This window comes from Cupressus sempervirens, chromosome 4, assembly GCF_028749045.1.
Source record: "Cupressus sempervirens isolate cs-2001-9-10 chromosome 4, ASM2874904v1, whole genome shotgun sequence".
Classification (NCBI taxonomy): Eukaryota; Viridiplantae; Streptophyta; class Pinopsida; order Cupressales; family Cupressaceae; genus Cupressus; species Cupressus sempervirens.
In genome coordinates, this window is record NC_143121.1 from 763,892,516 (window position 1) to 763,964,604 (window position 72,089).

The 72,089-nt window shown below is 34.4% G+C and overlaps 1 protein-coding gene across 1 annotated transcript; it reads left to right on the plus strand.

The window, feature by feature from the left end:
• The first annotated feature begins 34,307 nt into the window (after positions 1–34,307).
• Positions 34,308–34,820, plus strand: LOC149563617 (uncharacterized). The gene has a single exon (XM_089828225.1). It carries the CDS (start codon positions 34,308–34,310, stop codon positions 34,818–34,820), a length of 513 nt encoding a protein of 170 aa, XP_089684351.1.
• Positions 34,821–72,089: the final 37,269 nt, after the last annotated feature.

Consider the following 72,089-nt stretch of genomic DNA (forward strand, 5'->3'; position numbering starts at 1 on the left):
TTATTGTATATACTTGATGTATCTCATAATGGGGGGGGTCTTGATTACTCCATCCATCCATGCATCTTGCCTTTTCATCTCTCTTTTTGGGGGAGGGTTTTTCTAATGAGGTTTTTCCACTTTCTCTACTTTATGAGAGATTGTATTTCATTTTTTACATGGGTACCTAAAATGTCCTAGTAGTTGGGACCCATTATGCATTTCACCCTAGCTTTTGTAAGCTTAAGTCCATTCCCCTAAGTTGCACTTAAGGAGGGGTGTTGGTGTAAATAAGTATTCACTATTTACACTTTACTTAAGTTCACTTAGGTTAATGCATTATTTAATTATTTATTAGTTAGTCACTTAGGAGTATGCATATTCTTGTGAGTTGTCTTGTTGATAGCATATGAGTTAGCACTCTAATTATGCACATGGTGTCTACAACATAGGACTTAGCACTTTGTTTGAGCTCAAGGTGTCTACAACATCTCTACATGTGAGACACCTTGTCATACTTATCCTCTCATTGATGCATATATATTCATGCACAATGGAGGATGTGTGCTTAGTTGTCATGCTTATCTCCTAATTCTTTCTAGAACCATTCTAGATGCATCATAGAGGCCTTTATATACATGCACTCCTAGTGTGTATGTTCATGGTTTGAGATATTTATTCTCATATTGATCATACTCTTATGGTCTACTTTTGTGCTTGTGTTTGAGTTCCTTGATCTTGGGTGATTTTTCCCTAAGGAAAATTCTTACACTAATATCTGACTTTAGTTTAATTTTGCTTATTTGCATAAATATTTTTGCATTGCAACTAACTTGCTAGGAAAGGAAGAAGTTGGAGAGCGGTCAACAACATTCATGAAGGAGCATCAAGGCCCAACTATGGTGGATAAATTATTATGACACCAAAAGACATGGCTACTATGAAGGAGTAGTCATTATTCTAGGAATGGAGGGATGAAGTGTTGTTATATTCCCTCTGCGTTTACTATTGTGCTGAATTGGTCACCCAAACTTTATTGCTTATTCTACGAACTATTATATTTCCTTCTTGTTCTCTGGAGGATTTTTAGTTAGTTTTTTTTATTTTATGTTTTAAATAAGTGTTGATCCTCTATTTATATGTATTGGATTGATAGTTTAAAGAGGTTGAAATTTTTTTTGAAAAAACATTGTTGTATCTTGTAGCGAGTTATTTGTAGTTTTATATATTGTTCTTATGTAAGGAGTTTTTGAAATATAATGGAGTAATTCTTGGTTTACATTCTGTGTTAGTAGATTAGCATAATCCAACCAAGGGGGCCAACTTGGGAGGTGGATTATATTAGAGTAGTGTATATTTACTTCCAGGATTTCCAGTATTTCAAATAGAAGTTATAGTTACTTCATTCAACATTGTGCTTTGTAAATGTTCCTACAACATCTGAAAGAGAAGTTATAGTGGATGGTCTGGGTTGAAATATAGGTTAGCATAGAGTTTCATTTCTAGCATTCATTTTAGTAAGGAGTTAAGTGTGTTACTTTCCTACAACACTAGTGTAAGTTCTTTATATGCATTTTACTTTCTTGCAGCATAAGCATAATAACTCTTCAAGGAAACTAGTGCACGTACTGTGAAAATCATTTGAAGCATACATCCATGGCTTGATGAATTAAATGAACCTCATGAAGTAATCCTTAGATTGAATAAATTATTCTTGAGTAAGGCTTTCAGAATGATTATCACATACCTATTGTGAGCAAAACTAAGTATTATGAATAGGGTTATGATGCGTATCAATATACTAAGAACTCAAAAAAATAAGAAACAATTCAAGAAGATAGATAACCACAAAGGTGTCAAGGAAATAAACCCATAGAAGGGTAAACTAAATACTTGATTTACTAACACTGAATGAGCTAGAAAATGGTTGGAGTCTTATTGAGGCTCTTTATATGTCTAGTAAATTGTCTTAGTCTATTCTTTTTGGATCTAGTTCTCTACTCTTAGGTGGAGCTTCTAACTTTTCATTATAAAAGTGGCATTGTGTTAATTACACTGAAAGCACACCTATACTAAGAAAAACAATTTAACATTACTGATCTAAGGGTTGACATTGTATTAAACACCATGCAAGACCATTGAAATGATTTTTCCCATTGATTCCTTATGTATGTTTTTCATTGCACAATACAAATGGTGGGTATGTTTTTAATGGTCAAACTTAATAAATGTGGACTTCAAACAATATGACATTTTAATGATAATGACATCTAGATTTAGAGGTTACTGAAATTATTAAATATTTACCACACAATGTCATTAACCTCTATATTTTGACCACTCAAATCAATACATTTTCCATTTTCCTAGTTACATCTCAACCAAGTTCATTTGGATCTCATATTTTGGTATTAGTTTCCTTTGTGCATTCAATGATGGGTTTTTTTCTTTTTCCCCATCACTTTCTATGCCATCATATACTTGATCATTTATGTGCTGCCCTACATCTTTGCTAAAACCATTGCTCATGGTGTCACAATCACGAGTGGTGGCATAGAAATTTTCCACAAAGTAGGCAAGTTTCATTCCACTTTTTCCTTCATAAGAGATGTGTGCCTTAGCTTCTCTAGTTTTTCTTGTAATTGGCAATGTTTTCATAATTTCATGATATTCTTTACTACAATCTATTTATTGCATTTTTGTGACAATGATTTCTTTAGTGTGGAGTTTGTAATCTCATCATTTACATTTGGTATGAACTCAATGAATGTTTTTTCTTTGCTAACTTTTGAATGTCTAACTCATACTCTAAGCATGGCTTTTCACAACATAAATCCTCTACCATTTTCCATCAACCAGGATCTATCATTTATTTTTAAAGTCCCACTTCAAATCTAGCATCTTTTTGTTTCCCCCATTTCCTCCTCATGCATCTTGTCACTTTGGTGATAGTTGGATTCACTTTGTTGACCTCATAATAACTAACATCTTACAATAATTCCACTCTCATTCTGCTTAGTTCTACTTGTTAGACTAGATCTCTATTTTTTGTGTTTCCTTCACGAATTTCCATGTGTCTTGCTCTCCTTACACGTTAATCTATCTAGGGGGCTAATCCAACCAATACTTATTTCATTAGGGCTTTATAAAGTATGTCATTCCATTGAACAACTCATGACAGGACACAATTATGAACCATTTTCTACATACCCCTATCCAAGTGGATCCTGATATAGCATAAAATTCTCCAAATTATTAAGCTTTCTATTGCCTCCACTAATTCTTCCCCCAATTTTGGCTACAGTCAATTGATTTATTTTATTTTCTTGTTATGTACTTCATTTCAACTATTTTTTAAATTTATATATGTAATATAGTCATGTTCAAATATGAAAATCAATGTTTCAAAATCATGCATGTTGTAGAGTTGATTCTTTTCTCCATGCACTTTTTCAACTGATAAATTTTTGTTGTGATGTGGAGCCTAATCAAAATTAGAGGTGTATTTGGCATGATTTCCCTCTAGATTATTTCTATGAGGGTTTCAAGGTAGCGCCCCCAAGTTGGGGTCAAGGGGTAGTGCTTCTATGGGATCAAGTGCACTCACTTTTGCAATATAGGGTGGGTTTGAGGGTGTAGGAGTTGAGAATCCAACTCCGATAATGCGCCAAGATCACTTGCAGTGCAAATAGCTTGCTAAAGAGAAACCTAGGGAGCAAAGAGCTTGAAGCAAATTCCACAGAAGAATATTTCACAATAGGAAATTAGAATTGCTATGTGAAAATAGAAATGGAATGAATTTACAATGAGTGAGAGACTGTTTATAAAGGCCTCATGGAAGCTTGTAGAACAAGTTGGAATGAGGTAGGAGATAAGGTTGAGAACTCAGCACACAACCACAAAAGGTGGAAAAGATAAGTATGCTAAAGGGAACAAACTTCTGTGTTGTTAAAAACTAACCTCAACTACATGCATTAACCTAAGTAAGCTTAAGGAATAGAATAAATAATCAACAATTAATTAATTATTTACTCTAACACCCCCCCTTAAGTGCAACTTAGGGGAATGCCTTAAGCTCACAAAACAAAGGAAAAATGCAAAATGGGTCCTGACAATGAGGCCATTTTAGGTGCCCAAGTACAATGCAACTAAATGCAACCTTTGTAAAATGAGGAAAGAGAGAAAACCCCATGGGAAAAAATCTCCCCCAAAAAGAGGTAAAAACAACATGCTAAAGAAAACATGAAGTGAAGGAAGGAAGGCCTCAACCAATCCCCCCAAGGACAACTTCCATAACCCCAAGCATTGACCGTAGCTAAAGAAAGCATGGCGATGAAAAAGGTTTAGTGAAGATATCTACAATCTAACTAGTGGTAGGAATGTACTCCAATGCAATAACACCATCCTAGTTCAACTAACGGATGAAATGCATATGCAACTCAATGTTCTTGGTACACTGATGTTCCATTGGGTTGCGAGAAATGTGGATGGCACTCTAATTATTGAACCACAAAATAGTAGGACAATTAGGAGGAAAGCCAAACTTAATCATCAACTAAAAAAGCCATAAAGCCTCCTGACTAGCAAGAACTATGGCCTTGTACTCAACTTCTGTAGATGAAAGTGCTTGAGCATGCTACTTCTTGCACGACCATGTGATGGGACCTAAGCCAAGGAAAAACAAAAAGCTAGAAGTAGACTTCCGATCATCAACATCACCAGCCCAATCAGAGTCAGTGTAGCCAACAATATGTGGAGTCCTTGTAGTGTAGTGAATTCCATACATAAGTGTACCCTAAATATAGTGCAGAATACACCTAGTAGCTTGCCAATGACTCTCATGAGGGTCCTGAGAAAATTGAGAGACTAGGCCAACTGCAAAAGATAGATCAGGGCAAGTCTGTGTCAAGTACAATAGGCTGCCAACCAACTATCGATACAAAGTAGCATCCACTGAAGGTGAAGAACAGGAGGTAGAAAAAGTAACACCTGACTGAAATGGTTTAGGAGCATCTTTACAATCAAACATGTGAAAGAGATGAAGCATGTCAAGAGCATACTTCTGCTGATACACAAAAATGCCAATGGGAGACTGATGAATCTAAAGACCAAGAAAGTAGTGTAGCAAACCAAGATCAGTCATCTCAAACTGGTCATCCTGGAGCATGGATGACAAGCTACCTATAAGGATAAGATCATCAACATACAAAAGAAGAATCAGAATCTCATCACCAAGATGTTGAATGTACACTATGGGATCGGAATGGCAGCGAGTGAAGCCTGTAGATAGTAGAAATGAGTCCATCTTCTCATACCAATCCCTAGGGGCTTGTTTGAGACCATATAATGAATGTTGAAGCTTGCAAACCAAGGTGGGATCTTGCACAAAACCTAGAGACTGCTCCATATAAATCTCCTCAGTGATATCACCATGCAGGAAGGCACTTTTCACATCCATCTGATAAACTGACCATCCTTGTGAAGTTGTGAGGGATAAGACAAGGCAAGTAGAATTCATCATGGTGATAGGGGCAAATGTCTCAGAATATTTAACACCCTCAACTTGTGAAAAACCCTTCACAACAAGACAAGCCTTATACTTATCAATAGAGCCATCAACAACATACTTAGTGCTATAAATCCACTTACAACACACTAGTTTTCTCCCCTTAGGAAGAGAATAAAGATCCCATGTGTGGTTCTTCATCAAAGAAGAATATTCCTCCTCCATTACATGGTCCCATTCTAAGTGTCCTATTGCTTCCGCAAAATTTTGAGGATCAGTACTAATAGCATGATTGAGTAGACTGGAACTTGCAGTGTGAGAATGGGTGCAACGAGATGTAGATGGGTCACTAGCTTGAGATTCTACAGCCTCAATAGTAGCTCAAGCCCATTTAGGCATCTAGGGAGGATCCTGTGGTGGAGGTATATTGGGATCACCATGATCATCATCCTCATCATCTGTGAAACAAAATGGAGATGAAGAGGGAGTAGCAGGAGCTAGAGGAGGTGTTGGAGGTGAGGAATGAACTATAGGAGGGATCTCATCAAACTGGACATCCCATCAAAATAGGACCTCTCTGGAATCAGGATCAAATAACATGTAAGTATTTACATCCTCATAGTAGCAAAAAAAAATCATTGGTTGGCTCTTCGGTTCCATTGCTTTCCTTTGAGCATCAGCTACAAATGCATATGTTGTACTCCCAAAAACTCTAAATGATGACACATTAGGCTTGACATGGGACCAAGCTTCCTCAGGAGTCATATGTTGAAGTGCCTTATGAGGCATCCAATTCTGAATTTAATTGACACAATTGACTGCCTCTACCCAAAAACATGAATCCATGGACCTAGACTAAATCATGAAATTTTCCATCCCCCAAAGGGTTTTGTTCTTTCTCTCGGCCACACCATTCTGCTAAGGAGTGTAGGGCACTAAAAGTTGATGCTAAAGACCATGCTCAAAATAGAAATCTCTAAAAGCCTGGTTCACATACTCCCCCCCATTATCCATGTGTATCCCTTGAATAGAAAGTCCAGACTGCTTCTCTAAAAATGCCTTAAAAACTCAAAATGAGTCGAAGGCATTAGACTTGTACTTAAGAAAGTACACCCATGTGTGTCTAAAGAAGTCATCAATGAATGTAAGCACATATCTAGCACCAAAAAAAGAAGGAGTAGGAAATGACATAAGGTCACTATGAATCAACTCCAAAGGTGCTAAAGCATGAGTGGCTCATCCATGTGGAAAGGAATCCCTATGTTGCTTGCCAAGTGCACATCCCTCACAAACACCATCTGGACAAGAAATTTGGGGAAGCCCAAGAATAAGTGCCTGTGTGCTCCTCTGCTATAGATATCTATAATTGACATGCCCAAAATGTTCATGCCAAAGTTTTCTTACTGAATCTGCATGTACAACTAAACATGAACCTGTGTCATCAGAAGACTCAAATCCATCAAATCTGTAGAGGCGTGATGCAGAGTCAACATTCCTAGTGGCCACAATCATCTCTGAATCATGCAAGTCCTGAATAACCATATCATGTGGTGAGAACTCGACTATCTTCCTAGAGCCTAAGTGGAAAATCTGATAGACAAACAGAAGGTTCATCAAAATATTAGGAACACAAAGTACATCCTAAAGAGAGCCCCTAGCCAAAGCAACAGTGCCAGAACCCAAAACTAAAAGTTTTAAAGAGTTCCCAACTACAATCTGTGTGGTGGCACAAGGAGCAAGTGAAGTAAGCAACTTAGGAGTGTTTGTTAAGTGGTGAGAAGCCCCAAAATAAAGAATCCATAAAGGTGTTGAAGTTGTAGCTCATGAAAAAAGAGCATGACCTTTCCCTATAGGTGGAGATGAAGACTGAGGAGCTGAAATGTGATGCTCCTTCATGGCTTCCTCTAAAGCCTCTAATCATTTCCAACACCTAGAAACTGAATGTCCATCTTTCCCACAAAAGCTGCAATTCTCACTTGATTTCTTCTTGGTCTTGTAGGTAGACTCACCTGACTTTGAAGAATCTTTACCCTTGGGAGGGTTTGCTGAAGGATTAGCTGGAGGCTTAGGATCAGATTGTGATGTGTCTTTCTTTGATTTTCCTTTCTTCTTTGATTTCCCCTTAGAATTTTGAGCAACCAATGCTTGGCTGGAAGAGCTAAAGCCATCCACCTACTAGATCTTTGCCTGTTCCCTAGTCAACCTGTGACAAAATGTCTCAAATGTGGGCATCCTATGTCTATCTCCAAGGGCATCCATGGTGGAGTAGAAATTAGAAGAAAAGACCTAATACTACCCCTTCAGCTTTGAGAGTATAAAAAATATACACTCATTATCTATTTTGTTCTTGCCACATCCTTGTAAAACTACATGTAGGGATTTGAACTTCATTAGAAAGTCCTCGATGGTGGGAAAATTTCTTGGTGACAAAGAAGTCAATTCTACATCCAACTAAAGTTCTTAGAACTCATTCACCTATCCAAACAGAGTCTAAAATTTCTACCAATAAGCCCATGGAGTAGTCAAGCCATCCAGGTGAAACAATAGAATGTCTAAAATGTTGAGTACAATCAGTCCCATGGCTTCATCCATCTTGTTCCTGTGTTGTATAACATCAAAAGGGTGTGTAAGAACTGGTTGATTCTGATCCAGACAAGATCGTAGACCTCTTGACATGATAAGCCTAGTCATTTTTGCCTTCCAGGTGTGGTAGTTGTGTGGTGTGAGACAGGTCACAGATAAATCTGCTATTGAGAGAAAGAAGAAGATGGAAGTAGAAGGGTCTTAATTGAAGTAAATTATAGAAAAGAAAGACACCCCCGCTACAAACATATAAGAATATCTCTCAAATACCACAAAAACAACTATAGAAAGCAAAAAATTGGAAAAGAACCTGGAGTTGTTGATGCAGAATAGAAGGAAACATAAGCCTCTACTTTGATGCCAAAAATGGGACTTGAAATATTAAAAAACTAGCATCAATGTCTCCATCTCTGAGTCAGCTTTTTGATGCTTCTTTTGGATTGGAAAAAGACCTCCGTATGCTCAAGTTATAGCCAAAAAACTGACTGCTACTCCAAAAATGCACCTTGCTGAAAAATTATAGTCACTGGATTAAATTTGATGCTTGTACAGCCGTCAGAAAACTATTGCTGGATTGATGACATCAGTAATTATTATGATCATGTCAGCTAATAGAAAGATGATGTCATCATGCCAAAAAATGATGTCAGTGGGGTGGTAGGTATGGATGATGTCAGTAGACAAAATATGACGTTAGCGCCAGAATATGACGTCACGTAGCTGGAAGATGGTGTCACTTGTTGGAAAAGTGACATCACAAGTGTAGAGCGATAGAAAGGAAAAGTTCACCAGTGGTGGTGGCACCCAACAAGAGAACCCAATGGCATCGCTAGAGCGAGCGGAGTGGCAGCGACTCATTGGTTGAGCTCCAGTGGAGCGTTGCTTCGGTGGGGCCGGGCGGGGGAGCCAAGATTTGGAGGTGGGTGAGAGGCCACTAGGTGGCCGATGAGTAGTGCTCAAGCTGCCCCGTGGTGGCGCTTGAGTGCTACTATGGTGGCGACAAAAATTATTATTATTATTTTTTTTTGCAAATCTATCCGTACAGTAGCCCTAGGAGGCTAAAAAAATTCCAAAAAATATTCTTGAAGCCAAAAATGAAAAGTTTTATAAGAATCTTAGCTATAAATGGCATTTTGAATCCAATGGCAGTGTTCGTTTCAGCTGAAAATGCTCTAAAAATTTTCTCTACCCTTGATTTGAAGAAAAATTGCACAAACAAACTAGAGTTTGTGACTCCAAATTACGGCTTCAAAAATATTTCAAACAAGAAGTAGCAAGGAGGCTTTGACACCATGTAGGAGTTGAGAATCTTACTCCAATAATGCACCAAGATCACCTGTTGTGCAAATAGCTTGCTGAAGAGAAACCTAGGGAGCAAAGAGCTTGAAGCAAATTTCACACAAGAATATTTCACAATAGGAAATTAGAATTGCTATGTGAAAATGGAAATGGAATGAATTTACAATAAGTGAGATACCACTTATAAAGGCCTCATCAAAGCTTGTAGAACAAGCTGGAATGAGGTAGGAGATAAGGTTGACAACTCAGCACACAACCACAAAAGGTTGAAAAGATAAGTATGCTAAAGAAAACAAACTCCTGTGTTGTCAACAACTAACCTCAACTACATGCATTAACCTAAGTAAGCTTAAGCAATAGAATAAATAATTAACAATTAATTAATTATTTACTCTAACAGAGGGGCAATGCCCTCGTGGGAGTTTTTTGGGGTAGTGCCCCCAAAGCCAAAAATGATCTTATATTATAAAAGGCATCGACTACTATTTTTATATTATTCTAGCCCTAATTTTGTAAGTGACAAAAAGCTTGTATAAAAATGCTTAGGGTTAGGGATTTTCATAATGTGTGATGCAAAAATTGGTTCTTGTAGTGGCATTGAGCTATAAGGGATTACAGATTGTAATCACTAGATAATAATAATATTGGACTTGCTATTGGTGGACATAGCCTAGGGATTGGGTGAACCACATTAAATCTTGGTGTCTTGTGTTCTCTTTTATTCGATTTACTATTTTCAAATATTGGTTATATTTGCATGTAACTATTATTTCTGTCAGAGGTTAATCCTAATAAGTGGTATTAGAGCTAGACTATCATCATTTTTTTTTAGCCAGACCGTTGCCATTTTTTTTACTTTTTTTTTTAACAATCCTCTGTTGGAAGGTCTCATGGTTGAGTGGGAGCGATGATGGATGAGGGTAAGCTAAGGGTTGACAAATTTGATGGGTAGAACTTTCAGTTATGGAAAATGAAAATGGAGGACTATCTTTATTAGAAGGATTTATGGAAGCCATTGGAAGGGAAAACCAAGAATCAAGGATCTATGACAAATGATGACTAGGATCTTTTAGATAGAAAGGCACTTGCAAGTATTCAATTATGCCTGGCACCATTGGGGGCATTTAATATTACAAAAGCGAAGATGATAGAAGATTTGATGCAAACCCTAGAGAAACTATATGAAAAGCCCTTCACTTCAAATGAGGTATTTTCTCATGAAGCATTTATTTAATTAAAAAATGGAAAAAGGTGGATCTATTCTAGATCATTTAAATGATTTTAATACTATTACTAGTTAATTATCTTCTATGGGTATCAATTTCGATGAAGAAATCAAGGCTTTCTTGATTTTGTGTTCTTTGCCTAAAAGCTAGAATGGCTTGGTAATGGCTATGAGTAATATTTTTTGGATCTAATACCCTAAAATATGATGATGTGATCAATGTTATTTTGAGTGAGGAAACTTGTAAGAAAACTTCAGGTGGATATACATTAGAAAGTCCTTTGAATGCACAAAGTAGAGGTAGAATTTTTGAGAGAGAAAATAATTGTAGAAATTATGGGAAATCATGAGAAAAGTCAAAGAGGAAGAGATATCAATCCAGAGGACTAAGAGATTGTTGGTACTATGGTAAAAAAGGGTATAAGAAGAAAGATTTTTGGACTCAAAAGAATAATGAAGGAGATAAACTAGAAGGGGACAAGGGGGTAAATATGGTAAGTAAAAAATGCAAAGAGGATGTTTTACTTCTATCTTTAGAAAGTGTTGATGATTCACTAGTTTTAGATTTTGGTGCTTCATTTCATGCTACACCTCATAGAGGTTATTTTACTGATTATATCCAAGGGAATTTTGGGCTTATTTATTTTTGGGATAATTAACCCTGTCAAATTGTTGGAAAGGAAAAAGTTATGATGATTAAGTTGCAAAATGTGAATCATTGGCTACTACATGAGGTAAGACATGTTCCAAGACTGAGTAGGATTTTAATTTCAATAGGGCAACTTGGTAATGAGGGTTGTGTAATTACTTTTAATGATAATAATTGGAATGTTTCAAAAGGTTTCCTTGTAGTAGAAAAAGGTGTGAAAATAGGCACCCTATATCTTTGTACAAGTCATATTGTTCCTTTGACTTTGATTGTTTCAGAGAAAAAATGAATGTTCAGGAATAGTTGTTGCAGCTGAGGAGGAAGAATAAATAGTTGATGTAGATTATGATAAAATGTTGTGGCACAATAGACTTGGGAACATGAGTGAGAAAGGTATGAAAGTACTTCATTCAAATAAAGTGTTACTAGGTTTGAAATGTGTCAATATAGATTTCTATAAAATTTGTGTGTATGAAAAACAAAAGAGAGTGAGTTTTTTGAAGATTGGGAAGGAAAATAAATGTGAAAAATTAGAGCTTTTGTATATAGATGTATAGGGACCAGCTCAGATATGTACGCTTGGTGGCTTTCATAATTATGTTAAATTTATTGATGATGCAACTAGAAAATTATAGGTTTATTTTCTTATAAAAAAATTTGATATATTTCAAAATTTTAAGAAAAGGAAATGCTTGGTTGAAACTAAGACAGAAAAGAAATTAAAATATCTCAGATCTAATAATGGTGGTGAGTATTGCAATCATAAATTTGAAGATTATTGTTCCACTAATGGTATTCATAGACAAAAAACTATTCCAAGGATTCCATAAGAAAATGGAGTGGTTGAACACATGAATAGGACTATAATGGAGAGTGCAAGAAGCATGAGGTTGCATGCAGGGTTGCCCTTAAAAATATGGATGGAGGCTATTAATACTACTATATATTAGATTAATAGAGGTCCCTCTACTAGTTTGGGTTGTGGTATACTGGAGAAAGCATGGATTGGTAAGAAGGTGAGTTAGTCTTTTCTCAAAACCTTTGGTTATGAAGCACTTGCTCATATAGATTCTAAAAATAGAACCAAGATGGAAGCTAATTCATTTAAATGTGTATTTTCTAGATATGGCATTAATGAATTTGGTTATAGGCTTTGGGATTTTGAAAATCATAAAATTATAAGTAGGGATGTCATATTTAATGAGAAAGTGTTGTACAAAGATTTGTTGTAGAAACATGAGAAGAAAGAAAATGATTATGTAGTGTTGGATGATATTCCAAAAGCTAATGTTCTAGCAACTCTTCATGATATGCAACAATTGCAACAACAAATACCACACACCCTAGTGAATGTTAAACGATCAAGAAAGATGACTAGACCTCCAGAAAGATTTTCTCCTTCCTTGCATTACATTTTACTTACTGATGCTGGTGAACTTGAATGTTATGATGAAGCTATGCAGGTGAATACAAAGATTTAGTGGGAATCTGTAATGAAAGAAGAAATGGACTCTTTTCTGAAAAATAAGACAAGATTTATGCAAGTTGCCTATAGGTAAAATGGATTTGCAGAATAAGTGGGTTTACATGTTGAAATAAGAGGATAGAGGTAAGAAAAGATTTAAAGTTAGGTTAGTTGTAAAAGGATTTGTACAAAAAAAAGGCATCAATTTTGATGAGATATTCTCTCTTGTTTTTAAAATGACTTCTATTTGCATTATTTTAAGTATTGTGGCTACTAAAGATTTGCATTTGGAGAAACTTGATGTTAAAACAACCTTCCTTCACAGTGGTCTGGATGAAGAGTTATATATGGCACAACCATAGGGATTTGAGGTCAAAGGTAAAGAGAACTTAGTGTGCAGATCAAAGAAAAGTTATTATGGCTTGAAGAAAGCACCTCGGCAATGGTATCTAAAATTTGGTAGTTTTATGTATGATCATGGATATAGCAAGTGTCATTCTGATCATTGTGTTTATTTTAAGAGGTTGAATGATGACAGCTACATTATTTTATGTTTATATGTTGATGATATGCTTGTAGTTGTGTCTAACTTGAATCATATTAAGGGGCTAAAATGCCAGTTAGCACATGCATTTTCTATGAAGAATTTAGGGGTAGCAAAATAAATCCTTGGTATGAAGATCTATAGAAATTGGAAGGACAAGAAATTGACATTATCTCAGGTTGATTATATTGTGAAGGTGTTGCAATGTTTCTCTATGGAGAATGGTAAAGTTGTCAGCACACCTTTACCTGGTCATTTAAAGTTGACTAAGGAGATGTGTCCCAAGACACAAGAAGAGGAGGAAAAGATACATCTAAGGTACCTTATGCTTCAACTATAGGAAGTTTGATGTATTCTATAGTATGTACTAGGTCAGATATTGCACACACAATGGGAGTTGTTAATAGGTACATGAGTCATTAAGGAATTGAGCATTGGAATGCAGCCAAATGGATTCTTAGATATTTGAGAGGAACATCCAATAATTTTTTAGACTTGGGGGCTCTACTACTGATTTACAGGGATATGTTGACTTAGATTTAGTAGGGGATATTTATACCAGGTAGAGTACTACAAGTTATGTATAAAAATTACTATTGGTGGGATAGCTGTGAGCTAGGTTTCTAGGTTACAAAAGCTTAATGCTTTATCCACTATAGAGGCTACTAAGGAGATGATATGACTTTAGTTCTTCTTAGAAGAATTGGGACACCCTCAGAAGGATAATTATTTTTTTACAGATAGTCAAAGTGTCATTCATCTTGCAAAGAATTCAGCTTTGCATTCAAAGACAAAACACATATAGTTGTGGTACCATTTCATTCAGTAAATTTGGTTGATGGACAATTAAAGTTGGAGAAGACACATACAAATGAAAATCTAGCAGATATGTTTACAAAGGTAGTGATAAGGGAGAAGTTGAACTCCTCTTCAACTTTGGTTCATCTTCTTGACTAAATAGAATAAAAGAATAGTAGAGTCTAGGGTGGTTTGATATGTTCCAGTGGGAGCTACCATTTTAGCAGTGCTATGATCAGTCTCCAAGTGGGAGGTTATTATTGTGGTGTCTAATCAATCTTCAAGTGGAAGATTGTTGTGATGTGGAGCATAATTAGACTCAGATGTTTATTTGGTGTACTTTCCCTCCAGATTATTTCTACGAGGGTTTGGGGGTAGTTCCCCCAAGTTGGGGTCAAGGGGCAGCACCCCTACAGAGTCCTGGAGCAATGCCCTAGGTGTGCTCCTATCACAATACAAGGTGGGGTTGAGGGGAACACCCCTAGGAGGGTTTTCGAGGGTAACACCCCTGAAGCCAAAAATAACCTTATATTGTAAAAGGCTTCAGCTACTACTTTTTATATTATTCTAGCCCTAATTTTGTAAGTGGTAAAAAGCTTGTATAAAAAGGCTTAGGGTTAGAGATTTTCATAATGTGTAATGCAAAAATTGGTTCTTGTGGCAGCATTGAGTTGTAATGGATTATGGATTGTAATCAGGTTGTAATTACTGGATAATAATAATATTGGACTTGTAGTTGGTGGACGTAGCCTAGAGATTGGGTGAACCACGTTAAATCTTGGTGTTGTGTGTTCTCTTTTATGCAATCTACTATTTTCTAGTATTGGCTATATTTGCATGTAACTGTTATTTATGTCTAAGGTTAATCCTAACAATTTTTTGGTAATAGTTTCCAATGAAATACTTTGGTTAATACTTTATAAAATGCAATATTTTTCCATATACATTACCCTACCCTCTGTACTACTATATCTTTGTTTTCTAGCTAGATTTTCAACTTGGGTTAGAGAAAGTAGATGCATCAATTTTACATAGGATTAATGTTGACCCCTTCATTTCAAATACAAAATATGTAAAAGGTCTTGGACTCTCTTGTAATAAATAGGAATTGAAAATTGTAGCAAATCAGTGACATAATTAATAGACAAATCCATTGTTATTGGTGAATATTTATGTTAAATTTGAATGTTAGTGTGGCTTCTTTTTGGTCAAAGTTATTTAAAATTTATAAGTTTAATATCATAAGATATGTTGACATTGATGGTTACTGAAGTTCCATGAACTTACTATTAGGTTCTTGCTTATTGTATATATTAGTATCTGAACCATTATTTATGGATTGAATTTCAATACTCAATTGTTTGCTAATTTATGTTATTATATAGCTTTAATGAATGATTAGTGATCTTATAATCAGAAGTAATCCCTCTAAACATCGCATCTATTTTGTCATATCTACAAGGAAATAATGTCAAATAAAATTTGATTATATGGTCAAACAAAATATGATTAGTATTATGGGATACATCAATTAGTATCAACAAGTTTTCATTTAGATTTTATATTTGGCTTTCTGAACCCTACTTTTTTGAGGTTTATTTTTGAATGAATTTACAATAGTGTAGAAGACACCAAAGAAATTCACACAACATGGAACAAAAAAATTGTAATTTCAATTTTACAAAATCAAACTCATATTACACATTACAATCTTATGGCATGTACATCTTTAATACCAAGTATTCTATTTCTATTGCAAAAATACTAAATCTTATGTTCACAAAAATGCATACTTTGTCTACAATGTACAAAAAAAAATCATTTTAAACAAAAGATTCATCACAGTTTAAACAGGTAACACATGTTTCATTCCATAGTTCCAATTATGCAAGCTAACTACAATCAATTAAAACTACCACACATAAAATTAAAAAAATGAAGTGAAACATGTGGTACATGTTCTACAAATTGAAAGAACTTTGATACTTCCAAAACTACAAAACACTTAAGATAGAAAAAAATACACTAGATAAAAATATCCTCCATTGGTTGACATGCACATATAACATTCTCTACATTCATGACCATTTCAAATTAATTCATTTTAATTTTTCATTTTTACATATTTCTATTTTACAAATACTTTGTCAATTTAGAAGCATATGCTACAAGGGAATACAACTGCAAAGGAAACCAAGATACAACTTCAAAGGAAACCTTGAAGTAAGGGAATCCAACTACAACATAAATCAAACAATAGTTCCAAATATATGGACACTATCAACATTCCTGGTAAGACACTTTTTTTAGTAGTAAGATAATGTTTATTTAATGATTGTTCTACTATGTCATTTTGAAATTAATTCTTATTGTTTACAGCCTATTTCGTACATTAGAAAAAAGCATCAACAAAATAAAAGGTACACTAGATGGAGGAATTGTTGGACTATTGCAATTGGTAAATGCATTTCTCACCTATCATATTACTCATCTTTGAACAAAAAAAAATTACAAAGAAATTGTTATAATTCACATAGATCAATGCCACGTATTTAAACAATATTGTCATCAACCTATATTCTTTCTAATTATTGATCAATACAGGATCATGAGGACCTTTCAATGAAGAAAATATGACATAACATCTTTAACTTCCCCAAATGTACAACTACAAAATTCATAATAGCGCATTTATAAGATCCAGTTATTCAAATTAGATTTAAATGTTCCACAATTGAATTTTATAATGATCATTCTTGTTTCTTTTTCTATTGACTAGATTATGAATTTGTAATAAACTTAATGATTGCAGTTTGGTTACTATTTAGTTTGGTCTTCTCAAATCAAGGAAAAAAAATTGTTTGGCATCCATTACTCTACAAATGCATACATATTATTTTTACATGGGTTTTCAAATAAAGTTCTTGAACAATATCTAATTAACATCAAGATCAATTGGTATTATGAATGCTGGAATTTTTCTTATTACCAACCTTTATATTGAATTATTGTAGATTCTCATTGTTACAATAAAATGGTAGACTTAAAAATTTCATATTACTCATATTTCCTTGCAAGACGTGTTTTTTTAGCCCGCCAATTTCAGATAGGCCTTCGACCTTCAAAACATGCTTTCATAGAAAGGACCATTTTTAGGCCTGGAAGTATTTATAGTGAAAGACAATTGTTGACTCCTATAAAGGCTAAATAGAAACTACCCTTTATAAATGAAGTTGTATCTTTAATGGTTAATGGTTAAAAGAATCAACAAGCATGTAATACCAACCATGATATGAACTGCTTGGTGATGAGCTATTTAACATCCACACTTCACACCCAAAATTTTGGGTATTGCTTCTGATTGCATATGAAATGGTTGTGCACTATCTAAATTACTTTTCTCATGAAATAGGATCTCAATCTATGCCAATTTTTGCATGGGAGAAAATAATTCATAAGTTTTGTTTATTAAGATATATGTTCTATTGTCTCTGTAAATTCACCCATTATATGATTGCAATAGTGGGTTAAGATGCTACATTGGGAAAAAAATATGTTGAATTTTTAGAACAAAAATGGGAAAATCAATTAAATTTATCACTATGAGTTCCATCTTCAATGAGATTGTCACTCTTGCAGATGGAAACAATATACAACACAAGATTGGGTTACTCAAATTTTTAATTATTTTACTAGTATTTCATCTCTTAATTTTAATGGTTCTTAATGTTTCATTGATAGTTATTCATGTAGAATTTGATGATGAACAAATTCATAGATCCTTGGATATTCTGCATGCAAATAACATATTACAAAGAAGAAAGAAAGATAGAGAAATAGAAGAGTTTTCTCAATAAACAAAATGATTGAATTTACTTGTGCAAAATAGAATGAATAAAATTACATCTGATCAATCCTTATAAAAGGTGATTGAAACCCGAAAAGGGTAACTTAAAAAGTTACAAAGGGTAACCTAAAGGTAAAAACTATTTAATAATTACTAATTAATTATTAAATAGAGAAAGAAAAAAAATGCATAAAACAAAATCTTAAGAAGGGAGAAAAGGTAATTTAAATTAAATTAACCTTTTTCTCTACAACAATGCAGAAAAAGAAAGGAAACTACAATGCAATGTTGAAAGCAAACTTGGGTCTCGACAACAAAGCCTAATGAGGTACCCAATCATAACAAAATCTCTATGAAAAGGAGAAATAAAGAAAACCTAGTGGGAAAAACTCTACTCCAAAAAGAGATAGAAAAGGATACACAAATGAAACATCTCAAGAGAATCTCTCAAGACCATAAGTACATTGAAATCCCCCATGACGGAAGCTTAAGACTCCATAGCCCCCCCAAAATGGAAAAACTCCTATGTCGATGAACATACCAACATGGCTCCAATCTAAAGGAAACAAAGGTGGTAGACAAGGATGATAAAACCCATGTATGTAAGGTGCAACTAGAAGTCCTAGCTGATGCTCAAAGGAGAAAGCATGAGAATCATGAAATGAAATCTCCAATTGAGGTGTGATAACAGGTGTGCTAAATCTATCACCTGAAAGGAGATGTGTGTCCTCTAATATATCCTCAACAATTGTAGTAGGTGGCTCGATGAATGGAGTTGCAATAGTAGGCAATGCTAAAGAATAATCCTTTGTAAGAGATGGAATATGAATAGGAGGTGGACGCGTAGAAGTCACAACACTACTCTTAGGAACAACACATAAGCTCAAGTGACCTGACTTCACCTCAATAGACTCTCATGAAAAAGGAGAGTGAGTCTCCAATAGTGGAGATGTTGGACCAAAATATGAGAAGGAATATAGGTGGGAAACATGATCAACATTCCCTATAGCAATGATATTTCATGTCTTACTATCTCTGAAGTGCAATGAATCTTGTGTAAACTCAATTGTCTTCCTTGTCCCACTATGTATAATCTGATAAATAAAGAGAAGGTTAGAGGAAAAAGATGGAACAAAAAGTACATCATGAAATGTACCATCATCAATGCCAATAGAACCTTTCCCACATATAGTCGTAACAGTGTTATTCTCCATCAAAATGTGTGGAGTAGGGGAAGCCTCAAAAGAAGAGAACAAATCCTAAGAAGATGCCATATGGTGTGAAGCACCTAAATCTAGTAACCATCTAGAATAGGGTGGAGTAGTAGTTACACATAGTGCATGACCCTTCCTATATCTTTACCATTTGACTAAAATGATGATGATAAAGAAGATCTGTGAGAAGTAGAAGGAATATCAATGTTGCTCTTCTGAAGGAGAGCTCTCAAATCTGAAACTTGTTTGGCATAGCCATCTAACTTCTTCTCATAGCAATGTGACTCATCATGATTAGGCTTATTACAATAAGCACACTTTGATCTTTCTAGCTTGGGTTTTGTAGTGCCTGCCTCTAGGTCACATTTTTGTTATCATTATCGAACTCTTTTAGGGCTAGTTTTATGTTGATGGTTAGCAGCATTGTTTTGAGATTATCAGATATCATTTCAGATTTAGTTTATTAGATGTTGAGATTACTTAGACTCTACATTTCATGTATGCATGATGATTATTACATTATTTTTAGTTATTGATTAGTTAGATGGTTTATTATCACATGTGTTTTCTTATGGATACTTACCCCATACTTGCATGTGTATGGTGTGTGTGTTTGTTCTTGGATGGCGTTTCTGATGTGGTTAAGGAAGGGAGTCATAGTCCCCTGGTAGTCAGGATCTACATGATGCACCACTTCCTACCATTGCCTATTTCAGTTAGCATATATATATATATATATATATATATATATATATATATATATATATATATATATATATATATATAGTATGTACATGCATGGTTTTTATGCAGGTTGTAAGTACTGGGTATCAACTTCTTTGAATTGCCAGGATGAGCGTACCCTATCGCATTATCTCAATGGTAAGAGAGGGGAGATAAATTCTCAAGTCCAAATCCCAACCCTTTAAGCCATTTGTCCTAATTGGAAATAAGGACAAGTATCTGAGTTGAGTACCCTCTGAATGCGTCAAATGACATAATTCATGATATTAACCCTTTTGGTTTGATTTTGTATGTGTTTTGCTATGATGGGTTTTTGTATTTTACTTTATGAGTCTTTAGTGTATTTTCTATTAATTAAGCCTGATTAAAGATTTAATTAATGGTTTAATTTAATGGAAAATTAATATGATATTTTAATATTTGTTTTATTTAATTAATAAAATAAAATAATTGAAGATAAAAGTTATAATTTTAAAGTTGGAACATGATAATATTTATTTAAGTTAATAAATATTTTATCAATTAAGTTTCAAAAATGAATTTAAAAGTGGAAAAGATATTAAAATTATTTAAAGATTCTAAATTGCATGATGTGTGCATATGATTAAAATATAAATATATTAAGATAAAAGAAGTGGAGTTATTAAAGTTAGTACATGAGATTTAAAAATTAATAAATTAAATAGAAAAGAGTAAAGTGAATATTAAATTAATTAATGTGCATTCTTTTAATATTCATTCACATAGGAGTATGCAAACTCTCGTGAGTTGTCATGTTGACAACATAGCAGTTTGCACTCTAATTATGAGCGTGTTGTCAACAACACAAGAGTTAGCGCACAAATTAAGCACATGGTGTCTACAACCTTGTGACTCATCTAGAAGGTTGGAAAAGACTCATGCTTAGTTGTCAACACCTTCTGGTTGTTTCTAGAGACATTCTAGATGCTTCTTGAGAGTTCTTTATATTCAGGCACTCCTAGAAGCTTAGAGGGAGCATTTTTGGAGAAGGAAAGAGCATGTTTGGAGGACTCAGAAATGTTGGAGAAGGAAGGAGCTTGCTCTCCGGATTTTGAGGAGAAGCGAATTAGCATCAGTGTCTAGGTAGACACTTGTGAATTTTTCTTATGAAATCTCGCTTCTTGCACTTCCTGTCTTCTTCGTGTGTTTTGAATGCTTTCTAAGGATTTTCATATATTGGTTGTATGTATTTTGTTATGGGTAGTTAAAATTCTCATATGCATGGATTTGAGGAAACTATGGAGTTAGGGTTTTCAAATGCATATGGACAAACCTATTAGATGGATTAATGAGAAAATTTAGAGAACAATTATTTTAAAAGGGAAATTCTTATTTTAAAGAATTAGAAAACCCTTTTTGTTAAAAATTATATATATGTTCTCTTTTTAAAGTATACATATCTGAATACATATATATATGTACATACATACATACATACATACATACATACATACATACATACATACATACATACATACATACATACATACATACATACATATATATATATATATATGTTATTATAAAATGCTGTAGTGATTGATAATAATTTGCATGTATATATATGTACACACACACACACATAATTAAATGTTGCTTATTTAAATATCGCAGTGAGAAACAATGTATTGTTTTGGGAAAACGTTTTTGAAAAATGTTATAAAAATATATATAAAAATCTGAATTTGCATATGATAAAAATGTTTATTTAAAACATTATTTTTAAGAAAAGATTGCATAGTGAAAGGGGTGGGGAGGGACGTACCTGTACCCCCACCCCCCTCTTTGTTTAACATTACGTCGGCGGCGCTGCTGCTACAAGACTACGACAACAGTGTTGTCACAGGCCTGCATCACCAGGCAGCCACGACACTATTTAATAAAAGAATGGCCCTACCGTATTAAGCACTATGATCGCAGGGATGGATAGTCCTCGGTACCCGTGCCAAGGTCAATAATGTGTAGGGTACGGCAATGAAAGTATATGTTATATTTGCTTTTGCAAAAATAAATTGATTGTATAATTTGATTTTACATTATCATTAATAAATATTTTATATATGTGTGTGTGTGTGTGTGTGTGTGTGTGTGTGTGTGTGTGTAGATATATATATATGTATATGTATATGTATATGTATATGTATACATATATATACATGCATATGTACATATATAATTTTATATATGTATATATGTATATGTATACATATATATATATATATATGTATATGTATACATATATATATGTATATGTATACATATATACATGCATATGTACATATATAATTTTATATATGTATATATGTATGTGTGTGTGTATATATATATATATATTTATTTATTTATTTTTTTTTTTAATAAAATTTTAATATTCAAAGATTTATAAATAAATAATATATAGTTTTAAATTGATCTATTTATTTAATTAGAATTTTGTCTAAGTATGGTTAATAAGAATGTTTTAAATGAAATAATTAAGTTATGTAATGGAGATTTTAATTGAAATGATTATCGATAATATAGATTAAACGGGAAGAGATATTAATGTTTATTTGAAATTTGTTGAATGGTTGATTAAATGAACGATGAATCTAATTCGAATATTGATCATTGAAATTATTAATGATTTTATTATTTATTATTTAAATGATAAGTATAGTTAGTTTTATATAACTATTAATTAATTCAATTTAATTGAGATTAATTAATAATTGAAGTATAGTAATAAGTTATAGATCAATTTTAATAATTGGAATCGAATTAGAGGGGAGAATATAATGGAAATGAATTCATGATGTCATGATGAAGGTTTGTGATAAATCAAATCAATGAAAGATCATTAATTCAAATATTTACCCCTAGTTGATTTCTAGAAAGGTTGATGCGGATTAACTTTTAATTGAATCAACAAGCAGTATTTGATATTATAGTTGGTTACTGAGTAGTTAATATGGATATTATATAGTTATTAATTAATTTAATTAATTGTAAATAAATTTAATTTAATTGATAATTAAGTTATACAATAGAGCTAAAAATGATATGATTATTGGTAACACGAATTTTAGAGAAACTATGAACTATCTACTTGAATGTTGATAAGTCTTATTCTAATGACTTGAATAATGACTTTAGATAGTTTAATGGTTATTAGTGATGATTTAATTATTATAATGATTTAAATTAAGAGACCTAAATTTTAGTAATATTTAGTTGAGTTTTAATTACGTATTGTTAGAATGATAAAGAGTCATACCTATGTTCATTATTAATTGATTTAATTAAGATTAATTAATAAAGTGAATAATATTAATTAAGGGACAATGAAGATTAGTGTAATGAGTAAATATTTATCCTTCAATTATTCTCAGAATGTAATTTTAAATAATGGAAGGATAATGTTATCAAGAGAACAAACAAGTTGACTTGAAGGTCAAATGATTAATCTTATATACTTGAAGTATACTTGCAACAAAAACTGAAACCTCCATACTCAATTTAACTATGTGATTTTAGTAAACCAAAATATGTACTTGCGTTATGTTTTCTCTATGCTATATGTTTTGGGTTTTGGGTTGACTAGTATTGACCAGTTATAGGACATCTACCAGAGGCTCAGGGGTTATGATTGTGATGTCATGATGATGTTTTGATCTCGATTCTTTATAAACCCAACCATGGTAATGTGATGGCATGATCTATGAGATGTTTTTTTTTATTGCTTGTTATTGCTTTTCAGTCTTCATGTGTGAAGCTGAGATGTATGTGTATGAGACACTTGAACTAATCATTTTTGAGTCATCGATCAGTTATCCTTGGATTACTTTCTAGTCACCTTGATGGGACTAAAGAGTTTTCTTTGATCTTGATGATGTCATGTTGTGACATGTTTTGACTCAACCATTTTGGAGTCTTCGATCAGTATGATTTTGAGATATATTTTGGTTATTGAGAACCAATGGATACTTTTTATCAGTGATACCTTTAGTTGCCAATAGAGAACTATTGTGTTCATGATTATCTATGGATGCTTTTCATGTGCTCATGGAGATTTAATGCTCTTATTGTAGATTATTTTTTGATATTTTTCTAGTTACTTATATAGGACTGTGGTGATTTTTTGATTTATGATTCCATGAGCTTAGGGTAGGTTATCTACTTGTAGTGTTGGGAAGTGGCTTGCAATGGGGGCCGAGGCCCTAAGTGGCTGTCAGGGTAACTCATTGTAAGTTGTTTTAATAAGTGAAAATATTTACACTAAATGGAGATTAAATGAACCTAATAAGATAATTCTATATTCTCGCCCATGCCTCGAGTGCTAGTACAGACTAGGATGGGAGTAGAGAGAATGCTTGGTTGTGACCTTGCATTCTATAGTATGCGTCATTTGTATGAGAGGATACTAGTGGCCACATAGGGATCACTAGGGGGTCAGGGTCTATTGAGAGACTGCCAGGGTAACTCTAACGTGATTTGTGCGATGACACATTCCTGCTTGCATAGTAAGTTTCCTACATGTCTTTGTGTGCCTCTAGGATTAGATGTCATTTTGTGATTGGAACCTTTGAGTTAGTATACTTTTAGGATTCCTGGACTTAGAGAGTATTCATGCTATGTGATTTTGATAACTTGTTTTGGATTTGAGATTATCTCCTCAGCGCGGTGGGAGTGGACCATTTAGGTTCCACGCAGTCGAGTGGTAGTGCTTTTTCACTCCTACCATTTGAGATCTGTCTAAGACACCATGGCTGATGTATTCTTTGTGGCATCTATCTTCATTCTGTTCCTGGATTATGATGGTGGACATGTATCCTCACATTGATGATTTGCATATGTTAGATGATGTTATCTTATGCTTTCCTTTGCATGTTAGATTACTTTCTACATATGATGTAGTATGATTTAGGAGTGACATCCCTACTATGTCAATACCGATGATCTCTTCGATGATTTGGAATGTTACGCATAGAGGGATGACTAGGATCCATGATGGTCTAATGATGCTATTTATGGTTGGGAGGAACCATGCACTTAGTTAATTATGTTTGATGATTTATGGTTATGATGATGTATCAGGTATGGTTTGTGGTTTCATTTATGTTATTGCATCATGGATTAGAGTTATTATGATGATGTAGTTTATTTACACACATGTATATTCTTTTAAGCCTTTCATACCCTGTGACATGTACAATGGATGACTAAGCAATCTGAAATGTAATTACAAAAAAGGACACTTGTATATTGTTTAAATATGTTGGGTGTATCATTATTATTTCATAAGGATGTGATGTTAAATGAATAGATGAATTAGACGTGATTCAACTTTAAGGGATCCTTGAAGAATGTAACATGTTATGTTATGTATGTTTATTTTCAATTAAATGATGTTGTTGCTTTCACTACTATGTTATGAATGGTTTTACTTTCATGTTTCAAAACAAAAAAAAAATGCTACCAAACTTAGTGAAACTTTAGGCTAATTCTTTGGATCCTTTGGCGGGGCGTTACAGGTTTATTCCCTTAGGAGGAGGTGGCCTTGATGAATTTTGAGTGTTAGAATCATTCTTAGACTCTATAGAATGATATTTTTGTGTCTTCTCTTTCACCTCTAAAGATGGCCGAGCTACCAATGCATAAGTCTATGAGCCTATGAGAGAATCCAACTGAGAGAGCTTAGCCTACTCTCGAGTCAAAAGATAACAAAAAATATCAAAGGATGGCATCGTAAATCTATTACCCAAAGCATCTTTGATGGAATAGAAGGTAGAAGTAAAAATCTGAAAGTTTTCACGAAGCTTGGAAAGAATGAGATAAATACATTCAATGTCTATCTTGGTCTTCCCACAACCCTACAATAAATATTTATGTTAATTGAACTTCATCAAGAAGTCCTCAATAGAAGGAAAAGAATCTGGTACAAGAGAGGTAAGCCCTGCCTCAATCTAAAGTGCCCTAAACTCATTCACTGTACCAAACAAGCTTTTAAGTTTGGTCCACATAGCTAGAGAGGTATTGCACCCATCAAGATGAAACTGTAGATTGTTAGATACCTATAAAGAAATCAATCCTATTGCCTCATCCATTTTGTTCTTGTGTTGCATGACCTCAAAAAGCCTCTGTAAAACTAGCTACACTGCATTTAAACAAGACCACAACCCTTTTGATTAGAGAAGCCATGTCATCAAGGTCTTTCATGTGTGATAATTATGAGGGGTTAGAAGTTCTAGACAAGAAGAGGTCTTGGCCATTGTTTTAGAAGGTGTTAGATTGTTTTTGAAAAAGTTTTGATTTATTGATGTAAATAATAGAAACAATAATACAAAACACCCCCCACAATACTAAAAACTGAACCCCAGCTACTAAAAGGAATGTGTAAACAAGAAGAGAGCAAAAAAACTTCAGTTTAGAATCACATGTAACTTTGAGAATCAATGATAAAAAAAATCAAAGAATCTGAATAGGGCTCAAAAAGAACTTTCTGGTGCTTTTTTTGGAGCGAAAAATGGACCTATAATGAACAAGTTACTTCCCCCAAAAGATGATAGACATCAACAAAATTTAAGCATAAAAATAGGTACCAAACTGGAAAAAAATCCAAAAATGCCTATACCATTTTCTTTGTCTCTGAATCAGCTTTCCGACACTTCTTTCAGATTGAAAAAAACCCTTGTATGCTCAAGATATCGCAAAAAAACCAACAAGAGGTCTTTAGGAAAAAACAAATCAAATCAAACAATTATGGGTTAATGATCATCAAATTTTGGCATGAAAAAATGATGACATCAGCACCTGTGCATATGTAAGTGATTGTACTACTGATGTTAGCATTGATTTAAGTGCTAATCTAAGCACTTTTAAAGTGATTTTTGATTTGTTTTTAAATTTGTTTTTTGCATTTCTAATTTTTTTTAAACCTTTTGCAATGGTAAATTTTTTTAATTTTTTAATTTAGTTTTCCAACGTTTTATTAGAAAAAAATTTAAAAATTAAAAATCTTGATTTATTTTTTAACAAAAAATAAATCGTTGCCTTGGGTAGTGCGTCCAATCTGAGAGCAAAATTTTTAGCCTCAAATTCCAACTATGTCCAAATTGGACAAATTTTATATGAAAATAGGAGTTTTTGGGTGCTCTGAGCTCAACGGTGATGTTCATTTGGGCTCAAAGTGCACTAAAAAATGGCGAGCCCCCAGATTCAATATAAAAAAACTCTGAAAAAAGTTAGAATTTTTTGTCAAACCCTCATTCTTCTTTTTCTTCGAACAAGAACATCCAGCCGTAGGCAAGGCTCTGATACCATGTAGAATTTGATGATGAAAACAAATTCATAAATCCCTAGATATCTTGCATGCAAATAACATGTTACAAGGAAGAAAGAGAAGAGTTTGCTTGATAAACAAAAAGATTGAATTTACTTGTGCAAAACAAAATGAATAAAATTACAACTAATCAATCTTTTGAAAGGAGATCGAAACCTGAAAAGGGTAACCTAAAAAGTTACAAAGGGTAACCTAAAGGTAAAAGCTATTTAATAATTACTAATTAATTATTAAATAGAGAAAGAAAAATATGCATAAAGGGAAATCTTAAGAAGGGAGAAAAGGTAATTTAATTAATGAAATTAAATTAACCTTTCTCTCTAACAATTCAACTAATGTAAAAGACTTGTTTAATTATGTTTTTAAAAAAGGTTCTCCAATGAGAATATAGACAATTGGCAATTCGTTACCTAATCAAAACTATGCTACTTAATTAAAATTGTTTCAATTTCAATATAATATTATTCTGCGTACATATTGCACCCTTAGATGCAATTGCTAGTTAGATTTATGCTTGTAGATGTCAATACTAAGATTACTAAATTATTCCTGATTCTTAATTATTGTCTGCTAATACTCTTGTTTTGTAGTCTATGTCATTCTAAAATGTTGGTGGTAGGAGGAATTAAAGGAAAAGGATTTCTTAAGAATTCGCTCTGCTAAGGTTTTCTTGCTTCATGCGAACTTTCAGTTTTTTACGTACGGCCCTTCGCTTGCACTCCCCTTCTGTCGGCACTTGTCATACTGCATTTACTGCGAGAGCTTTAGGTTAGGATATAATGGCTCTGGCCAGCGGTGAATCAGTTGTTTCTGGTATTCACGATGCTGCTTCGGACTGCCATGGCGCCGCCACCGAACAAACACCCACGCAAGTTTGTCCCGAAGGTCTTCCACGAGGTAATCCTGATATTGTCCTTCCTTTGCAAGAATTTGATGCTACATGTGATTGGTTAGAACAACATACCTTGATAGGGTATTTTGTTGGTAGGAATCCCCCTGAAGCTATGCTCAGAGAATGGGTCAACAAAAGCTGGACTCCTCATGCAGTCTGCCTTGACGCTGTGCAAAACTTTACCAAAGGTTTTTTTTATTTTGCTTTGCTAACCTGTCGCAAGCAGATGCGGTTTTTAGCAACGGCCCTTGGTCTATGCATTCCTCTCTGCTTATTTTTTAGAAATGGTCCCGAGACTTCTCTGTCTCGGATGATAAAAAGCTTAGGGTTCTTGTTTGGATCGAATTTCTAGATCTACCCTTGCCCTGCTAGCCTTTTATTGAGTCTATTGCCCAAGCCCTTGGCAAAGTTGTTACCAAGGAGCTAGAGAAATTATTTAATGCTCGTCCTCAGCAGCATGTTTGCATTGAAGTTGATCTTTCTAAAGATCTCAAGGATTCTGTGAAAATCCAGATTAGCGCTCAAACCTTCTCACAGAAGGTGCTTTTCTTGAACCTACCTAACACCTATTATAGGTGCCAGTCTGCGGAACACAAGATCAAGGATTGCCCTTTGGCTACGCCTAAGGTCAAACCCTAGCCTAAAGCGACGCCTGTCAAATAGGTCGAAGGAAAAAAAGAAGAATGCCTTACTGTTGGGCGCAAGGGCAAGCCTGCCTTGAATCATTTGGCCCCCAAGCCATCCTATGTAGCAGTTACCGCAATTCCTCCTTTTTCCACCGAAGTGTCAGCGCCTGCTGGCGTGGAGACGCCAGCAGCTTCCATTACACTTGTTCCGATTTCGCAGGTTTCAAACCCTGTTGGTTCGCAGGGGATTAAGGTGGCCGCCAGGGCCTCGTCCTTGGCTGGGGCTCGTTCTCCTCTTGCAGTATCTTCTATAGTACCACCAGCAACAAGGCGTTCTCACAGTCCTCCTAGACATGCAGAGATATCAGGGGTAAAACGGCAGGCTGTAAGTTCAGAGGATTTCCCATCTGACTTCCACCCGATTTCTACCTTTTTGCAGAATAGTTACTCCTCTCTGGAGGATGAGGATGGTATGGAAGAGTTCTCATGAGCTTCCTCTCTTGGAATGTTTGAGGTCTTACATACCTCCCCAGAAAGTACTATGTTCGGGATACCCATCATAGACTTGGGAATTTAGATTTTCTTTGCCTGCAAGAAGTTAGCATTTTCGGTTTCATGCTTTCTGCTGCATGCTGCGTCATTTGGTAGGATAGCGTCATGTTTTCTTCTCAGCATGAAGCTGGCCGAGGTGGTGTAGTTACTCTCCTGTCACCTCGCCTTCATTCTGCTATTATCTCGCACGGTTCTGACCCCACTCACCTTATTATTTGGCTTTTTCTTTCCATTAACATTCATTCTTTTGGAGTCATTAATGTTTATGCTTTCAATGATGCTGTGGAAAGGGCACAAATGTGGGTTTGGCTTGCTGACAACTTGCTACCAGCTACTTGGGTCCTGTGTGGGGAGTTCAATATGGTTGAAGTGGCCTCTGACAAAGATGGCATTCTGCCTTTTCGTTGGACAGCTGGGGAACGAGAAGCCTGGTTTTACATGCGCCATAAATTGGGCCTTTTTGATCCCAATACTAGTCGCCATCATGATAGTGGGGCCTGGCACACTTGGTCCAATTTTCGAACTGGTCCTGACCGCATATTGAAATGTCTTGATCGTGCTATGATCTCGGTGCAATCTTTTTTTCCTTTTCTGAAGATCGTGATCTACCTGTCATTCCCCTGACAGATGTGACGTTGTCAGACCACTATCCCATTTATTTTGGCATTTTTTGGCAAACAGTTGTCCCCAAAGTGGCCAAGTCTCAATTCTTCCTCAACATGTTTGTGTTGTTGCATGCTTCCACCATCTCCCACATACAACGTGTCTAGAATTTAGAACCACGTCCACATTCCCATTGAGGTTGGATTCAATGGTGGAATGATGTCATTACCAGAATGGCTTGACTTTTGCGCATCTACGGGTGTCAGCTGGCAATTTTTAGAAAACGGTCTTATGAAGCCAACACCCTTGCCCTCAAAAAAGCCTTTGAAGCTCTCACCTTCAACCCCTTTGATGTGGATCTTCAAATTCAGCTTGCCAAGCTTCACCATGAAAAACAAAAAGCTGATAACTATGCTACCCGAGGAGCTCAAATCAAAGCCTGTCTCCACTGGTTGGAGGTTGGTGACAAAGCCTCGAAGGAGTTCTTCCAGGCTCTCCGAGCCCGTCATACCAATGTTGGGATTAAAAAGATAAAATAGGGAATTGATGTTCTTTCTAGTCTGTCTGACATCCTACAAGCTTTTGTTCTTCACTATGAGAACGTCTTTGCTTCGCAGGGCCATTCGGTTGCTCAGGAGGAGGCTCTCAGAAAGTGTATTACTGTTACTCCAAACCGCCTCGTGGTTGAGCAACGCACTTTATATGAGCAACTTCTTTCCCTCTGAGACCTTAAAGAGGCAGTTTACTCCATGGCAGATGACAAATCCCCTAGGTGTGATGGATTTCCCTATGAATTTTACAAACATCTTTGGAAGCAAATTGGTCCTGATCTGCACAAAGTCTATCTTGAAGCATACCATTCTAAAAGCTTAAGAGTGATCATAAATAAAGGCAATATTAAATTCATACTTAAAGTTGGTGATCCTAAGGACATCTGCAACTGGAAGCCCATCACCCTCCTGAATGTGTCTTATAAGATCATTGCTAAGGCGCTCTCTCTCAAAATCTGCCATATGCTTCCTCTAATTGTGCGGCCTGAACAAACTGGCTTCATCAAATCCAGGTGTATTCTTGACAACATCATTGCTGTCTAGGAAGGTATGGAATGGGCTCATAAGTCCAAGTAGCAGGCTATCTTTTTAAAGATAGATTTTGCTAAAGCCTACGATCGCATTGAATGACCTTTCATTTTGGCTATGCTTCAGGCTCTAGGTTTTGGTCCCAATTTTCTTCAGTCCGTGGAGATGCTCGTTGGTGATGCTAATGCTTGCATCACCATCAATAATTCACAATCTAAAGCTTTTGGACTTTTTCGTTCCATCAGACAAGGTTGTCCGCTAGCTCCAGCGCTTTATGTCCTTGCTGCTGAAGGTTTTGGTTATTTACTTGCTCACTCTGTGTCTTTAGGACTGGTCCATGGCATTTCCTTGCCTGATTCTTCCTCCCAGTTAGTCAATGGGCATTTTGCTGATGATTCTTTTCTTACTCTTCTTGAAGATGAAGAAAACATCAAAAATGCTTTAATTTGTCTGGACACTTTTTGTCAAGCCTCTGGCTCTGCCATTCAATGGCATAAAACGCTCTGCTACCGATAGTCTTTTTTGCTAGCTCCACCTTGGTTCAAACAATTCCAATGGAAATGGGTTACTCATGGAGAAATCTTCCGCTTTCTTGGCATTCCCTTTGCTTTCCAAGCTTCCCTTGTGGAACTTTGGAATGCTGTGCTTACAAAGATTAACAAAAAGCTTGATTATTGGATCACTAAGCCGCTTTCTCTTGTTGGTAAATTTTAGATTTGTTCTAAGATTTTGGCTGCCACCCATGTGTATTATTCTTCTTGTTGGGCTCCTTCCAAAGCTTCCTATCTCAAATTAGAACGTTTGCTCAGAGATTTTCTTTGGGCCTCTGGTTCTGACCATCATGGTTTTCACAGACTTGCTTGGGATTTCTGTTGTTTCCCAAGGGAATCTGGGGGTCTCGACCTGCTTTCCACTCGGAAGTAGGGCCTTGCCCTTTGTGCTAAATGGATTATCAGAGCTATTTCTGGAAATGAAGCCTGGAAAATTCTTGTTAGCCATTGTATCTCTTCTGGCTTCCCTGCTAACAGACCGGCGTGGAAGGGGATTGGTTTTCATACCCTTCTCACTATGCATGAACTAGTGGTCATACAGGGCTCTTTTGTTATTAAGAGCATCTGGAAAGCCTGGGAAGCTGTTAAACCTTGGCTTCGTTGGGTTGGTGATGAGTTTCACAATGGGTTGTCCTTAAATCAACAGAACATTTGGTGGTCTCCCCTGTTTGCCTTCCAAGGTACTCCTCTTGCCAAGACTCAAGGTGCCAGTGCTTTGCGTTTCTTTAAACGTGGCATCCGCACTACCAAGGACATTTTTTCAAGAGTCACCATGAATTTCAGGTCATGGGAGGATATACAAGTTCAAAACCGCCTTGTTCGTGCTGATCACCAGACTTATGACCTTTTGTTGTCTTCCATCCCTGTGCACTTACTTCATAAAGTGGGGATTCAGTTTGTTTGTCCTTGGTGGTATGATTGGAAGTGGTTTCCTGCCACTCCATTTACCAATTATAAGCCCAATATGGGATACAGATGGCTTTCGCCCCACCTTCCGATGGTGGACACACTTAATCAACAGTGGCATTTGCATTCTTCACTTTCTCAATGGAGAAAACGGTTCGACACCATTTGGAGTGCCATTACAGAACCTAAGATTGCACACTTTGCTTGGTGCCTTGCCTTCCAAGGTCTTCCTCTGGGGCTTCGGCTCAAGCACATTGAGGTTCCTGATCCTAGATGCCCCTTCTGTGGCCAACCTGAGTCCTTTTTGCATATTTTTTGGTTTTGCAAGCGTGCTCAAAATTATTGGCACTAGATTCATGATTTTTTTTAACCTTTTAGGCCCGAACCTTTTTCATGGCACATGATCCTACTGGGTGATTCCCCCAGATTTCCTCAGAAGTTCTCCCAGATTTGGCATACTTTCAGGATGGAAATTTTGTTTTCTCAATGGAAAGATAGGAATGCAGTTTTATTCACTCACAGTTTTTTGGATGTTAACATTGCTATGTACACTAAGGCATGCATTTGTAACAATGTCATTATGTAGATACAGGTGCAAGCTAATAAAGTTGCCCTGGAGGTTGCACACTTACAGGAATTGTTAAATTATTGGGGCAATGCTCCTTGCACCATTTCTAGAGTGCCTCCGGATGCCTCGGCCGATGCCTCCTCGTCTCGTGGTCGCCGTTCCCGATGCCAGTCCTCTGGCCGCCATTCACACACGCCGCACTCCCAAGGTCCCCGCCACCGCTCTCCCAGCGGTGGTCATGGCGGTTGGAGGCATCACTCCGCTTCCCCACCACGTGGTGGTTCTGGCTGGTCCCCGGCTCCCCCCCATGGGTGGGCTTCTAGCCGGTCTCCGGCTCTTCCCCCTGGATGGGCGCACTCTGGCAAGTTTCCTTAGCTGGACTTGGCAATTTCTCCTCCGCGGCTAGACAAGAAGGATGCGGAGATTGTGACTACCCCAGACCCTGCTGATGCTGCTGACGACTGGACTATTCCCAGTCCGCCTCACAATCTCACTGATGCGTGGGGATTTCCTGATAAAGATGATCATCCTCCCTTTGCTGGTACTGTCTTGGCAGCTTAAAAGTGTTTGTTTTTTTTTTTTTTTTTTTTTATGAATAGTTTATAGTTTCTGGCTGAGGCCATGTTGTTTATTCCAGCTTCGGCCGTTTGAACTCATTCACGGGGTGATCCTGTATCCCCCGACCCCTTTTTTGTGAATTGTAATCTTAGTAAATTTTATTAATTGAAAAGAACTATTCATCAAAAAATATATATATGTTGGTGGCCCCTCCACTTTTTTTTTTTTTGGTTATTCTTAAACGTTTATCTTATAATAATATTTTTCTTTTCATTAAAATATAAAACCCTGTTCCTATTTATTTAATAAAACCTACTCTAAAAACAATGTCCCAAATAAACAAATAATATACACCCAGTAATTAATCCTGTTTTCACTATGCGACTCCAACTAGAATAGTTTTGGCTGGACCCCTCCCCAAAATGAACTATCGATGGCTCACAAAAAATGGCACCGAATATTGATTCCCCCGCCTCTTACAATCTGGAAATGGAAATATATATAAATTTGCTGAAACAAGTTGAAAAGCGATCTGATTGTGATAATAAAACAGAGCATGGCGACGCAGCCTATACAATTGCATAAGAATGTTCAATCTTTTTGTCACTTCTTTCCAAATGGGGCCGCTGTCAATGCGTCTGTTGAAATAGAATTATTTCAATATGGTGGCATATACATCTTGTAGTTTTGTGGCTCTTCAGATATTGAAATAGATTCAATTCAATGTAAAACGAAGTCATGGGCATGAAAAAAATGCAATCTTGAATTTGTGCTCAGATGGGTATTTGCACATCTTCTCGGCTATATAATCCCACGGGGAAGTTAATAATGGAGGATGGAGAATTGATGGAATTTGTGGAGCCTGTGGAAGTCTCAGAAATATTGAGAGGAAGTGACGGCTTCTTTATATGCGATTCTGATTCCATGGATATCGATCAATATTTGTCTTCTCTTCCTCCACAATACCAAATGAAACCGGGCCATCTTTATTTTGAACTTCCCGTAGATAGACTTAGATTCTGTTTGACTGCTTCTGACATGGCTGTCATGGCCACGCAAGCCTGTGAAGCAATGAGAGAGGCAAAATATGGGAAGAAGTGTAGCTGTAAAATCATAGCGTTTCACAGCAGAAATAAAGTAGAGTTGGAGGAGGAATTGGAAGAATTGAATTATGGTGGTAGATCAGAAACAATATCAAGTCCAGATGTGAATCTGCAGTGCTTTAGTCCCATGGGCCGCAAGGCGGAGCATTCCAGGCTGCCCACTATACCAGAGAGCTTGGCTTGTTGATTTTGACCATTCTTAAACATCACATATTAAGGATAAAATTAAGTTTGAAAAAAATAAGTCAACTTTGACTATTTAACAGTTTGAATTTAAGAATGAAGCCTTAGTATATAATGTTTAAGCTGTCCAATTGATTTCATCACTATCAAATGTTTCATTGCAGGATCACTATTAAATCGGTGGTTGTTTTCGTCTATATGGATTTCTGAATTGGGCTGCTTTTCATATTAGTATCGAGATTGAACTGCATGTTTTTTCTCAGATTTATTAAATCATGGTGGTTCAAGAAAGAAAGAATGATCTGTCATAGTAATTCATTGGAAAAGGAATGAATGATCTATTTTAATGTTCATTGTATTTAAGTTATATCCATAGGCATGGAGTGTTGATAGTCAAGGCTAGGTAATGGAGTAGGAAAACAAATGATAAGTAGGAGATATTTCTATTATGATATGGTTATAAGATAGTTCCTAAGCCAAATGTGTTTCTCTATTTTGCAGAGTAATGGTTCACAAGAAGTTGGCACTCATCATCTATAAGAGATGATCACAAGGGTAAAGCATTGGGCTCTCCCTGAAATCACCCACCATAATATTGCACACAAAATACATAACATGTGAAGTTGTGTGGCTCACTCTCAATTACTACATTCATGAGAAAAGTAAGGTAATCTCTTTTTTATTAACATTATGTCTCACCATCACTTGCTCAAATTATTGATACTCCTATCCCTAGTAAAAAGAAGTGTTTATGACACCACAATGATTATGAATTGGCCTCACAAATTGGGCTCTTGAAAACCCCTAGTCCCTCCATGGTAGCTTTTGATCTTTGTGTTTTGAAAAGGAAGTTTAGCATCCCTTTAATGTGTAGCAAGAGAAAGAGCAAAAACCTCTGAGTTGCTATGTCCCAAGAACCAAAATACACAATTGAGGAGGTAATTAGTGAGGAATAAGAAGAGGTTGAGATTGATCTTGGTAAAAATGATAGTAACTCAAGAAGATCTCATGGGTCGGTAAGTTTCTCAATCGAGAGGGAGAAGAGACCATATTGGTTGACTACGACTCAAAAGATGTAGATGAGGAACAAGGGAGTGGTAAATCCACAGAGAAGTGAGGGAAAGTCGAGGAAGTTGATGGCAAAGGAGATGAAAGTGAAACAATTGAAAGACCAAATAAATCTCCACAAGCAATATCTCTACTCACATATCTGACAACATGATAATGAAGTAGGACAACTTGTGCTTGACCTAGAAAAGAAGATAGTCAATATTTTTAAAACTTGGTCTTCAATTGATGTGCAACTCAACACGAATTCCTTGTTCCTAATGCAAAAAAAAAGTACTAGGGAAAGATGTAGAGGGAGTTTAGGTAATTATTAGGAACTATAAAGGTTCCTAATTGGTGCTTAGAGTGATATGCTTTGTTGGTCTAGTTGTGACTTTAAGTCCCTTGCTAACACATAGTTTTCTTCAATTCCATAACTCAACCAAGTTTCTTTGTTCCTAATGCAAAAAAAACTACCAAGGGAAGTTGTTGAGGGAGAAGGTAACTATTAAGAACTTTTTAAAGCTCCAAATTGCTAGTTAGAGCCATATGCTCCATTGATCTAGTTTTGATTTTAAGTCTTGTGCTCATGCATAGTTTTTCTTTGGTCTCTTTGTTATTATTATTTATTGCCCATTGGGGCTTTATGTTAAAATTATTAATACTCTTGTTGGTTCAATGGACTATAGTTTCATTGTGACAATAGTTGTAGATTATAGTATCTTGTTAGCTATAGTTTCAATTTCAAGAATTAATATTTTATAGTATGTTTGTTAGATATTATTTACAATTTTTTTTTATTCTATTATAGTTTTTGATGTTGACATCATGTTACTATGTTGTTAGCTTGTTAGTTCTTATGCCTTAAAAATGTGGTTGTTAAAGAGACAAAGCCCTTGTTATGATGTTGTTTAATATCAAAAGCATTATGTCTCTTTCTTAGATACAACAACACTAAACTTTGATGTATACTACATTATTCACTTAGTTTTGGAAAGTTGCTAAAGAAATACAATGAAGAACAAATGGGAAAGACAAAAGTTAAATAGTCCAATACTATTTGACATCATATCCCATATAAAGCATCTAAGTTTCCTAGGAGATCATTCATCCCTGTATTACTCCAACTAATTAACAATTACAATTTTTCAAATCAAGATTACATAAATTTATTATTATTTAAAATTTAAATTCAAGTCAAAGTAATAACTAAAAAATATGTAAACACTAACTTCACTAAAAAAAATTAAAAGTATAAATTAATTTATTTTTATGAATCAATTATAAATTATGTCAAGATTATATTATAAACTTATATTATCAGAATATCAAAAGAGTATAGAATTATATTTTATTGCTTGAGCATTTATTGATATCGATAGGTATTCTACAATAGTAGAAAGGGTGGAATGGGATGGTGTGATTGTGTTAGTGTTAACAATTACCCTTTTAGGTTAAATTTGACAACCATCTACATATCAAAAGAAATATCGATAGATATGAATATAATAAATAAAAATTAAGATATGATAGGCTCAAATTATAAGCTATGAAGATATATTAATAATCATTTTTTTAAGAAACAAATTTAGAAAAATAGTGAAAATGAACTAGGAACTATTACGAACTATAAATGTTCCTAATTGGCGGTTGGAGAAATATGCTTTGTTAGTCTAGTTGTGACTTTAAGTCCCTTGATAATCCATAGTTTTCTTCAACTCCACAACTCAACCAAGATTATTTGTTCCTAATGCAAAAAAAAACTACCAAGGGAATATGTTGAGGGAGAAGGTAACTATTAAGAACTATTTTAAGCTCTTAATTAATGGTTAGAGCCATATGCTTTATTGGTCTAGATTTGACTTTAAGTCTTGTGCTCATGCATAGTTTTTCTTTGGTCTCTTTCTTAATATTATTTATTGCCCGTGGGGGCTTTAGGTTAAAATTATTAATACTCTTGTTGGTTCATTGGACTATAGTTTCACTGTGATGATAGTATTAGATTATAGTATCTTGTAAGCTATAGTTTCAATTTCAAGAATTAATAATTTACAATATGTTTGTTAGATATAATTTATAATTTGTCGTTATTCTATTATAGTTTTTGATGTTGACATCATGTTACTCTATTGTTAGCTTGCTAGTTATTATGCCTTAAAAATGTGGTTGTTAAAGAGACAAAGCCCTTGTTATGATGTTGTTTAATATCAAAAGCATTATGTCTATTTCTTAGATACAAAAGAACTAAACTTTGGTGTATACTACATTATTCACTTAGTTTTGGAAAGTTGCTAAAGAAATACAATGAAGAACAAATGGGAAAGAAAAAAGTTCAATAGTCCAATACTATTTGACATCATATCCCATATAAATCATCTAAGTTTCCTAGGAGATCACTCATCCTTATATTACTCCAACTAATTAGCTATTAAAAATTTTCAAATCAAGATTACATAAATTTCTTATTATTTAAAATTCAAATTCAAGTCAAAGTAATAACTAAAAAATGTGTAAACACTAACTTCACTCAAAAAAATTAAAAGCATGAATTAATTTCTTTTTATTAATCAATTATAAAGTATATTAAGATTCTATTATAAACTTATATTATCAGAATATCAAAAGAGTATAGAATTATATTTTATTGCTTGTGCATTTATTGATATCAACAGACATTCTATAATAGTAGAAAGGGTAGAATGTGATGGTGTGATCGTGTTAATGTTAAAAATTACCTTTTAGGTTAAATTTGACAACCATCTACATATCAAAAGAAATATTGATAGATATCAATATAATAAATAAAAATTAAGATATGATTGTCTCAAATTATAAGTCATGAAGATATGTTTTAGATTAAGGTAAAAGCAGGTTTTGAAGGGGCCCCGAAACCCATTACATCAAAAAGAAAGATAAACCATTAAGCACAACCAGGTTTTAAAAGGACTTGAAACCAGCCAAACAACTAAACCAGGTTTTGCAGGGACCTAAAACCAGCAGATATGACTAGTAAAAATAACCAAAAACTCTGGAATCTAAAAGGACAAACAGACTAGAGCAAAGCAGCCAGGAAGGCTATCCAAACCAGATACCAAAAAGCCAGAGACAAGACCAAAACATGAACCCAGAAGAACCAGTCAGCATAAGGGAACAAAAAATTATCCTTTTAAAATGAGGTTACCCTTACGCGACCGAAGGGTCATATCTAAAGGGGGAGTAGAAGGCTTAGCCTTCTTCCCTTTAACCATAATCCAACCATCCAATAAGTCATGAAGATATGTTACTGATAATATTTTTAAGAATTAAAAAAAAAAAGTCCCAAAAAAATAATATTGCTATAATGAAATATTAATTATTTTGGGTGTAATAAATTAAATTTTATATATTATATTATCTTCTTAAGATGGCAGAGTGACGAATGAAACCAGGGTTTCAAGACTATGTCGACAAACATCGATTACAGCTTGGTAGGGGATTTCAAAGTGGGGTTCGACTTCCATGGAAGCCCCCACGAAACCAACCAAGACCTCAGAGTGGGTTTGTGGAGTGGAATCAATGAAGAGAATACCAGAATAGGGCTGAGCATTTTTCACCTCAAAGAGACAAACAAATTATCCCACAAGGCAAAGTGGCTGGTAACAACTAGAAATGGGTTAGGCGAGAGGAGAAGCACTAGTTGAATGTGGCCTCTCTCATGAATGAATTCTCAACAAAAATTGATAACAAGGTGATTAATATATGAGTATATTTGAAAGAATGGGAGGCTACAGTGTCATTGTTGAGGGATAGGGCTCTCTTCATGAAATGGGGGGGAGGATGGTTGTCCTTGATAAAAATGAGAAGGTGGATTAAAGATAATTGGGGGCTAAAACCCACAATCAAAAATTTGACAAATGGTTTTTTCTTGATCATAATGGACTCAAAATAAAATAAAAACAAGGGTAGTGTTTAACAAACATTTGTTGATGGATGGAGTGGGATTCTTTATTAAAGATTGGGTTCCAAACATTAACCCTAAACAAACCAAGGTGGAAGAGGTTCCTATATGGATCGAGCTATTTAATCTTCCTCATTAATACTAGAATAAGGACATTTTCAATATGATAGGTGTTAAACTAGGAAAACTTATCAAAGTAGATGAAGTAATAGAACATAAATATTTTAGCCAATATGCAAGGATTTTCATTATATGGAAGCCACACCCCTTGCTTCCATATGAAATAGAGATAAGAATCACTGAGCGATATTGGTGGTAGGAGATTGAGGTTGAGGAATCTATTAGTCATTTCAAAAAATTCAAAATTTGGGGGCACACATCAGAGGAATGCACTATGAAAAATAAGGGTAACGAAAAGGTTATGGAAGGGGTTGGTGAAGATTTCTGGGATGCAAACCATAAATAACTATAGGTATAGAGGTACCTATGGAGGACAAAGGAAATGCTAGGATTAGTATGGACCTTGAACTAGAAACTATCATTGAGCACCCTTAGGAAAGGAAGATGAAAATAGAGTTGGCACTTTAGAGTCTGTATGCCCAAAAGAGGACCCTAACAACCTCAACCACCAAGACTATACAGGGAGATTATAATTATGACAATCAAAAAGGATATCAAGAGGGCATTGGAGTGCAAGGTAGAAGATACCAATGAATCCATAAAGGGACTATAGGCAAGAGACTTGGTAAATTATATTATGAGGGAGTCAATGGTAACAAAGCAATAGAAGCACCATGAGGAAGAGGAAGAGGAAGTTGACCTTCCTTCATCTCCCTTAAAATTGATGGTTCCTTACTTAGGGGAGATTCTAGAGAGAGAGGAACTACTAGGAGATGATGTATCAGTTAAAGAGGATGGGATTGGAATCCTAGAACAATGCACTATCTCCCAAACAAAACAAACAAAAAAGAAAATTATAGAAACAATAAGAAGAATCACAAAAGAAAAGAGGAAGGTAAAATAATCAACAATCACTAGAGGATGCAAGCAACATGTAGGGTCAAATCCATTTGAGATCTAGGAGGTACATTGTCTCTCATGGGAAGCCATGAAGTCCATTATATGGAATGTTAGGGGTTGCAATGCCCTTGACAAAAGACGCTTGATCAAGAGAACTCTTGAACAAGAGAAAGTGGAAGTAGTATACATTCAAGAAACCAAAATGGAAGTTGAGGAAGCAACAAAGGTTTAAGGTGTAAGGTAGAGACAGTCAAGTTTTTTTGTGGAGGTTGTAGGGGCTTCAAGAGGGTTGGGTATATTATGGAACCCAAGGCTCCTCAAGGGTGAGCCCATCATGAAGAAAAGTTATTGGCCAAATCCATTTGTCTCTCTTCTTTGACAGTAAATCTCCTAGGGGTTCTGATTAATGTGTATGGACCCACTAAATATGATGAGAAAAGGTTGTGTATGGTTTCACTTTCATCTCATTCACCATAAACTTTCTTGACTTTCCCTCCCTTCTCTATGGATTTACCACTCCCTTGTTCCTCATCTACATCTTTTGAGTCCTAGTCAACCATATATGGTCTTCTTCTCCCTCTCAATTAAGAAACTTACCAACATATGAGATCTTCTTGAGTTACTATAATTTTTACCAAGATTGATCTCAACCACTTTCTATTCCTCACTAATTACCTCCTAAATGGTGTATTTTGGTTCTTGGGCCATAGTAACTCAGAGGTTTTTTCTCTTTCTCTTGCTACACATTAAAGGGATGCTAATCTTCCTTTTCAAAACACAAAGATCAAAAGCTACCATGGAGGGATTAGGGGTTTCTGGGGTCCCAATTTGTGAGGCCAGTTCAAAATTATTGTGGTGTCAAAAACACATCTTTTTGCTAGGGATAAGAGTATCAATAATTTGAGCAAGTGATGGTGAGACATAATGTTAATAGAAAAGAGATTACCTTACTTTTCTCATGAATGTAGTAATTGAGAGTGAGCCACACAACTTCACATGTTATATATTTTGTGTGCAATATTATGGTGGGTGATTTCAAGGAAGGCCCAATGCTTTACCTTTGTGAGCATCTCGTATAGATGATGAGTGCCAACTTCTTGTGAACTATTACTCTGCAAAATAGAGCAACATATTTGGCTTAGGAACTATCTTGATAACCATATCACAATAGAAAATATCTCCTACTTATCATTTGTTTTCATACTCCATTATCTACCCTTGAGTATCAACACTCCAAAGCTATGGAAATAACTTAAATAAAATGAACATTAAAATAAATCATTTATTCCTTTTCCAATGAATTACTATGATCTAATGCATATTTTTCTTCAACTCCACAACTCAACCAAGATTCCTTGTTCCTAATGCAAAAAGAACTACCAATGGAAGATGTTGAGGGAGAAGGTAACTATTAAGAATTATTTTAAGCTCCTAATTGGTGGTTAGAGCCATATGCTCCATTGGTCTAGTTTTGACTTTAAGTCTTGTAGTCATGCATAGTTTTTCTTTGGTCTCTTTATTATTATTATTTATTGCCTGTGGGGCCTTTATGTTAAAATTATTAATACTCTTGTTGGTTCATTGGGCTATAGTTTCACTATGATGATAGTAGTAGATTATAGTATCTTGTTAGCTATAGTATCAATTTCAAGAATTAATATTTTACAGTATGTTTGTTAGATATAATTTACATTTTTTTGTTATTCTTTTATAATTTTTGATGTTGGGGTCAGTGCAAGAAGTTGGGTCTCACTTTTGGCCAAAAAGTGGAAGTGTTTTTCCTGTTTTTGAATTTTTTTGTCAATTGATGTCAAAATTTGAGGTATTTAGAGATTGAATATTGAAAAACTCCAAAAATAAAATTTTTAGTGTTCGAAATCTAGCTTTTGAATATGTAATTTATTTGTGCACCCATATGATAGATTATTTTTTTGGTATGGATCTTTAAAAACCAATTTTTCAAAATGCTTGTTTTAGGACCATACCATGCTCGTGTACGAACACCATAATTTGACACAAATAAATGAATTTTTGCAAATCCTTTTAAAGGGAGTTACCTAATACACCTAAGATTGATGACAATATTTTTTCTTAATTTTTTATTGAATAATTTTTTTATTATTAATTATTAATTGGCTATAAAGGTCAATTTTAAAACCTCTATGTACGGACCACATAATTTGATCAAAATCTTACTTTTTTCAAAAAAAATAAAAATTTAACATCAAAAGAATTGTATGTAGATTGATGACATATAAATTAATTTAAGAAAAATTATAAAATAAAAAAGTTACTAAAGTTTTAGTGAATGTCACTTTTTAATGTTTAGGAGATAGTTTTGATTAATAAATAATGGAAAAATAGAAAATAAACTAATAACACTATAAAATTTACATTTTTGAAATCAAAATAGCAAGACCTATAATGGGTTTTTGTCTCGTCAAAAAATTAAATAGGAATGACTATAAAAAAATTACGACAATACCAAAAATTGTCGATTAAATGCCTTAGAAAAAAAGGGAGTACAAAGGCATGGCTTGGTGGGACCAAGCCTATGCCATGTCTTTCCCCAAGGAAAAACCGCATGCAAAATTTGGGAGCCATGCCAAATTCTCGCTCATGTCTCACAAAACGAGCACCGATTTCTTTAAACCGTTATACCGACTTTTATAAAATCGGGCACCCAATTTTTAAAAAATTGGGTACCCAATTTGTAAATGGGTACCCAATTTTTTAAAAATGGGGTGCTCAATTTTTAAGAAATCGGGTGCTCATTTTTGATGTACCCTTTGGGTCCCAAAAGATGCCCCACCAACCCAATTTCAATGATTGAAATGATTGAACAACAGTTTCAACCTGCAACACCGAATTTCATCATGCTTATTCTATTTTATTTTCCTCTTATACAATTTTCCGGTTAATAATTCAAATTCAAAACTGGTCCAAACATGGGATCAAAACAATGAAGAAAGAAGAAAGCAAGAGTTCTGACAGATGAGGAGATTGTAGCAAATAAAGAGAATGAAGCACAACGTCAACGAGAGAGAAGACAGAGAATTAGAGACTTGAGCAATGTTTCAAAGGAGAAAGACATTGAAGATACCACGATGGATGAAGAAGTCAAAAAAGAGAACCTAATACAAGGAAATTCAGGTGCACATTCTAATTATGCGTTCAATACAGGTGTGTCTCCAAACCCTCGAATTTTCTCTCATGATGAAATTGGTGATTTTTTAGAAGCAGGTTACAATTTAAACGATTTAATTTCTTCATGAGAAGCAATTGTCAAACGATCATGCACAAAACACTCCAATTGAAATGCCTGCCCCAAAAGAAATGCCAAGAAAATTGGAAAATAATATTCAAATCCCAAATAACAGTGAAAATAGTAAAGTGTCTGAAAATAAAAATTGCATGAATGTAGACATAGAAACACCAACTACTAAACAAACATGTCACGATGATAGTAAAGTGTTTGAACATAATTTTCATATTCCTAATGATGTGTTAGATAATCTTGAGGGATTGGTTTCATGGAGACAAATTAGGACACATGCTAATAGATTGTATAGGCATTTTTTTTATAATAAGAAATTTGGGTTTCGATGTCAGCTAATGTTGCAACTAATTAAAATGTCTAAAATGAAAAAAATAATGAGAAGGTTGGGAATGTATGCAAAGCCCAAGAGTAAAAATGAGTCTTTAAAACAAGTTGTATCCACTGTTGCTAGTGCCTTTGATGTTATCGAAAAGAGAAGTCGATCTAAAGATAAGAATGCAGCACGACAAGCAATAACAACAACTTTAGTTAACAAATCAACATCTAACAAAATATTGATTACCAACATAAGTGGATATCTTAATGTGAATCGTAAGACTTTAGAAAGAGCTATAAAGAGAAGGGTTAACTTTGAATGTGATCCAGCAAATATTTTATGGACTTCTAGTGGTAGACTCTCGAGATGTGATATGAAACTTACTAGTGAAATCAAAAGTTTGATTGAAAATTTTTGGCATGATAATACAAGAGTATCACCTAATTCAAGAGATGTTCTTAAATTGAGAGTTGGGTCAAAAATACATGATCCACATCCTAAACACCTTTTTGACATGACTCAAACTAAATTGTTTAAAAAAATTGTAGATGGTAAGGTATTAAATATTAGCATTAGTCAAAGATCTTTTGAAAAGCGTAAACCATGGCATGTAAGGATTAACAAGGAAAAAATCACATGTTGTTGTAAAACTCATATTCAATTTCGTTACCATTATGATGTATTTCAATCTATACATGGTACCATGCATAGTAAAGAAATGTTGCAAGAATGTGGTATAAAAATACCACCTCAAACTATAAAAGATTTCATATCAGGTTTGTTTTGTAAGCCACCTAATGATCAATACTTTCTTTTCAATGCATGTCTTTCTAGTACATGTGATATGTGTGGCAATCTTTCTTTGTTAGATGAATGTTTGCATGAAAATACTTTGACTACTTTTGGACAACAATTAGTTGAGGCAAAAAGATTCAAAACTATTGAATATCCATTGAAGGATGGGAAGTTTGGAAGGTGTGATCTAGTTATAGATAAAGTTAGTTGTCATGCATTTATGGATGAGTTTAAGAGTGTGATCATACCAAAATATGTTAAACACTCTCAACATTCTCAATGGCTTGATGGAAAATTTCACATATGTAAGAATACATTTCCAATTGGTACTATACTTTTAGTTGTTGACTTTGCAGAGAACTACACGCTTGCACCACAAAAAGAGGTACAATCACAATATTACAATTCAGTACAAGTAACAATTTATGTTCATGTAGTTTATAGGCATGCACCTAATAGTACAGAGGAGGATTGAAAAATATTGAGAGAGTACCATTTTTATTTAAGTGATAATAAACTCCATTCATCTGAGTTTTTCCAATATTGTTTCAAGGTCTTTTATGATAATTTAAAAGAGAGACAAATTCAAATGACACAACATTGGATATGGTTAGATAATTGTATAGGACAATTCAATAATGCTAGAATGTTCTATTGGTTGAGTAGGACACATAAGCAAACTAGCATCCAACATGTGTGGAGTTTTTTTGAGGCTAGACATGGTAAAGGAGAACATGATGGTGTTGGTGAATGTGTGAAGAGAGCCCTTAGTAAAGAGCAATTAAAATTTGAGGAAAGAGCTAAATTCAAAAATGCACATGAGATTGTCAAATGGTGTAACAAATATTTATACACAGGATCAAGTCAAAACTCTACAATCAAACATTTCTTCTACCTAGTTGAAGAAAATAACATCCCTTCAAGATATGATTGTGATACAATTAGTGGTTCAGCTAAATGGCATTCATTTAGGAGTTCAGATTCTAACACTTGGACTATATGGATTAGGGAGCTTGCTTGTTTTTGTCAATTTTGTCTTGTAGGTGAATGGGAAGAATGTGAGAATACAAAATGGGTTGAAGATTGGCAACAAAGATCATTAGCACCTACTGACACACATTTTGAAGATGATATAGTAAATGAAGGCCAGAATGTTACTTTTCCATCAGAAGACTATGATCATATTTCAGACCTCATAGAACTTGGTATGCACAATTTAATTAGATTTTTTGCAATCTCATGCTTCAATTTATATAATTTGCATATGTACACGAGTGAATAAAGTGTTTCTATACTTTATCTTATCTTGTAGGACATGTTTATCTCGTTATTGCGCCTAGTGATAATGATGAACAGATTGAGTATTGGCTAGGTAGATGTGTGGAACCTAAGAAAAAAATGACATGTCATCAAGTAGAAGATGATGTCTTTGAGTATCTAATCAGATCTGTTGTTGTAGCTGGCACCTAGCTACATAGATACCTAACAAGAAGAAATGGTTTGCTAGTATTTGAAGACTACCAAACCGAAAATAAAATTTTACACTATTCTCATTTGGTTGTGGCAACAAATATCAAATTAGAAAGATACAAAGGGAGACCCTCCAATAAGGTATTATGGACAATTTCAATGGACGAGCACGAGACAATCATAGATGCATTGCAAAAGAGAGAGGATGCAGATGGTACAATGGGATGACTACATTTAAATAAAACACATGTAAGTTTTTTCATTATTGTATTATTTTTATATATATGTACTTATATAATTTAATTACATGTATGTTTGTGTTATCAATACCAATTTAGAGAACCTATATACCTCTTATTCAGGTCTCAATTACAATTTATGTAAATTTAAATGTTAAAGTGGATCGAACATCAACATCTTGTGCAATTTCACATAGTAAGGACATACAAATTACACATATATACTTGCATAGTTCAGATACCTTGAATATTAATTTATGTGTTTATTAACATGTGTGTTTTTGTTTTACATTTTTATTTTATAGGACCTCATTTGAAGAGATGCGTTCAACAAATTTTATGTTTCAAATGAGTTCAGTGAACTATAAATATATCATTGACATTGTCTTACATATATTGTGAAATATGTTGTACAAACTAATTCAAAAATGAGAGTTTACTTCTATTTGAAAGTTAAAGGTATGTGCACTTGATAAATTATTATAAATTAATTGTCAATTTAAGTAATGACCTCCTATTTTGTTCTATTACTTTTACATTAAAGCATGTTTAAATTAATGTTTGTTTGAAGTTTCAAATTACTATTGATTTTAATATTAAAAACAAGTCACTTGCACATGATAATTTAAATATCATCACTCATTGTATTCATTGTATTGATTATATCTTTCATTACCAAACAACATATTAAGATCACTTATGATGTACATTTTTAGGTACGTTATCCATGCATGTGTGTCTTAAGGGGACATGGGAGTCGTAATAAGTCATTATGTCTATTATATGTTATGATAGGTATTCATATGTTTACTACCACATAATAGGTCTTATTAGGTGATAATGAGTCTTACATTACCAAACAACACATTAAGATCACTTATGATACATTGTTAGGTACGTTATCAATACATTTTTTAATTGAGTAGGTCAATTTTATTTGTATGAATTATCTCAATGCATAAATTTGATGTGATATTTATCCAATAACGCTCTGTAGATAGTTAAAATTATTGTTCATCTTGCATATATACTTACAAAATGTGTCATATGTTCATGAATAAAATATGTCAGAATAAAGAAAATGGTTTGAATATACTTAAAACATGGTGAAACATAGTAATATATGTACTACATACACAAGCATGATAAGAAATCATAAAAAATAGTACATGGTCTAACATACATCATAACATGATCTATGAAGTGAAAAAATACATGGTCTAACATACAGTTTTAATAATCCTAACACATAGTGTACATACATCATAAATAATATATATATATATATATATATATATATATCATAAAACACAATCTATAGGTGCCAAAAAGACCTAATGTATTTGATCAAATGTCCTCTTTGCTCCATGTGAAGAGGACTCAGATGGATCATCATGTGTAATATGAGTCGTCTCGTCATGTCGAACACCCTGTGAGGTAGATGTATGACCTTGTGTAACAGGAGGCACGTCTCATCATGTACTTGCTTAATTGAAATGGGTCTCAAAATCTAGCTTGCAAATAAATTAAATATTCACTAGATAATAAAATAAATTATACCGCATGAGATGGGTGTCCCTCAGTAACGGGAGGAGGTGCACTATCAAAACTACCAAATGCAGCAGTGGTGAGGTCTTGTAATTTACAATACATACATTTTTTTAATTTGATTTTAGAGCATAATGAACTATACATTATGTACATAAATCACAATACTGACCTCAAATGATGATGTAGGTACCTCCATCTAGCTAAGTCCTGTGCTCTCAGCAACACTCGTGGTGACGTAGTCCTAAAATTATGGATACATAAACATTTAGTCAAAATTAAATATACATGAATATAATTACAAAGTACATAATTTGTACACTACATTTTTTATACACTATAAATTAAACATGTATATATAATGTATATATCATACCTGAGTGGTAGCCAATGTCACAGATGTGTCTACAGGTATGCTAGCACTATAATCATAAGATGGAGTCGAAAATAGACTATACCGAGGCCTGTATGGATGAGTATGATATCCATGCTCCTATTTGTAAAATTAAAACACATAAAATATATATACATGTGAGTCAAAATTGTTCAGATTATAAGTTAATAATAATGTACATACATAAAAATAATACAAATTATTTGTCTTCATTCAAAAGTTCATACCACATGCATTTGAGGCTGTGCCTCAGTGGTAACTGGAGTAGGACTTGTACTAACATCAATATGTGTAGATGCAGACAATCCCTACAAAATCAAATAAAAAGAACATATGAGCACACGTTATTAAATTTGAATTTGAATGTACATTTTTACAATGTAATTCAAAGTGCATACCGTATAAGGGACGCCAACATCTATAGGTCTCAGAGAAAGACTATACTGCCTCCTAGGAGGAATAGTGTCATCCATCCTCTGTTATTTGAAAAGTACAAATTAATATAGTTAATACAATTACACATATATGCAGAAAGTAAATAATTATGTGCACTTTATATTTATATTGAAATTAAAATTTTACTTGCTGCTCTTGACTCTCTATAGGCTCTCCCTGCTACATGAGGTCAACAAATGATGACACGTCTATCTCGCCACTACCATCACCATGGGCAACATATACATCATCATCAAAATCTACACCCTCAGCATAATGGCCATCGTGTGCTGCACCAGGATCACTCTGGGGGCCTGTGCATATGCCTCCACAACTAGTACAAACATGTCCAAGTGGAGGAGCATGTACCGCCTGCGTCCACTACTGTACTAAATTGCCCAAAAGGGCACTCAAATGGGTAAAATTAGATGAAATTGCATGATGATGGTGAGGAGCAGGCACAACAGGCATAGGAAGAGGTACAAGGGGATCAGCTTGCCTGCAGTTTCTCGTTCTGTCACTCAGCTTTGCCCCAGGCCTATCCTAAGGCATCCCTCTACCAACCCCCTAAAATGCTTTCATATCAAAATAGTTGGGTTTCAAACCCAACTCAAACTCAGCCCATAAATTCTTAAGGAAGTACATGGGCACCTCATGATTAGTGTATGGTGGATGGTCAAATACCATCCACCACCGCTCCCAAAAATGTGCTGCTATGCGCGGATGTGTACACCACCTAATGGAAATGCAAGGCTTCTTTTCACTAATTGGTTCACCCGTCTTAGGGTTTACAAAATAATGTTATGAAGGTTATAAACCTCTCTGTATGATAAGCCATCAGAGTAGAAGGCACGAATGCTTTCCCTCCATGATCTAAATGAATCGATGTCTAAATAAAAATGATGAATGGGGTCAACCACACCTTGCATGCTATCTGCAAGATGTAGTAGGTGAGGGGGGGGGGGGGGGGGGGTGGGGGGGTGCCTCTCACATCGAATAGCCTCTATATCACTCATGAGGTCGTTGAGGTTATACCTCATGGTCTCGCGGAGCTCATCTGTGGTGGGTGGTGGAGGTGTGGGTGGGGGTGGAGGTGGAGGTGGAGGTGGAGGTGGAGATGGAGGTGGCAGAGGTGGGGGTATGGGAGGGGGAGGGGGTGGCGGTGGGTCCATCAAATATAATCTGCATATATATTTAAACAACATAAAACATAAAACACATCAAAAATACATCACAACATAATACACATGTATGACAAAATTACTATTTAATAAAATTTAAATCTAAAATTTATCAACTAGATCTATATAAATGCACATATATTTATTAAAATCATATCAATTAAATAAATAAAGTGAAACACTTAAGTCAAATTAAACATTAAATACTAAATTTTTAAGTATGAACTCATTATGGATTATACATGTTCATGTCTCAGGATGAAACAAAGTTAAGATTATGACAAGGTTATGGTTTACAATTTTCTTATGTTAACAGTTTTCATGATGGCTAAGCTTAAGATTATTACAATGATTGCGATCCTTTAATGTTAGGGAACTTACCTAGGATTATGGTTTTAGTTACAATTATATTTACCTGTATCGGATATTTATTATGGTCCTAAGACGAGAGTTAAGGTTACAATTATCTAATGAAAGCTTAGAGATAGAATTATGAATTGATTAAAAAATATTTATGATTGTAGTTTGAATCCTAACTATTATCCACTTTTTAACATAAGTAGTTTTCTATCAACAATGACACATCCAACATGAAAAAACATTAAATACCAAGGACAAAGGCAAAGACAATTATGCTATATAGAAAGGATAGAAAAAACTTCACAATTCTTTAAAGAATCTAAAAGCTATCACATGACATTATTTTTGTAAAGTAGGTCATATGAAATTCTACAAAAAGTTGTTGGCTGATAAAAAATTGTTCTTGGAAAGGTGTCAAAAATGCTCTTGTCATAGAGCATTCAAAGTAGTCAACCTTCTATGCAATCATATGACCATATTACAAACATAATAGAATAGGAAGAAGAACAAAGAGAAAAACCTTGTGTGACACAAGTACAAATCTCAACACTTAAAATAGGCATCCCCATTAACTAAGTCACCTAGGGATGAGGGGAATTTTGGGGCTTTTGGGAATGAGTGGACAATTCTACTATATAGAAAGGATACGAAAAACTTCATGATTCTTCAAAGAATCAAAATCTAAAACTTAACTCATGCATTATTGTTGTAAACCTGGTCATATGAAGTTCTACAAAAAGTACTTGGCTAATAAAAAATATTCTCTAGAAAGGTGTCGAAAATACTCATGTCATAGAGCACATGCTAACAATTTCTCCATTGTTGATCAGATGATAGAATTGTCAGTAGAAATTTAGATTACATTACACACAAACAAGATGTTACAAGAAAACTGGGACAAGATAATGGCACTAATTCTAAAGGTATGTTCTTACTTCTTGTCACATTTTGGAATAATCATGTAAAATTCACCTTTGGCATTTACATTAGAAAGGGGAAAAAGATGTAAAGGTTAAAATATAAGAAGTTGCTATCCCTAACCATATAATAATCCTAATTCTAATCATAATCCATAATTCATTACCTTATGAAGCTTTGGCTATCCATTTTATTGCCAAAGTAATCCCTTGGCTATCCACAAAATGGTCCTAATAGATTTATATAGAAGACCAAATTGATTTAAATAAAATGAGCAGGAAGAAGACAAACTTACACCCAATATTCAAGGAGAGAATCTTTTAACATACTTGAATTCTACCAACCAAAGTGAGATAATTAGAGTTCCAGTTGTTGAGTTTTCCAAATATTTTCTTGTTGATATAAAGACACATTTCATTTATATGTTAGGGTTTACTACAGATGGAATCCTTAGGTGCTTAACCACTTAATTATGAAATCTCCATCGAATACCATATTTACTACACAAGGTAGGGGACTCAATATTTAGCCCCAATAAGATAGATGTAGAGACATAAATCTTACTACCTGATACAAAGAAAAGAGGTCCAATTTGATCATTAAATGACTTGTGTAGCACTCTTCTAGCTTAAAAATAATACAAATATATTACCAACAAACTATGTACATTAGATACTTATTAATTATTTGGAGAGTAGATCCTCTAACTTTTAGAGACAACTGGTTATCTCTAAGGAGATAATGTAATGAGTCAATGTTCAACAATAAAAAATAGAGAGGATGCAAGAGGACACCCTTTCATAATTGATCTAGAGAGTCCTAAAAATTATGATCTAACCCCATTAATTTCTTTACTAAAACCTTGACACTAATCATAAGAGAGGATACCATTTGACATTTAATATTGGATGGAGGGCTTGCAACATCATCATAGTGAAACTCCATTCCACCTTTTTGTAGACATTTTCATAATCAATTACTTGAGCATGCCTATACTCTATCCTAGAAATGTTTCTCAATCCAAAGTCTTCCAATAGGTTATCAAGTTCTCCAATATGCATAAATATCCTTAACAAAACACTTTTGTGTAGGGTTAATGATCTTGGGTAGGATATCTTCTAGTCTAGAGGCTAAGACCTTGGCAATAATTATTTTGTATGATACGCATTTAGGAGTGTCCTATCTCTAATTTTTAATGAGATTCTTATCTCCCCTTGGGGATCAATTGATTACTTGACCTAGGGATTTTATGAGCCCTCTGTTGATCACTTGATGAATTTTATGAGCCCTCCATTGATTACTTGACGTGGGGATTTCTCATTACTATTTTTTTGGATGGAGGAGTTGATTTATGATAGAAATGGGTTTATCACTTGGAATAATGCATCTTCACTCTAGGAATGATGGTTCTCATTTTATCCCTATCTTCTAAATCATTTCAAACTATCATCGTCTTCTAACCAAAAAAATTGATAGTAAAATTAGGAAAAAGATCTTACTATATATATATCACTAGGGGGTGGTTATTTCTTTTTATAGAATAAGGCAATATTTTGTTATGTGGCCTTCCATTCTGCAAAGGTAATAAACATTTAGGCTACACATCCAAGGGTCTAGTCTGGGCTCCTACTTGCACTGATGTGGACACCTCCACCTCTTGATGGTCAGGGAGGGTTAATTAGATGCTTGATTCGTTCAAGTCTCTTCTAATTTTTTTATGATGTATCATTTTGAGACCTTGATATCAATGTTTAATTAGTTTTAGGATTAGGGTTCAATTTGGTTTGTACTGTTTGATTAGGTTTTCATGCTTAGGTTTCAATTAGGACAAGAGTTAATAAATTAAATTAATTTTTAAAGTGCTAAATTTGGTTTTAGATATAAAATTATAGTTAGAGCTTTTAGATTAAAAACCAACATTAATTCAAAAAAGTTAGGTTTGAATTTTGTTTTAAAGTGTTCAATATATTATTGAGTTCTAGTTTAGGGCAATTTGGTTTAGTCTTAAGGTCAACGTTTAACTTGGTTCAATCTTCTAGGGTAATGGTTCAATTTGGTTAATGGTTGGGGAAAGGATTTTTATGGTTAAATTCAAGGTTTCTACTCTTAAGTTGGGATATATAATTAGGTTTATGATCATGGTTTAATTCAATTTGGTTTATAAGTATAATATTAATTAGTTAAGGGCCAAGCCAAGGTTACCTTTCAATCTTAGGGTTTGACATTTATAAAATTAGTACTCAAGTTAAGATAGGAAAGTTATTTAATTATTTATATATTACCTGGTGTAGGTATTAGCAAATTAAGATTACTTAGGTTAAGATAATAGTAAGGGTTATGATTAGAGTTAAATTCAATACAAATTGACATTATAGAACTAATCCTAAATGACGCCCAGCCAAGGGATCCAAAGAACTAATCAAAAGTTTTACTAAGCAAGCAATAACATACATACAATAATTTATATTTATAAAAAACATAAGAGATTGCATTCCTTAATGAGCACATTTACATTTCATTTTTAAATAATTATAAACTACTAAAAGTAAAATAAATAACACATCCACATGAAAGTTCATATTAACTACTTTAGTTCAATCCATTTAAATAATTTATATACATTTGTTCCGAATGGCACTTGGCAAATTAATTTGGAATGCACAATCATCCACTGTACATGTCACAGGGTATGAAAGGCTGAAAGAATATACATTTATAAAATAGTTTACATCATCCATTTTCGATACATGAAACAAAGTACAATACAATTTAAGTACAATCATTTTAAGTTTTTTGTTTGGATCCCTTGGCCAGCTGTTATGTGATTAAGTATTTTATATATGTTTAGGGTTTTATTTATATGGTTAGGTCGAGATTATAGTTTAAACAATGAATTTAGGTCGAGGTTAGAGTTAAAACAAGGTTGAGGTTATATTTATTTGTAAAATTACATGTTTAAACAATAAATTTACATCTAATCTAATCATTCAACATTGTAATAAATACATAAATTAAATACATTTCAAAACATCTAAAATAATAATTTTTTAAATAAACATGTATGAAACTATATTTTAATTAACAAATACAAAAATTTAAACATTTAAGTTCATTAACAATGTAAATTTACAATTTTACGTACATATTAAAAGTGAAAAAATAATAAATTAACATACATATTAAATTGAAAATTGAAAAAAATAAAGTAAAATAGTATAAAAGATATTAAAATACCTGTGTATCAAAAACTAGCAGCAAGGGGTAGTCGGTAGGGCTGAAAAATAGGCTCCCGTATGCATCTCTAATCGGGCTCCCATTTTTGAGGTCATGAAAATGAGCTCAAAAATGCCAAAAAAGCGCTATATAAAACTTTTACAAATCGGGTACCCGATTTGTAAAAAATCCGGTACCCAATTTTTAAGCAATTGGGTACCCGATTTTTTAAAACTCGGGTACCCGATTCTTAAAAAGGCGGGTGCCCAATTGTTAAGCAGCTCGGGCACCCGAACCATTTTAAATATCGAGTACCTAATTTTTAAAATTCAGCTCGGGTGCCCGAAGCATAATTTTAGAAATGAGTACCCAATTTTTAAAAAATCGGGTACCCATTTCTGAGAAGTACAATTTCGTGGATCTGACTTCCACAAAATTGCAACCCAACTTCTCGTGGTCACCCATTGACATGATCTTACTCTGTTGTTAGCTTATTAGTTCTTATGCCTTAAAAATGTGGTTGTTAAAGAGACAAAGCCCTTGTTTTGATGTTATTTAATATCAAAAGCATTATGTCTCTTTCTTAGATACAACAAAATAGAACTTTGATGTATACTACATTATTCACTATGTTTTTGAAAGTTACTAAAGAAATACAATGAAGAACTAATGGGAAAGAAAAAAGTTAAATAGTCCAATACTATTTGACATCATATGCCATAGAAAGCATCTAATTTTCCTAGGAGATAAGTCATCCTTATATTACTCCAACTAATTAGATATTAAAAAATTTCAAATCAAGATTACATAACTTTCTTATTATTTAAAATTTAAATTCAAGTCAAAGTAATAACTAAAAAATTTGTAAACACTAACTTCACTCAAAAAATTAAAAGTATGAATTAATTTATTTTTATAAATCACTTATAAATTATGTTAAGGTTCTATTGTAAACTTATATTATCAAAATATCAAAAGAGTACATAATTATATTTTATTGCTTGGGAATTTACTGATATTGATAAGCATTCTACAATAACAAGAAGGGCAGAATGGGATAGTGTGATCGTGTTAATGTTAACAATTACCTTTTTAGGTTAAATTTGACAACCATCTACATATCAAAAGAAATATTGATAGCTATCAATATAATAAATAAAATTAAAATATGACTAGCTCAAATTATAAGTTATGAAGATATATTACTAATAATTTTCTTAAGAATCAAATTAGAAAAAACTTCCCAAAAAAAAAATTTCTATAATGAAATATAAGTAATTTTGGGTGTAATAAATTAAATTTTATGTATTATATTATCTTCTTAAGATGGCAGAGTGGCAAAGGAAACCATGGTTTTGAGACAATGCTACCAAACATAGATTGTAGCTTGGTAGGGGATTTCGAAGTAGGGTTTGGCTTCCATGGAAGCACCCACAACACCAACTAGGACCTCAGAGTGGGTTTGTTGAGTGGAACTATTGAGGAGAATACCAAAATAGGACTGAGAATTTTTCACCTTGAAGAGACAAACAAACTATCGCATAAGGCAAAGTGGCCAGTAACAACTAGAAATGGGTTGGATAGGAGAAGGAGCACCAATTGAATGTGGTTGTGCTCATGAAAGACTTTTCGACAATAATGGATAACAAGGTGATTAATAGTTGAGTATATTCAGAAGAGTGGAAGGATATAGTGTCATTTTTGAGGGATAGGGCTTTCTTCATGAAATGGGGGGGAGGATGGTTGTCCTTGATAAAAATGAGAAGGTGGGTTGAAGATAATTAGGGGCTAAAACCCACAATCAAAAATTTGAGGAATGGTTTTTTCTTGATCATAATGGACTCAAAATTTTAAAAAACAAGGGTACTGTTTAACAAACATTTTTTGATGGATGAAGTGGGATTCTTTATTAAGGATTGGGTTCCAAACATTAACCCTAAACAAACCAAGGTGGAAGAGGTTCATATATGGATCAGGCTATTTAATCTTCCTCATGAATACTAGAGTAAGGATATTTTCAAGATGATAGGTGATAAACTGGGATAGTTTATCAAAGCAGACGAAGCGATAGAACATAAAGATTTCAATCAATATGCAAGGATTTGCATTATATGCAAGCCACACCCCTTGCTTCCACATGCAATAGAGATAAGAATGGATGAGGGATATTGGTGGTAGGAGATTGAGGTTTAGAAATCTATTAGTCATTTCAAAAACTTCAAAATTTTGGGACACACATCAAAGGAATGCACTGTGAAAAATAAGGGCAAGTAAAAGGTTATGGAAGGGGGATGTGAAGATTTATGGGATTCAAGACCATCACTAGCAATAGGTATAGAGTACCCATGAAGGATGGAGGAAATACTAGGATTAATATGGACCTTGAACTAGTAGCTATCATGGAGCACCCATAGGGAAAGGTAGACAAAAATAGAGTTGACACTTTAGAGATTGTCTGCCCAAAAGAGGGCCCTAACAACCTCGCCCACCAAGACTATAATAGAGAGATTATAATTACAGCAACCAAAAAGGATATCAAGAGTGTGTTGGGGGGAAAGGTAGAAGATACCAATGAATCCATAAAGGGATTATGAGGGATTCAATGATAACAAAACAATAGAAGCACTATGAGGAAGAGGAAGGGGAAGTTGACCTTCCTTCATCTCCCTTAAAATTGATGGTTCCTTACTTAGGGGGGATTGTAGAGATACAGAAACTAATGGGAGATGATGTATTAGTTACAGAGGATGGGATTGGAATCCTAGATCAATGCACTATCTCCCAAACAAAACAAAAAAATAAAAAAATAAAGAAAAAACAAGAAGGATCACAAAAGAAAAGAGGAAGGAAAAATAATCAGAAATCACTAGAGGATGCAAGAAACATGCAAGGTCAAATCCATTTGAGATTTAGGAGGGATGTTATCTCTCCTAGGCATCCATGATGTCCCTTACATGGAATGTCAGAGGCTGCAATGCCCCTGACAAAAGATGCTTGATCAAGAGAACTCTTGAACAAGAGAAAGTGGAAGTAGTTTGCATTCAAGAAACTAAGATGAAAGTGGAGGAAGCAACAAAGGTTTAAGGTGTAAGGAAAAGATGGTTAGGTTTTTTTGTGAAGGCTGTGGGGGTTTCTAGAGGGTTGGGTATATTATGGAACCCAAGGCTCCTCAAGGATGAACCCATCATGAAGTAAAGGTACTGGCCCAAGTCCTTTGTTTCTCTTCTTTGACAATAAATCTCTCAAGGGATATGATTAATGTGTATGGACCCACTAAATTTGATGAGAAAAAGGTTGTCTAGGGTATGATATATTCCTTTCTAGCCTCATTGGGAACTGAATCAAGGTTGATTGTAGGAGATTTTAATTCCACTATGAGTACGATAGATAAGAGGGGGGAGTTTGTTCCCTAGGCATTGTTTAGGCACATTTCCAACACTTTGTATAGAATAGCATGCTCTAGGAAGTTCCTACCAAGTGGGAAAACTTCACATAGATTAATAGGAGGAAGGGATTCTCTCATATTGTTGAGAAATTAGATAAGATTTTTATGGTAAGGGAGTGCCATTCTATTCATGTTGTCTTTGAAGGAAGAATATTGTGATTGTCAAGCTCTGACCACTTTTTGATTTCCCTGGTGGTATAGCAAGATGGAATCCTCCTTGTAAATTTGAAATGATGTGGTTCAGGGAGGAAAGTTTCCAAGAAAAGGTGATGGATTAGTGGAATAGTGAGCTTGTTGTGAATGGTAATGATGCTTTTTAGTCTTTTTCAACACTTAGGCATCTCAAGAAAAAGCTTAAGGAGTGGAATAAATTTCACTTTGGGAATATCTTCTAGGTGACAAGTGAGTTAGAGGTGGACCTAGTTGTGCTTAATAATAAAGTTTTGGTGCATGGGATGGATGGGGTAGACTTTCAAATTGAGAAAGACTTGATGGGAAAGTACATGGAATTTTTAAAGAAGGAAGATTTTTTTGAAGCATAAATCAAGAGAAAATTGGTTGAAGGTTGGTGATAAGAATAAAAATTTTCCATAGTTCGATGAAAATCAGATCCACAGTTTACCATATCTTGTCTATTGAAAAAAAAAAAAAAGAGTTCTTATAGAGGACATGGACATCATAAACAAAGAAGTAGTCAATTTTTTCTTTGAACTATGGTAGGAGGAACGAGTGGATAAGAGAGAGGCTCAAGATAAGACCTTGGAAGTTATTCCACACATTATTACACAAGAGGGCAATAGAATACTTTTGGAAACTATTAAGATGAGTGAACTCAACGTAGTTGTGTTTGGATTGGATGGTGACAAGGCTCCAAGATTAGATGGATTCCTAGCTTTCTTCTATCAAAAATTCTTGGAGCTCCTAAAGGAGGACTTGTTGAAAGTGATGGAAGAATCAAGGAGGGATGGCTTTATCCTAAGAGCGTTTAACAACACTTTGATAGAACTCATCACAAAGAAAGAACATCTGTCAATGTACGAGGAGTTTACACCTATTTCTCTTTGTAATACAGTTTATAAAATTGTTACAAAGATAATGAAAAATAGGTTGAAAATTTTGTTGGACACAATTATCTCTCTGGAACAAAGTAGTTTTGCACTAAATAGAAGTATAGTAGATAGCATCATTCTAGCACATGAGAAAATTCATACAACAAGTAAGAGAAAAGATAGAAAAATGATGCTCAAATTGGATATTCATAAAGCTTATGATAGGGTTGATAGGGGTTTCTTGATAGAAGTAATGAGGAAATTTGGTTTTGGGGGAGGGTTGTTGAGGTGGATCAAGAGGATGATCTCTGATTTCAAAGCATCAGTGCTAGTGAATGGTAGTTCTCATGGTTTTTTTAGTACAAGAAAAGGCATCATGTAGGGAGACCTCATATCATAATTCTTGTTCATCATCTTGGTGGAGGTCCTAGGAAGATCAATTTCAGGAAAGAGAGCCTTGGGGTCATGGTAAGGCATCTTGATTAAGAATGGGATTGAAGCTTCCACTCACTCTCAATTTGTGGATGACACTTCCCTCTTTGGTGAACCTTTGATGATTGAGGAAATATTTATGAAGAAGGTCTTGGATGATTACAACATAGCTTTGAGATAGTCAATCAATTGGGACAAGTCTGAAATTTACTTTTTCAATACAAAAATGAGATCGCAAAGGATAATTGCAAGTTCTTTTGGCATAAGAAATATAGGAAAACTCCCAAGTAGATTCAATGTACACCACTATTTGGAGGCATAGTAAAAGGCCCCATTTGGCAATTTGGTAGAGGACTATAGGAAAAGGATGGACAGTTAGAAAGCTCAGTGGCTCACATTGGCAAGAAGGATAACAATTCTTTGTGCAATCATACCTGATCTACTAATCTACCTCATGGAATGCTTCAAAATACCAAAGAAATAAATTCAATTAATCTAATGAAGCATGTGCAAGTTCATATGGAATGGATCATAGGAGGATGATAAGATACCCCTTATGGTATGGTCAAAACTGTGTAGACCAAAAGGAAGAGGTGGTGTTGGGATACAAGATTGGATACTATTAAATATGTCCCTTGGTGCCAAATTAGTTTGGTAGGTGTTCAGTGCAAGGAATCAGAGATAGGTAAAGATCCTTAGAGCCAAATATTTAGAAAACATGGAGGAAAAACACATATTAACTATGGTTGACCCTGCTTGGGGATCTACAATTTGAAAATATATGATGAGTTGCAGAGACTTAATTTAAAATCACTTGACCTAGAAGATTGGGTATGGTGCAAAGATAGATTTTTAGATAGACTTGTGGGATGGGGGCCAATAGTTGGATAAATTGGGGGTCTCTAGAAATCTTATTACCGCAATGTAGCAACAATGGGGTTTTAAAGTGAGAGATTATATTGAAGAGGTGAATTCTATAAGGTGCATTCCAAGAAAATGGAAGGAGACCTCTACCCTAAATTTGAATGCTAAAGATAAGGCAAGAATGGATCATTGAAGGAAAAAATGTTAGTTTCTTTTGATACAAGGGATTAGTTGATTTGGAGTGGATTCAAAAGTGGAAATTACATAGTTAAGGTTAGATATCAACTCCTGGAGGGTACCCATAATAAAGTATCATGGAAGAAGAATATTTGTTGGGATAGTGTGTGCTTACCTAAGGCAGGAGTGTTCACTTGGCTATCAAGATATGGTAAAATTCTAACTAGGGAAAGATTGAAAAAGATGGGCTTTCGAGGACCCTTCATATGCCCTCTATATAGAAATGTGAAAGAAACTATAGATCATCTACTACTCCACTGCAATTTTTTTCAAGATGCATGGGAGATGATTAAAACAAAATTAGGATGGACCAGTCCACTAACATAAACACTATAGGGTTGGCTAGAAGCATGGCCAGCTAAGAAAAACAAACACATTTTTATGTCAGTGTGGAGGGTAATACTAGCAATAATACTTTGGGAGCTTTGGAAGGAAAGGAATGGGAGAATTTTAAAAGATAAGGAGAAGGAATGGTTGCACTTTTGACAATTGATAGAATAAGCCATTGCAAAAGCAATATCATCTACATCATCCTTAACTAGCTCTTAGAATGAAACATTTACAAGGTAAGACTCCCAAATATAGTTGAGCTTCCCAACTATCAATTTTTGGCCCGTTAATGGGCCTTTAAGGGTTAATCCTAAATTAAAAAGGGAAAAGGTGTATTGGCTACATCTAGAAGAAGGATGGGTAAAAATTAACTTTGATGAGGTAGCTCAAGAAAATCTGGGGTCTCTAGTTGTGGATGTATAGCAAGAGATCATCAAGGAAACACTCTTTCTATTGTGGCCAAATAGCTGAGGGAAAAAATGAATAATTTGGCAAAATGTGAAGTGACTAAAGAGGCATTATTCTTAGGTGTTAAATTGGGCATCTGTAGATTGCATCTAGAAGGAGATTTAGAGATTATCACTAATGGAATTAAGAAAGGGAACCTATAAGTGTGGCATCTTGAAAAGCACATAAAGCAAATTAGATGCCTATTAATGGAGTTTGAGGACTTTAAGGTTTCCCATGTATATAGAGAAGCTAATAAGGTGGCAGAAAAATTGGATGACATGGGCTTGAATGCAGCTTTGGGGATTCAAAAAGAAAATTTTGAAGATGTTAGGCTTCTCAACTTGGAATAAAGATTGGAAAATACAAATGATGGGACCAAAAGAGTATTTTAGCCAATTATTATGGAAGTACAACTCAAATCATGAATCAATACTCTTGACAACATTTATAAAATATCAATCCCTCATGCATGGTAGAGATTGAAATGATTTTAAAATGGCACCCCACATAGAGAAATCTTCTAGATTGTTTGAATTGTGTGATTTTAAGGATGAAAGGAAGAGAATTTCATAGGGTTTTCAATAGAATGATAGAAATTGAGGCTAACTTTTCACTTGAATCAAACAACCAAACATAATCATATGAAGGAAAGATTATGGTTGGGTGTCTAAAGAACATTTTCTTGTTTGACGACCATGAGTTCTAAGATGACATCTATAAGATGTATGGAATGCAATATCTTGAATCCTATTGGAGGAGTTTCTCCAACTTGGATGTTGCTTCTCTCTTTGTGGTGTTGGCTTCGCTAGTTGGGGAGACCAAGGAGGAAGTTCATACGATTGTGGCAGCATGTATTGACCCACAATGGCTGCAGGGGATGGAGGATATTATGGATAGAGCTTTTCTAGGTGTGGATTTAGAGATGGGATAGGAGCTATGGAGGTTGATTGGTAGAGGGGATTCCTCGGTTCAACCCCTGATTATTTGGTCATTGAAAAATCCACATGGGGTGCATGTACTATAGGTAGAGAAAGGGTGAAAGAAGATTATGGAATTCTTCTAGGAGAATATCTAGGTTTCAAGTGAGGAGAGGCAAGTATTTATGAAGATGACACCTCATAAGAGCATGACAACACTAGGTTCCCCCCCATAACACTAGCTTGAGAGGAGAGTTTAGAAAGATGTTGGGGTTCCATGATGAAATGAATGTGGTTGGACATCTCATTGACTAAAGAGATGGGCACAAGTGATATGGGTAGTAACCATCACCAAGGAACCAATCCTCTTGGCATGCCAAAATCAATTCAGGATGATAGGGTCATTGAAAACTTCATGAGGGAGGAGGAAGCACAATAGTTTAAGGATTAATCATAGGTGGTTGGTGGTGGTTGACTGTATCATTTCCTTTGGCATCTACTACATCTCTTTTTTGTGGGTTGGAGTGTTATTCATTTTTGATTGGGTGGTAATGCCCATTTTATTTTTATATCTATATGTGTATGTGGGGTAAGAAAGATAGAAGTTTGTAAATCTTTTGGCCAAATTATTCAAATGGTAATCCAATGTAATACCTCTTTTATTATCAATGAAAAATTAAAAATGTCACCTATAAAAAAATTATATTTTATATATTTTATAATTGATATCCTTGGGCATGTCTTTAGATGGATTTATTTGAGATATTTATACTGATTTACATTTATTAGCTAAATAGTAAACCTCCATCCTCAATCTATATTGTGGTCATAGATTTCCATTAAATTATTAGTTCCTCCATTGGAAGATACTATTGCATCCATTAGAATTTTATCAATTGACATATCAAGTTCAAGTAGTGCTTACTATAGTTCTCTAATTTTCATATATTTAAAGATATAAAATAATAATATTTATTCATCTTCTAATTGACTCTTGCTATTTTTTATAAGAAGAAAAAAATAATTTTGCAAAAATTTAATTAATAACTTTCCAACTTCACTCATAAATGCATTAATTAAAGTACAAAAGTATAAAGTGAGTGGACAACTATCTTTTAGTCATAGAAGTGCACCCTTACAACTCTTAATTGCATTCTGCTCGAGCAAAGATACTATGTTTGAGTTCTAATAGTAATTTCCAGTTTGTACATAGTAGTTAGTACCATTGAAGAATGTGTCACAAATCCATTTGTCATTATACTCATGACAACTTGGCATTTGAGATCAGACCAACTTCAGTTTTTCATTGAACTTAGTTTTTTTTTTTTAAATGTTGATTTTATTTAACAAATAACTAAATGTTCTTTTCTAATTTTTTTATTTTTAAAATATCTAGTTTTTCTATTCTTTTTAGAGGTAATAGATCACAATTGTTTTAATTTAGTAAAAAACATATTTTGTAATTAAAAATTCAAGAATAATGAAAATAGAATTAATTTTATTGTTTCATTAAATTTTAAAAATTAAGAATAAGATGGGAGATATAGAGTTCAAAATTTTATTTTATCTTATAATTATTCTTGAGTAATATAAAATGATATTTTTAAATATTTTTAAAATTAAATGATTGACTAGAGTAAAATTAGCATTTCAAGTTACTTAATATTAAATTTCTTATAAATGAACTCTCTAGTTTATATTAATACACTAAAAAAGATAGTGAATTTTGATTCTAATTTTTTTATACTTCACATAGGAAACTAAATTATGATAATAGTATTGAAAGATGTTTGACAATGAAATAAAATGAATTTTATATAATGATACAATTTTATATGGTAAATAGTTGTAATTTATTTGAAAGAATTTTAACATGGTACAAAAGAATTTCATAAATGATATATTTTAAATATCAAATATATTTGATAATTATCTACATATTAAATAATTATATGTTTATCTTTTTCTTAAAGTTTAAATATATTAAGAAATATTACTTTCAAAAAATATATTACAATTTTCATATAATATATATTAAAATAACATAAAATTATTAATATAATTATTACTAACTCTTATATTATATATTAAATATATGTAAATATTATAAAATATATAGAAATATAAAACACACACACAAAATACACACACACACACACACACACACACACACACACACACACACACACACACATATATACACATAAAAATGTATGTATTGTTTATACTTGAAACTAACTATGGTGAAGGACTCTACAGTTTTCTTCTATTAATAATTGGAAAAATTCAAATGTTAACATGCACCGTTCCCACCACTAACACCAAAATTAAATCGATGGTAAAATGTGTAATTAGTTGTGGTTTAAAATCTATTTGTTTCATATTCAAATTACAGGTATTGTATTTCTCTTGAATATTGTGCTAGCAAACTTTTCTATGATGTGCTTTCCTAATCTAACATTGATTTGTTTTCTGCAATGCTTCCCTTTCTTTCAACAAACATTCATCCTTTATGTGGAGGATAAAGATAAAATGTTGCCCCCCAAAATCCTTCCCAATACTTTTTCTATCAAATTCTCCCTAGTTCTAGGTTATCAAAAAAAGACAAAAGAAAACCCTCTTCCTAAATGCTTGAAGCACTATCCTACAATTGGATAGGTCCAAAAGAAAGCATAGTCCACCAATCATGTCTAGCCAAGAGAGGTGCAACAAGTCTAAGAGGAGAAGAAAGGTCCTACAAGATCCTTTAGTTCCCCTTAACCAATCTCTTCCAAGGAAAGTTGAAGGTATTTTGGTAATCCCATCATCATGCTCCATCCCCCAATTCACTTCCAATGCTAATAAGATTCCTCTTGTTGGATCTCTGGAATCTAGTGCAAAAACCCTTGTTTCAATTAATAAATATCCCCACAAACCCTAAAACCTTCACTTGTACAACTAATGATTCCAATGCATAGTTGCATATCGATCTTACAAAATCTTCAAGATTCTTCAAATTATTGGCATTCTAGGATGGTTTGGATCACTTGAGACTAATAGAATGGTGAAATTTAGAGTTCAAGGAATAGGTAATTGCAATTCTTTTTACATTGATTGCTATCTAGTGTCACTAAAAAATAATCTTATTGAAGAAGGTGAGATCTTCTTTGAAGGATATATGAACATCTTCATGGATCTCGCCCACTCTTGCAAATTACTTATAGAGGCAAATTGGTTCAATCTAGGAACATGTGAGATCTTCTTTGAAGGCTATATGAACCTTTTCATGGATTTTGCCCACTCTTGCAATTTACTTATAGAGGTAAATCGGTTCAATCTAGGAACCCTAATAGTTTCACTCTATAAAAGGGATATAATCCAAAGTATTGGATATTGACTTAGCTCGTTTTTGGGTTATGAATACCCTTCATCTTTGACCAAAGGTTGGGGGATTCTTTTTTTGACCAACCCCTACACCAAACCCATAAAAATGACAACACTTCTTTTTGTTTTTTTACCAACTCCTTATCATAGTATAATCAATGTAAGTAGAGTTTATCTTTTGGAATAATTTTCTTTCCCTTAAGAAATTTTTTGTTCCTTAAATTTAGATCCTCTCACTCCTACCCACTTCACCTGTATACTCCCTCCCATCTTTGGTAATAAAAATGTGAGTGCACACTCTCCCTTAACTCCTGAACCCCCTCTAGAAATTAAATTTCACCAACTCCCCATCCATCACTCTACTCAATGATTATTTCTAATAAAAACCTTGATAAGACTATATCCCCCCAATTGATCTAGGTGGAAGTGACATTGCTACCTTGTCTATATTCAACCTCAAACTATCCCCTTTGGTTTTTCTCTCTTAGCTATGGACTCCTTACCCCCTCCCCTTAGATTCCCTCTTGGCTACTCAATTTCCCCTCTTAATATAATAGAGCATGCTAGTATGGAAAAATTTGTAGTCATTATAAATGCTCTGAAAACCAAAATGCACCAGTTTGGTGACCTAATGGGTGAGCTAACTTACAGAAGTAAGGAGGTACAAAAAAAAGAGAGTAGATGACATGAATTCTAGGCTCATTTCCCTAAGAAATCAATTCCCCCCCCACCCAACCCCCCCCCCCCCCCCCCCCCCCCAAAGAAATAAGGATGTCACTACCTCTTATGAGTCCATTCCTATAAATTGGTATATGCAGGATCATGGTCAACCAAACTATGGCCTTAAGTGGCAGTGAAAAACAAGCAAATCAGGGTTATGTCAACTTGACACATAATTTTAAAGTGGTTCTGGAATTTATATCAAAAATTTGTAAGAAAATAATCTGTAGGAAATTGAATGTAGTTTCTAAACTACTAGGCCTTATCTGGAGAAAAAAATAATTGATTGGTCAAAAGTTTGGATTTTAATGCAGTACTATGAAAATTTCAAGTGAAAATAAAAAATACGTGTATGTCTAACCACCTTAATCAAAATCAAATGATAATATTTTTTAAATATAATTATAGATAGAAAAAGTAAACTCATACCCAGATGTAATGCATATTTTTGGGTATTTTTATTCTAAATAAATAATTAAATATGAATTTTCTACTAAATTTTTTTTGGAAAAAAAAACTTTCATGTCTGACCACCTTAACTAATAGAAAACTTTACCAAATTTTATTTTTTCTTATACTAGGCGAAGCATAGAATGTGATGCAACTTTTGAATTTAAAAAATATTATACCATTTGAAAGTTATAGCTTTTTTTCAATCAATGTGTCAATCAGCACTTTACAATCATCTTTATTGAAAATTAACTAATAAATACTTATCAAACTCAGAATTTGACTCGACAATTATATCGATGGAATCTCGAGAGTGTTATAAAAAAAACCCTTTTTGTTTCATTCAATTTCGATGAAAATAACATTGTTAGATGGCTACCCAAAGTCTAAGTGTCAATGAAACCCTTCTCAAACACATTTTTTGGGTTGACCGAATAGGCTTGGTAAATGCTAAGGCTAATCAGATACCCGAACTCAAATTGGGTATCCGATTTCAAATCGGATGCCCGATTTGAAATCGAATATTCGATCAGATCTGAGATTTTTCAATTAAAATTTGGAGGGAAATTTGAGAGGAAATAAATTTAAGAGGAAAACTTTAGAGTGTTTTAGAGGAAAATTTATTTGGAGGAAGTGTGGACATTGGTATTATTATTATTGATATTATTAATATTATATGTGATTATAATTATTATTTTATTATAGTAATATGTATGATTATAATTATTAAAAATAATATGGTTATAAATATAATAATAATAATTATAACTAAATATAATATAGTAATATATATGATAAATATTATTTTTAAATATAATATTATTATTAAATATAATATTGGCATAAAATGCATCAAAACGGGTCATAGGTTAACCTATGACCCCTTTTGATGTATTTCACGACAACATATGTCCCTATGGCCCCTAGTGACCCCTGTCGACGCAATCCTAATGGGTCCCTAGGGGTTGTAGGGATATACATTGTCATGAAATGCATTAAGAGGGGTCATAGGTTAACCTATGACCCCTCTCAATGCATTGGAACCAACCAAATCCATCCCTAGGGGTCCTAGGACCCCTAGGGACATAAGTTGTGATGAAATGCATAAATCTCCTTTCGACCCATATAAATGATTAGAATATGTCCTTAGGGGTCCTAGGACTCCTAGAGACATATATCATTATGAAATGTGTCAAAAGGGGTCATAAGTCATCTTATGACCCCTTTTGACCCATATAAACAATTCTAATATGTCCTTAGGGGTCCTAGGGCACCTAGAGATATATGTTGTGCACCTAGAGATATATGTTGTTATAAAATGTGTCGAAAGGGGTCATAGGTCATCCTATGACCCCTTTTGACCTATATAAATGATTATAATATGCCTCTAGGGGTTGTGGGACCCCTAGAAACATATGGCATCATGGAATGTGTTGAAAGGGCTCATAGGTCATCCTATGGCTCCTTTTGACCCGTATAAATGATTCTAATATGTCCCTAGGGGTCCTACGACCCCTAGAGACATATGTCATAATGGAATGTGTTCAAAGGGGTCATAGGACATCCTATGATCCCTTTCAACCCATATAAACAATTATAATATGTCCCTAGGGGTCCTAGGACCCTTAGAGACATATAATGTAATAAAATGTGTCAAAAGGGGACATAGCTCATTCTATGGCCCCTTTCGAATCATAAAAATGATTATAATATATCCCTAGGGGTCTTAGAACCCCTAGAGACATATGTCATCATAGAATGTGTCGAAAAGGGTCATAGGTCATCCTATGGCCCCTTTCGACCCATATAAATGAATATAATATGGTCGTAGGGGACCTAGGACCCCTGGAGACATATGTCATCATGGAATGTGTAGAAAAGACCCCTTTCAACCCATATAAACAATTATAATATGTCCCTAGGGGTCCTAGGACCCTTAGAGACATATGTTGTAATAAAATGTGTCGAAAGGGGGCATAGGTCATCCTATGGCCCCTTTCGACCCATATAAATGATAATAATATGTCCTTAGGGGCCCTAGGACCCCTAGAGACATATGTCATGATATAATGTGTCAAAAGGGGTGATAGATCATCCTATAGCCCCTTTTGACCCATATAAATGATTGCAATATGTCCCTAGGGCCCCTAGAGACATGTGTTGTAATAAAATGTGTCAAAAGGGGTCATAGGTCATCCTATGACCTCTTTCAACTCATATAAATGATTATAATATGTTCTTAATAGTCTTAGGACCCCTAGAGACATATGTCATCATAGAATGTGTTGGAAGAGGTTATAGGTCATCCTATGGCCCCTTTTGACCCATATAAAAGATTATAATATGTCTGTAGGAGTCCTCCTAGGAGCCCTAGAGATATATGTCATCATAGAATATGTCGAAAGGGGTCATAGTTCATTCTATTGCCCCTTTTGACCCATATAAACAATTATAATATGTCTTTAGGGGTTCTAGGATCCCTAGAGACATATGTCATCATGAAATGTGTCGAAAGGGGTCATAGGTCATCCTATGGCCCCTTACGACCCATATAAATGATTCTAATATGTCCCTAGGAGTCTTACGACTCCTAAAGACATATGCCATATTGGGATGTGTAGAAAGGGGTCATAAGTCATCCTATGGCCCCCTTCGACCCATATAAATGATTGTAATGTGTCCCTAGGAGCCCTAGAGCCCCTAGCAACATATGTTGTAATAAAATGTGTTGAAAGAGGTCATAGGTCAACCTATGACCCTTCAACCCATATAAATGATTATAATATGTCCTTAGGGGTCCTAGGAACCCTAGACACATATTTCATCATGGAATGTGTCGAAAGGGGTCATAGGTCATCCTATAGCTCCTTTTGACCCATGTAAACGATTCTAATATGTCTCTACAAGTCCTAGAACCCCTAGATACATATGTCATCATGAAATGTGTTGAAATATGTCATAGGTCATTCTATAGCCCCTTTCGACCCATATAAATGACTATAATATGTCACTAGGGGTCCTAGGGCCCCTAGTGGCATATATTGTAATAAAATTTGTCGAAAGGGGTCATAGGTCATCCTATGGCCCCTTTTAACCTATATAAAATATTATAATATGTCCTTGGGGGTCTTCAAAACCCTAGAGACATATGTCATCATGGAATGTGTCCCCTTTTGACTCATATAATCTATTATAATATGTCCCTAGGGGTCCTAGGACCCCTAGAGACATATGTTGTCATGGAATGTGTCAAAAGGGGTCATAGGTCCTCCTATGGCCCCTTTCAACCCATATAAACAATTCTAATATGTCCTTAGGGGTCCTTAGGTGCCTAGAGACATATGTTATTATGGAATGTGTCAGACATATGACCCCTTTTGACCCATATAAATAATTATAATATGTCCCTAAGGGTCCTAGGACACCTAAAAACATATGTTGTAATAAAATGTGTCAAAAGAAGTCATAGGTCATCCTATAACTCCTTTCAACCCATATAAATGATTATAGGATGTCACTAGGGGTCCTAGGACCCCTAGAGACATATATCATCATTGAAATGTGTCAATAGGAGTCATAAGTCATCTTATGGCCACTTCCAACCCATGCCTAGGGGTCCTAGGACCCCTAGCGAGATATGTCATCATGGAATGTGTCGAAAGAGGTCATAGGTCATCCTATGACCCCTTTTGACCCTTATAAACAATTATAACATGTCCCTAGGGGTCTTAGGACCCCTAGAGACATATGTTGTAATAAAATGTGTCGAAAGGGGTCACAGGTCATCCTATGGCCCCTTTCAACCCATATAAATGATTAAAATATGTCATTAGGGGTCCTAGGACCCCTAGAGGCATATGTTGTTATGCAATGTGTAGAAAGGGGTCATAGGTCATCCTATGGCCCCTTTCGACCCATACAAATTATTGTAATATATCCTCATGGATCCTAGGACCCCTACAGACATATGTTGTAATACAATGTGTCCCTTTTCGACCAATATAACCCATTATAATATGTCCTGAGGGATCCTAGAAGCCTTAGAAATAGATATAATCATGGAATGTGTCGAAAGGTATCATAGGTCATCCTATGGCCCCTTTTGACCCATATAAATGATTATAATATGTCCCTAGGGGTCTTAAGACCCCTAGTGACATATGTTGTCATGGAATGTGTCGAAAGAGGTCATAGGTCATCCTATGGCCCCTTTCGATGCATATAAATGATTATAATATGTCCCCAGGTGTCCTAGTACCACTAGAGACATATTTCATCACGGAATGTGTCAAAAGGGGTCATAGTACATTCTATGGCCCCTTTTGACCCAAATAAATGATTATAATATGTCCCTAGGGGTCTTAGGACCCCTAGCGTCATATGTCGTCATGGAATGTGTCGAGAGGGGTTATAGGGCATCCTATGGCCCCTTTTGACCCAAACAAATAATTATAATATGTACTTAGGGGTCCTAGGTCCCCTAGAGACATATGTTGTAATAAAATGTGTCAAAAAAGGTCATAGGTCATCCTATGACCACATTCAACCCATATATATGATTATAATATGTCTCTAGGGGTCCCATGACCCCTAGAGACATATGTCATCATTGAATGTGTTGAAAGGGGTCATCTTATGGCCCCTTTCAACTCATATAAACAATTCTAATATGTCCCTAGGGGTCGTAAGACCCCTAGAGACATATGTCATCATGGAATGTGTCGAAAGGGGTCATGGTTCATCTTATGGCCCCTTTTAACCCCATATAAACGATTGTAATATGTCCTTAGGGGTCCTAGGGCCCCTAGAGACATATGTTGTAATAAAATGTGTCGAAAGGGGTCATAGATCATGCTATGGCCC

Bases quoted from the DNA above. Each gene is read 5' to 3' on its own strand.
- LOC149563617 (XM_089828225.1), top strand. From the start codon at position 34,308: ATGGGTATTTGCACATCTTCTCGGCTATATAATCCCACGGGGAAGTTA.